General features: G+C 40.6%; 1 protein-coding gene across 1 annotated transcript; it reads right to left on the reverse strand.

The window, feature by feature from the left end:
* Positions 1–11,591: 11,591 nt before the first annotated feature.
* Grpr (gastrin releasing peptide receptor) lies at positions 11,592–47,729 on the reverse strand. The gene is made up of 3 exons (XM_027432782.2): positions 46,942–47,729; positions 16,524–16,875; positions 11,592–14,682 (listed from the first exon to the last, which is right to left on the reverse strand). The coding sequence occupies exons 1-3, from the start codon at positions 47,355–47,357 to the stop codon at positions 14,296–14,298; spliced, it is 1,155 nt and encodes a 384-aa protein (XP_027288583.1). The 5' UTR covers positions 47,358–47,729; the 3' UTR covers positions 11,592–14,295.
* Between the last annotated feature and the right edge of the window lie 24,360 nt (positions 47,730–72,089).

Below are 72,089 nucleotides of genomic sequence, written 5' to 3' on the forward strand. Positions count from 1 at the left end.
GTCTCTATCCATTCTTCAGTTGAGGGGCATCTAGGTTATTTCCAGGTTCTGGCTATTAGGAATAATGCTGCTATGAACATCGTTGAACAGATGTACTTGTTGTATGAATGTGCTTCTTTTGGGTATATAACTAAGAGTGGAATTGCTGGATCTTGTGGTAGACTCATTCCCATTTTCCTGAGGAAACCATACTGATTTCCAAAGTGGCTGTACGAGTTGACACTCCCACCAGCAGTGGAGGAGTCTTCCCCTTTCTCCACATTCTCTCCAGGATAAACTGTCATTGGTGTTTTTGATTTTAGTCATTCTGACAGGAATAGGATGGTATCTCAGAGTTATTTTGATTTGCATTTCCCTGATGGCTAAGGAGGTTGAGCACTTTCTTATGTGTCTTTCAGCCATTTTAGATTCTTCTATTGAGAATTCTCTATTTAGTTCTGTACCCCATTTTTTAATTGGATTATGGTGTTTTGGAAACTAGATTCTTGAATTCTTTGTAAATTTGGGAGATCATTCCTCTGTTGGATGTGGTACATTTACGAAATGGAGTACTACTCAGGAGAAAAAAATGGAATCTTGAAATTCGCAGGCAAATGGATTGAACTAGAAGAAACCATTCTGAGCAAGGCAACCCAGTCACAAAAAGACAAACATGATATGTACTCACTCATATATGGATTTTAGACATAGAGCAAAAGATTACCAGCCTACAATCCACACTGCCAGAGAAGCTAGGAAACAAGGAGGACTCTAAGAGAGACATACATGGTCCCCTGGAGAAAAGGAAAGGGACAAGATCTCCTGAGCAAACTGGGAGCAGGGGGAATGGGAGAGCTAGGGGAATGAGAAGGGGAGAGGTGGGGTAAAGAGGACATGAAGGAGCAGGAAGTTCAAGTCAGGGGAAGAATAGAGGAGAGAGAGCAAGATAAGAGATACCATAATAGAAGGAGCCTTTATAGGTTTAAAGAGAAATCAGGCACTAGGGAAATGTCCAGAGATCTACAAGGATGACACCAACGAACAATCTAAGCAACAGAAGAGAGGCTACCTTAAATGCCCTCCCCTGTTAATGAGATTGATGACTAACTTATATGCCATCCTAGAGCCTTCACCGAGCAGCTGATGGAAGTAGAAGCAGACAGCCACAGCTAAACACTGAACTGAACTGGAATCCAGTTGCAGAGGAGGAGTGATGAACAAAGTGGTCAAGACCAGGTTGGTGAAACCCACAGAAACAGCTAATCTGAACAAGGGGGAGCTCGTGGTCTCCAGACTGATAGCTGGGATACCAGCATGGGACTGATCCAGAGCCCATGAACATGGGCATTAGTGAGGAGGCCTCAGAAATCTGTGGGACCTCTTGTAGTAGAACAGTACCTATCCCTAGCATAGGGATGGACTTTGGGAACCCATTCCACATAGAAGGATACTCCTTCAACCTAGACACATGGGGGCGGGGGCTAGGCCCTATCCCAAAGGATATGACAGACTCTGAAGACCCCCCCATGGAATGCCTCACCCTCCCTCTGGAACAGAAAGGGTATGGGATAGGTAGAGTGTTAGTGGGGGCCAGGGGAGAGAGGGGAGGGAGAGGAAACTGGATTGACATGTAAAACAATCTTGTTTCGAATTTAAATTAAGAGATGGAAAAACAAACAAAAAAGAGTTGTGCTTCTGTGTTGTTTCCTTGAGAAATTATCCCATCTTTCTTGTATTAGAAACCATCACTTATCAATGTTGAACCTAATGAGTAAGTTTGGTGTGTTACAGCATAGTTCTGTACAGATTTGCCTTTCCCATAGCAAAAGGGACTGGTGAAACTCTGCCCACTTCATCTACATCATCTCCAAGCCCATTAGTATTCATTTTTCCCAACTGTGATGACTAAATGAAGCATAAATTCTGACACTTTTCTTTAACTTCCTCATTTGTAAAATTAGGGGCTATATATGGCATTCTCTGGGGTGTCTTACACTGCTAATAATCCATGCTTCTGAGAGAGTATTACACTGTCTATATTACAATCTATGGATTAGTAAAGTTTTCTTTTCTGACACGGTAGGTAGAATGCTTACAAAGAGTTCAGAATTTTGAATAGGAAATATCACTTGGGCTGTGAATGAAACTCTGAACGATTAAAGTGGAATGGCCTTATATTCAGTTTAACCTTTGTTTGCCTGGATATTCCAAAAGTTTTAGCTGAACTGTCTTCCCATATAACTGACGAAACCCAGAGACTTTAAGCATTACTTTAGGCACGGTTATGATATGGAAGTGTTGACACTTCCATAAAGCATTTACAACTTAATTGTGGACTGTACACACTACATATCAAGAAGGCAGAGTACACAGCAGGGAATGTGGGAGATGAAAGAACTTCCTTCCGTTCAAAGGCCCACCTTCTGAAAGCCTCTTGGCATGGTGACTAGTGTGTCCTTTAAGAAATTTGCTGACCTGGAACTTGCTTGGTAGACCAGGCTGGCTTTGAATTCACAGAGATCTGCCTGCCTCTAAAAAGCAGAAAGAAAGAAAGAAAGAAAGAAAGAAAGAAAGAAAGAAAGAAAGAAAGAAAGAAAGAAAGGAAGGAAGGAAGGAAGGAAGAAAAAAAGAAGAAAGAATTTTTTGCTGACTACATCTGATAGGCACCCTTAGTATTACCTCTTCTCACCAAGGCATAGAATTTGGGTGGGCCTTATTTACACCCACTGTGACCATATCATTCCTTCATTGTCAACTTCCTTGTATTAGCCCATTTTTTGTTACCAAGAATACAGATTTATAAAGAAAATATATTTTTTCAGCTCTGGAGGGTCAAGAGCAATGGGCTATGTCTGGTGATCTCTTTTGTCTGTTTTTGCTTGCTTATTTCATTTTGAGACATAGTAACACTTGTAGTCCTGGCTGGCCTGAAGCTCACCAAAGAGCCAAGGGAGGTCTCAAAGTTTCAGTGATCTTCATGTCTCTGACTTCCAAGTGCTGATATTAAAGGCATTCTTGTGCCACCAAAGCCAGGATGGATTTCTTTTTTGTGTGATTTTTTCTCTTTATTTTTTTCTTTTTTGTTTTATTTGAGTTACAAACATGATTCAATTGCATGACAATCCCAGTTCCCTTCTCCCTCCCCTCCTCCCCTACCACCTCCCCCAATTAAAACCCTACCTATCACATATCCTTTCTTCTAGTGTGATATTTATTTATTTATTTATTTATTTATTTATTTATTTATTTATTTATTTATTAGTTCTAGTTAGGGAACAAGCTTGTTTCACATGTAAGTCCCTTCTCCCTCTCCCTCCCCTCACCCCATCCCTCCTCCCCCCCCAACCTACCCCCCACCCCATCCACCCACCACTCCCCAGGCAGGGTAGGGCCCTCAACGGGGGCTCTGCAAAGTCCACCAAATCTTCCTGTGCTGGTCCTGGGCCCTTCCCCATGTGTCCAGGGCCAGAGTGTAACCCTTCACATGGGTTGGGCTCTCAAAGTCCCTTCTTGCACCAGGGAAAAATACTAATCCACCACCAGAGGCTCCCTGGAGTGCAGAGGCCTCCTTATTGACATCCATGTTCAGGGGTCTGGATCAGTCTTGTACTGGCCTCCCCAACAGCATCTGGGGTCGATGTGCTCTCCCTTGTTCAGGCCAACTGTTCCTGTGGGTTTCTCCAACCTGGTACAGACCCCTTCGCTCTTCATTCCTCCCTCTCTTCAACTAAATTCCCGATTTCAGCTCAGTGTATATCTGTGGATGTCTGTCTCTGCTTCCATCAGCCACTGGATGAGGGCTCTAGGATGGCATAAAGAGAAGTCATCAATCTCATTTTAGGGGAAGGGCTTTTAGGTTATCCTCTCCACCATTGCCTGGATTGTCAGATCGTGTCATCCTTGTAGGTCTCTGGAGATCTCCCTGGTTCCAGATCTCTTCTCGGACCTATAGTGGCTCCCTCTGATATGGTATCTCTCATCCTGCTCTCTCTCCTCTATTCTTCCCCCAACTCAATATTTCTGCTCCTCCATTTCCTTTCCTCTACTCCTCTTCTCTTGCTCTTATTGTAGCAGCTCCTTCCCCCCTACCCATATGCTCCCAGTTAGTTCAGGAGTTCATGCCACTTCCATTCCTGGGGACCATTTATCCCTTAGAGTCAGGATGGCTTTCTTGATGGCAGTGCAGGGTATCACATGACAAAAGACAGGTGCCATAAGTGTGTGTGTTGTGCGTGCGTGCGTGCGTGCGTGCGTGCGTGCGTGCGTGTGCGTGTGTGTGTGTGTGTGTGTGTGTGTGTTCTTTTGGCTTCAATTTTAAATTTTATTTTATTTTATATGTTCCTATAGATTTATTTTATACGTAAAATACCCTACTTCCAATCTGCCCTACCTTTTCTTGCCCCTCTCTCCTTCCTTTAGTATCCCTTGTATCCTTAGACAGCTTCACTTCTACTTTCATTTTAAATATGCACACATGATTTTTTTATACTACTTAAAACTAGAAATTACAAATGACAGTATGATATTTGGCTTTCTTATTTCTTTCACTCTTTCTATAAAGCCATCAAGAATTAATCATGTGGGCCTTATTTAATCGACCTCATCTGAAGGTCCTACCCCTAAATATCATAGTTGGATTAAATATGATCCTCTTGTTACCTGACAACAGAGACTGCAGCTCAATACATAAAGCCCTAGGAGATACTCAAACCATACCAGCCATAGCTATTGTTGAGTATTTTAAATAGTTCAAATGACACACACATTTCATGTAAGTAGTTTGATGACAATTGGAGAAAGGATTAGCACTGTAGAAATGAATGAAACAATTCATGAACTCAATGTCAAATAGCCTTTGAAAAATACCACCATATAATCTGTTTGTTTTTCTTCACAATCGGCCATTGACTAGATGGAAAGAAAGAAGAGTAGAACTCACACAGGCAATGTATTAACTATTTTGGTTCTGTTAGCTAGATTTCCTCACTTTGATTCATAAGGATCCCCCCCCCACACACACACATTTAAATTGCAAATTTTTACGTTTTTTTCATTTTGATTAGCATGCTGTTTTCATTAGTATATATTCATTGTAAAAGTTAATAGGAGGCACTCTCATACATATTTGCCTTTTCCTTGTAATAGATTTTTATTAACTCGTCAATAATTTGACATAATAAGTTTTGATCACTTTCATTCCCCTGTCTCAACTCCTCCAACCAAGACAAGTTTGTGTCCTCTTTTTAAAATAAAACCCATAAAATCCATTTTATGCTGCCAAAATATTCTTAGGTGTGTAGCCTTCCACTGGACCATAGAATACTTACTAGGGGCTACAGTCATAGAGAAAACTGACTGTCCCTCTTCCAGCAGCTAATGATTGCCAATATTTCCTTGGTTAGGGGTAGGACTTCATGCCCACTTCCATCTTCATGCTTTGGTCTTGTTTAAGCCATAAAAATTTAAGAGTCTGCCTGTGTTACCTAGGATAATTCCAGAAAACAGGTGTCCTTAAATGTTAGCATGTAAGTCTTAAGGAGATGAGTTTGGAATAATTGTCACAATTATAAGGGCATCTACTCTTTGTTCCTGCAATTCCACATTTGAGACTTTTTCCTACAGAAACACTTTCACATACATGAAATTATAAACATAGTGTGTTTATTATTTATCATGTCTTTGTTGACAATAACAAAATATTAGAAAACTCCAAATAGTTCTCAAATAAGACTGGGTAAATAAATGAGGCTATGCTGCATAAGTGCAGTAAAGAAGAGGAAGCATTTTAGGCACTGGTAGAGAAAGATCGTCAAGTTACGGTGGGTCGGGCGTTGGTGGCACACGCTTTTAATCCCAGCACTTGGGAGGCAGAGGCAGGCGGATCTCTGTGAGTTCAAGACCAGCCTGGTCTACAAGAGCTAGTTCCAGGACAGCCTCCAAAGCCACAGAGAAACCCTGTCTAGAAAAACCAACCCCCCAAAAAAAGATATGGTGGGTCATGAGTAAACAAGGTGCATAGCAACCAATTGGCTACATTTCTGTAAATTGAGGATGGAATGTGCAAAAACATTTTGTATTTTTCTATATATACGTGTTAGCACTGCAGTAACTATATAAAGAAACTAGTAACAGCACAATGATCACCATCTTCAGGGTTTGAGGATGGATGCTGAGCATTATTAGGACAAAGGGCAGTAATAGTTAAGTAACTTTGCACTGGGTACTATTTTCCATACCTTTAGTTCTGAACCATTAGACAAAGGTTAGGGAATATCAGAGTAAACTGGTGTCCTCTGACATGAAAGGACCACTGCATTCACAAACTCATAGCAGCAGTGGTTGCCTGTACAAGACCCATACAAGACCAAGACAGTCATCATTCTAGCTTGGAGGGAGAGGTTCCCAAGCTCGCACCTTTAACTAAAGAACTATGGTCTCTTGATGGTTTCTGGGGGAGGGGAGTCGATTTTCTTTAAGAAAGACCAACCATGCTCTACCAGATGGTTCAGAATTATATGGACAGCACAAATTCAGAGTCATGGGGTGATTTAAATTAAGAAGAGAAGGAGGAGGAGGAGGAGGAGGAGGAGGAGGAAGAAGACAACATGAAGTTGTGGGTGCATAGGGAGGTGGGGTGGGTCTGGGAAGAGGTAGGGGAGGAGTAAAGGATGAATAAGATAAAAAACACATTGTGTGAAATTCTCAAAGAATTAATAAAATTTGTTTATACAGATACAGACACATAAAATCTAAGGAAGTCAAGGAAAAAGGCTCTGTTGATCAAGACTCAGATTCATCCACCATAATGAAATTTGAAAGTAAATAGGAAAAACTTCCTGTTCTACTCTTTGTATGTTGCATTAGTAGTGATTTAGACAGAATGTTGGATGGAGGGGAAATCCTTTTATTTGTGTAAAGATAGTTTGCATTCCATTTACATGTGAATTTAGATGAAAATTCTTCCACATAACAAGTATTTTCATAACACATCAATCTCCCTGTGTATATTTTATGTTTTGTAAATCTATGATCACAAATCCTCTCCCTACTTTCCCATAATGCATAAAATAGTTTATTTATATATAAAAAATCTAACACTCAAAAATACATTAAAAATTTCCATAGGCTTATTTTTTTATTGATTCTTTGGGAATTTCACACCATGCACCTTGACCTGTAACCTGGCATAGTGTACTAAAATAAACCCTTTCGCCTCAAAATTAATAATATTTTTAAAATGAAAAAGTAAAATGTGTTTTAAAATGCTAAGTATATAAGTAAAGTTTCAATAAAACCTGTTATTGAGAATTATCTGGAGTGCTTGTATTTCAATGCAGAATGTTCCATCTTAAAATATTTGAAACTCTGCATTTTGCAGCAAATCAGCCTTATTGATTCTGATGTAGGTCTGAGGAACCAACAATCTAAAGGACAGGGCTGGTGAGATGGCCCAGCAATTAAAAGCTGCCTGCCACGAAGCCTGAAAACTGAGTTTGATGCCCAGGATCCACATGGCAGAAGAAGAAACTGCCTCCCACAAGTTGGTCTCCTGTGTGTGCGCCCTCATGTACATCTCCCCCTAAATTAATAGTAATAATGATAGTTATTATTAAAAATAAAAGGGACACAGAGCCACAAACTGCAGTCATGAAACAACCACTTTATTCACTATTGGATGCATGCGTCTGTCCAGTTTATAATTATGCTTTATTTTGTCCAGAAATAAGAGCAACTACTTCTCTTCTACCACTTTGAACACTGAGTTTTCTACAGTGGGTTTGAGTTACTATCACAGAGAGCACACGAGATGGGATAGTAGCTTTGGAAGAGTTTCTGGAAAAATCCAAATTCAATTACAGAGCACACTTTCTACTGAGTGAGTTTCACATGACTACACAGTTACACACATGACAAAGGTAAAAGGAGCTGAGTCAGTCGTGTTCATAGTGTGAATTTCTTCTACATAATTCACTAATCCAAAGAGCCTAGACAAAACCAAGCTATGACATTATTTACACTGAGTACCACACCTGGAACTTGTTCTGAGTTATTTAACACAGAGTTTATTTTTCAATGCAATAAATATTTATGGCTAATATTAACAAGTACAATTATAATTTACAAAATATGTGCCTAGTATTTAAAACAAAACATAAAACGACACTAAAGAAGCTTGTGCCATGTAGTTTCACACCTCACTGGAGTGTATCATCTCAAACCCTGTTGTCTCTATTGCAAGAAAGGTCATATACAGATCAGTAAAGCTCAGCGTACAGAACAAAATATTGTTTTAGGGAAAGCATTTTTTCTCTTACATTGTCATAGTCGATAGCTAAGGCCAACTCAAAGAAAACCTTGGATACACAAAAGGCCCAAATTGTACAATGTGTCTTAAATATTGAGGTTCCGAGATATATAAAAAAAAAATTCAAGCTTGTCTGGGAATTAATGAAGACTTGAATGTATGAGGTTTTATTATCCATTAAAATGATGCTCTTAAGAAACCATAAAGTTATGAATGTCTCTCCATGGAGTGAATTTTGAATTTGGGGAAATACAAATCTTATCTCCTAGAAATGTATGAACACAGGGAGGGCAGAGACAGTGAGATCCGGAATTCTAACAGGGCATCCAGACTATTGATTCCTTATTTGAGTTCCTGGACAAGTCTCTTAGTCCAGGAAGTATTTTTTTCTATGAGAGGCCATTCCAGGAAACCATCCATTGCCATATCTTATTTATTTAGTAAGGACAAGGGGTGGGGGTGAGTGGGTGGCTTTGCCTCTTTCTTGATACTCTTTCTCCAATGAATTCTGAGTAAAAAAAAGGCTTGATTGTTAGGACTGGGTCCTCTTCTCTGACTTTGTCCATTGCTGAGTTATTGTTTGATTGGGTTGTTTTGAGACAAAGTGTCACTACATAGCCCTAGCTGTCCTGGAACTTGCAGCAATTCTTGTGCCTCAGTCTCTTGAATGCTGGTATTACAAGCATGTGTCCCCAAGCAACATGTTCAGTAGGTTTTTCAGTTAGTCACAAAACCATGTGACTTAGTTGGTGCTTGCAACTAATATGTATCTCTGGGTTGAGATGAAAGTACAAGCTAAGGGACTTCCCTGATCAACCAGTTTGTACTGCATCCCGGCCTTGGCCTTCAATGAGTCCTTTACCTGATCCCCTATCATTACTAGATCAGGCCTTTAGACATCTAGAGTAGCAAGAGGACTTTGTATTAAGTCCTGTTAGCTTCATTTCTCACACAACCTGGATTTGGGAAGTAATACTGGGTGAAGGTGTAGAATCCAGAGAGATTCTGGTCTATATTTGTATTCTGCCACTTGACTCTTCCATGTAATTTTAGGATTGTTAAGTAATGCTTTTGAATCATGGTTTCATATGCCTAGGATAGCAGTTCACATTTGAATGTTTGCTGACACTAAATCCCTTGAGTCCTAGCACTTTCAAAGCCACAGGAATCTACTCAGGTTTGGGATAAATTATATTCATTTCATGGTCATTATTTTCCCCAAGCATTTTGTCCTATATCTCTGCCTTCCACTTCCTTATAACATGAGAAGATATTCCCACTTCTATGCAGACAACAATAACCCTACTAACCCTCTTGTACCAAGGTAGGGAGATTCTTTCTAGGGGTACCAAAATGTCTTGGAAACTGGGGAAGCAGTGATAGTCATTTTTCACAGATTGAGCCACAAAAATAAAGCATGGTTAATTCAGATCAGAGCAAAATAGAATCAGATTAAATTTCAGTGGATGAAACAGCCTTTTCTTTTTCATAGGTCAAATGTGGTTTGATTTTGACAGCTCATGTTTCAGTCCCATGGTTCCATGGACCTTTTAATTCAGTGCTACATGGTCACAAGTAAGTGAATTTAATACTTCTAAATTCCCATACTAAATTATGTAAATGGGCTTTTTGGTCATTGGGAAAGGCATTGGTTTGATGAGGTAATGCGTGTGAGAATTCTTTACAGACCATGAACATGAGGTAAATGCAATATTCTTTTAAATTAATCATGGACCGTAATAGTCTAACCCAAGGATCCTACATTGAATACATGTGAAACCTTGAAACTTTAAGAACGTATTTCAACTCCATTGAGTGTATTTCTAACATGAGGTTTCATGAAAGGCAAGTTTGTTCTTCATGTGCCATTTGTTGACTGCTCTAGATCTATGTTTTCCTGGAGCATATGCTTGGTCCTTCTTTATCTAACAAAGGATATCTTTGAAAGCCCAAATTATAATATTTTAAACTCTTTATGTGCGTATGGGAGGGGTTGTGTGGAGAGCATGAATGTAGTAGCATGGTGTATGTGTGGAAGTCAGAAGACAACTTACAGGATAGCTCTCACCTTCAACCATATGGATTCTGGGGATGGAATTCAGTGTGTCTGACTCAGAAGTAAGTGCTTTTAGCCATTGAGCTATCTCACTGGCCTTGAAGGCCAAAATTATAGTAAGAGTGGAGCAGTGTTAAAGTTGCTGTGTCTGTGTGCTATGGGAGGGTTATGGCTGGGAGGAATAGCAATCCAGACACAAATACAGAAGGAAGGGGTGTTTAGGGTGGTGTGGTTCCACTGAATAGCATGTGTGCACATGCACACAGAAAGACAGAGTGAGAGAAATTGGTCCCATAAAAGTAAAGCATTCTTGCTTCCTTTCAGCTGTTAGTTCATTCCATGAAAATGGGGCAAAATTTAGAGGAATTTTGTGAAATATGTTCTGTTCCTCCCCGAATCCCAGGGCTAATTCTAATCTATTCTCTCACAACCACTCCCTTCTAGTGTGGATGTGAAGAGATCCGATGGCAAGACAGTGTGTATTTCCCCCTTTTAGCATGATTTGGGGCACACTGTTAATTCAATCCTCATACAGTCAGGTCCTCGGGGCAATTGTTTCTATCTAGATTCTGGAGAAAGTGACTTAGCCACCTTTTAGCCCACAGATGAGGATGCCATTCAACACGTCATTCTCCAAACAAAGATAATCCCTTTTACTAGAAGCCATCTGACACATGATGAGGCTTGGAGACCAATAACCAACTGCTCCTCTTGGCAGAAGCATGAACTTTATAATCCAAGTTCTCCCACGTCTTATAGTCACGTTCATTTACTTTTGTTCAGTGTGCACTTTTCTAACAAGACGAGGCTGCTTCGTCTGTAGCAGCTTCTGAATAGTTTCCCCACGGGCTCTCCATCCTCTAAGCTGAAGGACCAAATTATTAGTGGGGCAAAGAGGCTTTGCTAATGAGGCAGAAAGCTAGATTCAGTGGGGAAGGGAGAGCAGCCAGAAGAACTGGGTTGAGCCATGCACATTTATGGGGAATCATAAAATCATCAGCAGGGAGGGGCCTTGTCTGCACTAACCAGGGAGGATCATCTTGCTGTAGAATATCACTCCCAATGGCAGCTGTACCTTCCCTGCCAGCAGCAGCCCTTGGTGGGGAGACTGCTTTGTTTATTGCTTAATCTATCACTGTTGAGCTGCCTGCCTTGGGGAGGCTCAATTTAAGATAGATTGAAAGGTAGTATCTGTCAATTGAATAAACACAGATGGTTTTCCACAGCAAAAATTGATTTTTTTTCCTTCACCAAAGACATAAGTGCTAAACGTGATTATCTTTGGAAGCCAGGCATGAAATGGCTCAGCTCCAGCCCCCGTGTGTTCTGCCCTGGTGAAGAAGGGACACTACATGGATTTCAGGTTTCTCCTATGCTTTTAGGTTTTTTATTTTAAAACAAAACTTAAATTTAGTTAGAGAAGAGATGGACCGGTGAAGTCTTTCCTAATAAGAACGTCTAGGTCAACCCATTGTTTAATTCACTCTGTGTTTTATCAGTTTAGGTCACCAGCTGCCAAAACTCCTTCCAACTCTTTCATTTACAAGTCACAAGAAAGTAACAAGATTTGCCTCAAGACGCATAGCAATACCCAGATCTTCTCACTGTTTGTCTAGTAGCTAGTAAAGAGACCCACTGTCTGTGCCCTGATATTAACTGGGGGAGACAGGAAGCTGAATCCTGTTCCGGAAATGTCTCTAGGAGCAGGTATATCAGAGATGCTAAAACTATTACCCTAAATTCCATATGCCAGAATTCTTGACATCCCAGAATGCTGTCTATGTTAACAACTATCCAGGCATGGAGCCATTTATGCTCAAGGGTTTTGAAGGGCTGAGGCAAAAGAGTAAAGTTGTGACACAGTATTTTAAGAGAACAGGTGTGTGAAAGCTAAAAAAGAGTGAAGAGCAAGACTTCCCTTTGAACAGTGAGAAGACTGGGCCACATGTTTTCTTATAAATCTTTCAGCTCTAATTCTAAAACAGTGCAAGCTCATGAACCTTTATTCATGTGAGTGAAGCCAAAGAGTCCCTGGGTAGCCGAACAACCTAGCTTCTTTCATCCTGCCCAGGTACATGGGAACATGGAAGAATGGGTGAAGGGTTCTGTAACTACGGAGGTGGACCATACCTGTGTTTTCAAGACAGAGCTGGAGATGATGAAGAGACTCAGAGAATCTTAGCAATAAAAGGGACTTAGCTCTGTCTTCTCATTTTAAACATGAAAAAGGAGCCTAGAGGTGGAAAAACTGATAGACAAAGTCATATAGCTAGAGGTAAGGTTGGGATAGCAAGACATCTTGGTTCTTTTACCTCCACTGTCTGTCTGTCTTGCTTTTCAAACAGTGCAATGTAATTAAGGACTACCAGAAAAGCTTGTGTTTACAGTACATAAAAGCCCAGAGAAAATGGGAATGAAGAGATTTTGTTCCAGATGGTACAACTGTAAGCACAAATCCTTACACTGTCTTGGTCCTAATGCCTAAAGCTCCACAGTTAGCCAGTACTTCTCCACATCAACCGACAGAAAGCTTTTTATATGTGCTATGTGCTTGCTGTTTATATCTCACCCAGGCAGAGAAAGCTTGAACTAAAATTGCCTTAGGAATTAAGGAATACACATTAGGAAACACTTGTACAATTTAGACTTAGAGTCAAGTGAGTTTGCATATTCACAGTATGTCAGAATTGGCCCATCTTTAAGTTCAGAAAAAGTCAAAGCAGAATTTCTCAAGTAAGATGGTCCAAACTTTAGAGTACTCTCTATGCATTTAGAGAAAAATGGAGCTGCTTGTCTAGTCTTTTTCTGCATGTGGACTATTTCATACACATTCTTTTAAAATAGAAACAAATATGTACCTTTTTGTTGGTTCAAAAATCTAAGCTTTCTATGACTTTTTATACATGTTCAGACATCAGATCATGTTACTAAAATTATATTATATTAATTTCCTTCCCAAACTTTAGGGGACCTATACATCCAGTATAAACATGATTTTATTTATCTACAGTTATGCTCTTTCTCAAATTGAAACTACTGCTTCACCATAGCAAGGACAATTAAACCTAAGTAAATACATTTGATTCAATATATGCATACCAAGAATACACACCACCATTTATACATTTATACATAGTTGTTGCTTTGATAAAATGATCATTTTTTTCTCACAAAAGGATTTCTCCTCCATGGAAGAATGACACTGCAATGGCCCAAATTGGATTAATGACAACCAGAATTTTGATGAAATGAGAAGTCAGAGCATAAGCTATTGTTCTATATTCATACATGGATCTATTGTTTGCTTGTAATTTGTCTTAACATTTTATAGTGGGTGTTTCTCCCATGTCCTCAGCAACATTTTTTTTAAAAAGTCAATATTTAGAGGTTTGTTTTATATTACACTGGCATCCAATGTTATAAATTAAGTCCATTCCTCACACATGGGACTCTTTTTTAGAGTTGGCTTCTAGTTTTAGGAATGTAAATTAAAGTTGTCCCTTAGTTTACATATTATAGATATTTCTGGAAAAAAAGAGTCAAGCCATGTTTTGAAAGCAATCAGCTTCTGTTTAAATAAAATCTTTCACAGAGTAGATATCCAATGCATGGCTTCTCAGCTCTCTTTGTTCATACAATTTCTATGACTTAATTGACCATACTTGCATAGCAGGGCTTGGCGCTTTGGGTAATAATTTCCAATTTGTTCCTTCCTCTTTAAAGGAAGATTTGATCTCCATCAGAAGAAGCCCTCCCAAACTGAAATGGAAAATGAAGCCAGCACTTTGAGATACAATAGTGATTGGTGCATTTGCACATCTCTCCTACCCATCTGTATCCCTCAGCCTCCTGAAGGGTCTTTGGAAAGTACAGAGATAACAACCAATTACAGGGCTCCTGGCCATCCATAAAACAAAATCTGGAGTCCCTTAGGAGGCAATGTCGAGGGATTAGTCTAGACATACCCCTCATGATAGATGTTTCCATTGATGAGGCTGAAGGTGGCTGAGGGGTTGGTACTTTTGAAGGAGGTCATGCAGGTGGTACTTCTCCCAGTGCTGTGGGACCGGCTCATTAGGCCAGGCTGGCAGCAGAGAAGCTGAGTGTTGAACTGCTTCCTGAAGCTCTTGCTCAGCAGATAGAGGGCAAAGGGGTTCACACAGGAGTTGGTGAAGGCCAGGAGGCGGGCACAGATGCTGGTGACAAAGTGGAGCATGGAGGTGTCCACCTCTGAGTAGTGGTAGGAGCGGTACAGGTAGATGACGTGATTGGGGAGCCAACAGAAGGCAAAGAGTCCCACAAACACCAGTACTGTCTTGGCAAGTCGCTTCCGGGATTCAATCTGAGCAGAGAGAGGTAGAGGGGGTGCAGTGTTAGAGGAATGAAGACAAGCAGACACAGACAAGGAAATGGATGAGGGAGCAGAGCCACAGAAAGTTCAATTGGAATTGAAGATAGTGTGTGTGTGTGTGTGTGTGTGTGTGTGTGTGTGTGAGAGAGAGAGAGAGAGAGAGAGAGAGAGAGAGAGAGAGACAGAGACAGAGACAGAGAGACAGAGACAGAGACAGAGACAGAGAGAGACAGAGAGAGACAGAGAGAGACAGAGAGAGAGGAAAAAGGAAGGAAACAGAATCTGAAACACTGATTGACAAGGCAGGAAGCAGAAACCCATGAGGTAAAATAGTTAGAACATGCTGCTGAGAACAGATCTTTAAACAAAGTTGATTACATGCTTGAATGGATCGCACAATGAAATTCTAGTAAGTGCCCTCTTTCCCCTCCAGAGAGCATTGGGGCAGTTTATCAGCCATTCTACTTCATGCCTTTCTTTGCTCTACAGTTAATTATTTCTTATCCCCTCTGATGCTCAGAACAGCAACCAGCTTTATTCTCCCTCATTGGCCAAGCTGAGATAAGTCTGTATTATTATTTTTTTAATCTCTAGCTATTTCTGGACTACACTGTGAGGAAGGTGATTACACAAAGCAGAGTGAACATCTCAGCACTTAGCTCCCCTTGTGACTTCAAGGGGGGACTTCTTTCTCATTAAACAATTTGGGATACAGTGGGTGTTTGCTTACTAAAAGGCCTTTCAAATAGTCAGCCAGTTGTTCTGGCAACCACCATTTCTCCTTGGTAGAAAAAGAACATTGAAAGAGGAGCCCTCCAAAGGAATCAGCTATTCACTTCCAAGGAGTTGGGGGTCTTTTGATGTACCATTAAATATATCAAAGATCTCCATTTGGGCTAGGAATCAAAAAAGAAGTGACTGAGGCCAGAGAGATGGCTTGCAAAGGACCTGGATTCAGTTTCCAGCATCCACATGGTGGCTCACAACCATATATAAGTCTCCTCCAATGGGATTTGGTGCCTTCTTCTGACTTCCATGGATACCAGCACACTCATAGTACACATACATTGTAGGCAAACACACATATACATAAAATTAAAATACATAAATATAAAAATTAAAAATACTGGCAAAGAAAGGAAAACCAGAGCCACTAGTTTCTACTTGTTGTCCCCACAGGATAAAATTTCAGGAGTTTATGGGAGATAGAGGGAGGAGTAACATATGGGGATATCCTGCATGCTGGGACCTGTAGCTATTACACATGCTCTCATAATTTTCCAATAACCTTCTGAAATAGAAACTATCACTGAAACAATGATAAGAAAATTGAGACCTCAAGAGGGAAAATCAAATATGGAGTTGAGCCAGTCATTCTATAAACCTTTCTTTTTTCACTGTGTAGATAGAGATGGGTTTCACGACGACATAGGTGTTCAAGCATGTCATGTCATTTGACTTTAGTACCCCCCTCTTAACCAGATTGTCTCTTTTTCTTCATCCACTCTCCTTTTCCTTCTCCCTCTGCTTTATCTATAGTTACTCTCTTCCTAATCAAAGAGCATGATTGGAATTAAAAGAAGTATCTATAGAAAGCATTGGAGTCCCTGAAATTATTTTCCTTTTCACAGCGAATCCAGGGCCTTGTGTATACTAGGCAAGTGCCCAATCATGGAAATAAGCCAAGGCCCTTAAAGAGGCATCACTCACTTCATAGAATCTCAAAATCAAGCGATGTGATTACTTATGCAACCTACTTGTCACTAAGATCCAAAATGAATACAAGAGGCCAAGTGCCTAAGGAGGACAATGAATCAACAGTAAGCACCCACCTGCTTCTTGACATGTATATTGCCTTCCACGGGAAGATTGTAGGCACTCTGAATCAGATTTCGGGCAATGAAGTAGTAGTAGACAGAGATGATTGACAGTGGGATAATGTAGAAAACCAGAAAGGAAGCCATAGAGTGGATTTTAGGGTGCAGCTCATTAGAGTGTGGGTAGGGGGCACAGCTAATGAAGGTTTGGTTGGTATCTTTCACATGGAACGGATGGAGGTCAGAAAACACAGCCTCTGGGATGGCCAACAGCATAGAGACAATCCAGATCAAGGCAGCTTTGAGACAGATCTTCATCAGGGCGTGTGATGCCTGGATATCCATTGGTCGGACGATAGCTTTGTACCTGGGACAGCAAAAAGGGAATGGCTCTGTATAAGTTGCTCAACATAATTATGGACAATAGCACAGCAAGGACCAAGATAGGGTAAGTTAGGCTTCTGAGGAGCAAAATGGAAAGGGGCACTCACCATTAAGTTCATGCAAATGTTTACTCTGAATTCTCATGACCCCGAAAGTGAGTGCCTTCTGAAATTTGTCACCTTGAGCATGTCCCTTTCCACATTCTAGCTGGTCTCTAATGGATGCCTTGAGAAATACAGAAGTTCTGTTCTCTCTCTCTCTCTCTCTCTCTCTCTCTCTCTCTCTCTCTCTCTATCTCTCCTTTTCTCTGTTTTTAGTTTAGAGGTTTAAACAGTTTTATGTACATTTTCCTACCTTCTTTGCTTCATTGTTTAAATTATTATATAGAACAATTACATCATTTTCTCTCTTCCCTTTCCTCCCTTTAAACCCTCCCATGTACCCTGCCTTTATCCCTGTGAAATTCTCTCTCTCTCTCTCTTACACACACACACACACACACACACACACACACACACACACACACACACCTAAATATATAATACAGTGTGCTCAGTCTATTTAGTCTTATTTGTATGTACATAATTTCTGGGCTGACCATTTGATATTGAGTAACCAATTAGGTGAGTTCTTCCCTGGGGAAACTATTTCTCCCACTCTCAGCATTCCTTAGGTGCCTGGAGTTGTTTGTGTAGGCATGGGCTCCCATCAGATTTCCCCTTTAAAAATTACACATATTTCTTTATTGTGTATAAAATTATATTTCAAAATATGTATACATTCTGCAAAGGCTTGAGTTAATTAGCGTAAGCATTATCTCACAGAGTTATCTTGTTTTTGTTTCTATGAAACCAATTAAAATTGACTCTGATTTTCAAGCATACAATACATTGTTAATAACTGTAGTCACTGTGCAGCACAATTCACTGAGTCTCTTGATTTTAAGAGTGCTTCTCAGAAAAGCCAATGTTCCCTTCAGTTTTCTTAATGAATTGTAGAAATGAATAACAAAGGAAATTGCTACCTAAAGAGAGACACAGAAGCAAGGAGCTTGTTTTTATTTTGTAAAATCTTCATTTTGAATATTCACATCCATTTCCAGGAATCTGAAGTCATTGAATATTTTCAATATTTCTCTTCTTTCTTTCAAAGAATGGGGAATGAATAGGCCATTGACAGTGGTGCACCCAGAAGGAGACCTGTAATTAACAAACTGATCTTTGCTTCACTTTCTTGCCTCTCCTTTCTGCCCTATCTCCTTACTGTTTTGGGAGGTACCTATACTGCTGTTGCCTTCAGTTAAGGACTCTGAGAAGCAGACACAAGCTTGAAGTCAAGGGTACAAAGGTCTATTTGGGTGGATACCTGAGCTGAACTAGCTAATGAACTATTTACTCAGGTACTGAAGAGTTTCTCTTTCTCTTAAACAGCTAACCAGAAAATATAGCTAGTTAATGATTGATACTAAAAAGAAAATATTTTTGCTCTCAAAGAAGTGACCAGGGCCACTGTGTTTTAACCCTGGTGAAGATAAAAAAAAGAGTATTTTCATCCATTTGCCTTCGAATTTCAAGATGTCACTGTTTTTTTTTTTTTTTCTGCTGAGTAGCACTCCATTCTGTATAGCATCCTGACTGAGGTAACCCGGTCACAGAAAGATGAACATGGTATATACTCACTCATCAGTGGACATTAGACATAGAACAAAGCATTACCAGCCTACAATCCACAACCCCAGAGAAGCTAGGAAACAAGGAGGATGCTAAGAGAGACATGAATGGACCCCTGCCCCTCCACACAGAAGGGGAAAGAGACAAGATCTCCTGAGTAAATTGGGAGCATGAGGGAGAGGGAGGTAGGAGAAAGATGAGAAGAAAAAGAGGAGGGGAGAGGGGAACATGAGGGACCAGGTAGGTCAAGTTGGGGGAAGAACAGAGAAAGACAGCAAGGAAAGAGATACCTACATTAGAACTTGGCTTCCCTCTTTCTCTTCATGCTCAATCCCACAGTCTGCATACAAGTCTGAATCCAGTCCTTCCAAATCCCAGTTTAAGTGTCATCATGAAGATTCTGCAGACTAATTGATGCCTCAAACACTTCCATTCTTTCTCCCAACTTGTCTGAATTTTTGGATAAGGTTATCAGCTCTTCTTACTATGCACTGTTTTTAGTTAATAATTAATTATTTGTAGTACTGAGGATTGAACAAAGACCTTGCTCATGCAAGCTAGGCAAGTGCTCTATAAGGCCCATTTTGAGACAGTCCTTATAAATTGCCTAGTCTTGCCTTGAACATACTGTATAGTGAAGTTAAGCCTCCAACTTGCAATTCTCTTGCATCTTGCATCTGCCTCCTGAGTAACTTGGATTATGGACTGTACCACCTGGCCTGACATTAATTTATTATTTTCTAGATTTTTATGGGTATGTATTTTCTAAGTGACTTTTTAATCAGTTTCCTCAGGTCTGAAGATGCTGTCTTCTTCTCTCCATTTCTTTCTATAGTATGCAAAATGCCCCAAGTCTCTTGTTCTACATATGTTTAAATAGGATCTCAGCAAACACTTGCTATTGGTTGTCAGTCTATAACTTTCAAGAGAGTCTCTCATTCCCAAGTTCTAACAGATGAGAGAGAGGGGCTTTACTATTACACACTTAGTAATAATCATTCTTCTGTAGATGGGCAAGTTCACTCTGCTGATAATACCAGACTCAAGATAATTTTTTCTCACTTCTAAAAACATCTGTGCTTCATTTTCCTTGTGTCAACATTGGAAAGGGTGAAGGACGGTCTTCACAAAATTAATGTTCCAAAGACTCGAACTAATTGGCTCCTGTGTCCAAGATTAGAAGCCTTTGTCCACAGAAAGGCTTGACTTTTACCCAGATGACAGTCTTTTCATTATTTTACTCAAATAGTTCAGCCCTTGTTTGTCTATAATTATCTACTGTAGTCAGCAGGAATTGTTGAACATCAACCCTTTAAAACTCCCAGTACAATTCAAATGTTCACTGTACAAAGAAGATTGGTCTAGAAGAAAACAAAATGAGCAAAATAGTCTCTTACGTAACTGTTATGTTGCCTGAATTTAAATTAGAACCCTACAGGTAAACATTGACAAAACTATAAAACCCCAGATTTATTTTCCTTCAAGAATAGCATCTACAGTCCCCCTTGAAGAAATCTGAGGTTGTTATTAGCTGATTGTAAGATGCCTATAACTCAGAGCACAGAGAAGCGGAATCTTTAAAAAAGTTTTTTTCTCATATAATATATTTTGATCATGCATTTTCCTCACTCCAACTCCTCCCAGATCCTCTTTGCCCCCCATCCCTCTGAGTTATTTCTCAGAAAACAGCTTAGTGGTCCTTGTAGCAGATCCAACTATCCTATTTTAAACATGTGGCATATTACTGTCATCCTTTCTAATTTTTCTCCAGGTTAATAGCCCCAGTGCTCTTTTTCATCCCATCTTAATATACTCTAGTATCTTCTGGTTTGTAACACAGACTGTGATCAAAGCAGAATCCCCAGGGAAATGGCTGGATGGAGGGAAGGGTTGAGAAAAAAGACATAAAGGAAGGAAATTGGAGAATAATAGAGAGGGAAGCAGGAAGTAGAAGATGTTAGGTAAATGAAGATGACAGAAGGAATGAGGAGAAGAATGGACTAAACATTAGCGTGACTCCTTAAAACAGTTCAGTTGTTGTTATGTAATGCCCTCACCAATGTATTCACTTGGACTTTTTCAAAGTTCCTTATTGTTCCAAGGAAGCTAGTGTAAGAGCAGTGGTTAGTTGAAGGGGAATTGAACACTTAGAGGAAAGCACTCAAGTCCCTTTTTTTGAGAATTTTTTTAAAGACTAGACAGAGCTGACACTCAGTATTAACTCTCACAACAAAACACAACTCTGCCATGTGACATGCATTCCCCTGGTCAAGCATGTGGGGTGGGAAAGGCATTAATAGCACAAGACGGAAGATCCTCAAAACTTGCAGAGCTGATACAATTGTAGACCTTGTTTCCCTCTCCAAGGCTTGGTGGAAGTGATATGAATAAAGAGAAGTTGGGCATAGAGTTGAATTCAATCTTTCTTCCCTACTGCAAATGTATCAAATATTTTTACTCACATTAAAGAAAAGGTGATAAACTAAATGACACAAGGAGTTATGCAGCTTCAAATAGGGTAAAAGCACTCCTCATTGTGTTAGTTAGGAATACCACTCAGTAGCACCTTCAAGATATGTGTTTTATTTATAAATAATACATGTACTGCAAGAAAATATTCTAAAATTATTATCTACTAAAAGAAAATGGAAGCTCTTGCAGAAACGTATACATCTGAAGTAGGAAATGTATAAGATGAACCTCAAATACATTATGGTGCCAGACAGAAAGGAAATGCTTGAAGTATGAGATTTGTGGTAATGAACATAGAAAACATATTGAAGAGTCTTCTTAGGACAATTTTATCAATAAAATTAGAGCAGTGGTAATAGAACACTCAGTGAATTTAAGGCTATTCATAAATCTATGTCATTTTTATTATTTTTTATTTATGAGCATGTGTGTGCCTTTGCTTGGGTTTATGTGCACCATATACATGCAGATACATCGGGAGGCCAGAAGAGGGATTCAGATCCCCTGAAGTTGCAGTTTTAGGCAGTTATGAGCTTACCAACATGAGACCCAACTTGGGTTCTCTGCAAACGCATAACCTGCTTTGAACTGCTGCCATCTTTCCTGCCCTTCTTTTAAAATTAAAAAGCAAAAGAAAAATGCCAGCTAATAAATAAAGGAGAAATATGTTTAGATGTCCATTTGTAACCTATGTAATCATTGATTCAGTGAAAACAATAAAACAATTGAGGCTAGGGGTTTGGAAGTAATAAGATATTCACACAATGTGCTCACTGCAGAACATTATCTGGTTACAAATGGGAAAATATACCTTTATGATAGAAGGATCTAGAAGTTACCCCTTAACATAGCAAATGCATGAGAAATTTTTCCTTTAAACAGTGTAAGCACATGATCCAGTACTTAAGATATTCTTAGAGGTTCAGGAAAATGCTTTAACTTTATTTAAAATTTAGAAAATATGTTCATTTTTATTTTGTCATTATACTAATGTATTCATGAAACTAAAACTTCAACTTGCATTCCTCCTGTTTCAGCCTCTGAAGGAGCTGGACTTAGAGTCCTGGGTCATCAGATTGACGACCTATGCAGTCAGTATTTGTGGCCAAAACATTTAATCAGAATCTAAACATGAAGGAAAAAGACAAATCCATATTCTGGCACATTCTAGAAGATGATTGGCTTTGACTTACCAACAATAGCAATGTCCATTGCATCTGTAACTATAGTAAGAACCTACTGCTAAAAATGCCACATACTTTGGTTGCATGCCATAGAGAAATCAAGTTGTAACTGATTTGGAAATTTCCTCCATTCTGGGAAGTTTTCTAGTGCCAGAAGTTGATACAAAGGACACTTTGGGGCTGGGGGTAGGGCAAAGCCTTCAGTAGAATTACCCAGGAGTGAACCCTGCATGCTACAATACTAACCTGGCAGGCAAGATGTGCCCGCCTGTGCAATAGTGGAATGACTGTTAGAGGGGTAACCAACGCTTTTATGATTGGATCTGAGGCATGATCCACAGGAAGGATTCGTGCCTAGTACTATAACCCTGGTCAAAAGTTCACAGTTGGAAAGGTCATGGATCCTAGAGAACTACTACTGTTGTTTTGCTAACAACAAAGGGCAAATACCTTCTAAATATTTATGTTTGAGGCTGTAGAGATGGCTCTACAATTAAGAGCACTGACTTGCTGCTCTTGCAGAGGACCAGGTCTGTTTCCCAGCACCCACAGGGCAGTTCACAACTGTCTGTGACTCCAGTTCCAGGAGATCCAGCTAACCCTGTCTTCTGTCCTCCATGGGCACCTGGCACACATCATACACTACACATGCAAACAAAACACTCATAGACATAAAATGAAAACAAACAAATCTTTAAACATATATTTATGTTTATATCCATAGATTAATGCTACTCTCACCCTTGGTCAGAGAAGCTTATTTTTTAGTGAGTAGTAGGTCATGCAGAGACTCATAACTGGTCAAAGAGCTAATTATAAGTAATTATTGGATGCTCTGTTCTAAATGGATCATCTATATCAACCCCTTTGTCCAAGTCTCAAGCGACATTTAAGAACAGATGGTGGAAAGAATATAAGAATAAGATGATTTTGGGGATGGGAGGGGTGCTGTGAAATGCTCTCTTCTGGATGAGATTGGTATTGCTCTCATGAACTCATAGCAGTTGTGGTCACCTGCACAAGATCAAACCAGTTAATATTCCAGCATGGTTGGGGGAGGAGATCATGAACCCTCCCTAGCTGCAGAGCTATTGACTGTTGGTGGCTCCTGGGAGAGGGAGTCATTTTATTGGGTATGTGGTCACTGGTAGGTTTCTTATTCTTCATTGGAGAGTTTTAGGCTCATGTATACATGGGAAGCCCTAATTCTACTTAGTTGGGTTAATTTTTTGAAAAGAAGTCAGGACATGAATTGGGAGGTAGATGTTTTGGGGAGTACCCAAAGGACATTGGGGTGGGGGAAACTAAGGGTGGATACAATCAAGATGCACTGTATACATGTATGGAATTGCCAAATAACAAATACAAAATATTCTTAAAATACCAATGTCATTGCTATTAAAGAAATTGAAGTCAAGGAAAATGGAGAGTCCTACTTTGAAGCTGATGAAAGAGGTATAATGTGTATAATGCATACGTGTTTATTTGATCGGTAATTATAAAAATGAAACTATAAAAGATTTTTAGGGGAAATTGGTTATGGGTTAAATATTAGATATTGTTAAAAATTATTGTTCATTTCTCCTAACAGGATAATGATATTAAGTATACAGAGGAGTGTGCTGACTGGTCTTATGTCAACTTAACACACAAACTAGAGTTATCTGAAAGAAGGGAGCCTCAGTTGAGAAAATGCCTCCATAAGGCACAGCTATGAGGTGTTTTCTTAATTAGTGATCAATGGGGGAGGGCCATGCCCATCATGGGTGGTGCCATCCCTGGGCTGATATTCCTGGGTTCTAGAAGAATGCAGGCTGAGGAAGCCATGGGGAACAAACCAGTAAGAAGCATCCCTCCATAACTCTGTATCAGCTCCTGCCTCCAGGATCCTGCCCTTCTTGAGCTCCTGTTCTGGCTTCCTTCAATGATGGACTACAATGTAGAAATGTAAGTGAAGCAATCCCTTTCTTTAAGTAATTGTAGAAATGTTTTGGCCCAGCAGCAGGATCCTTAACTAAGACAAAGAGGGTCCTTGTTCTGAGAGAAAACACTCAAATGCATAGGGGTTTAATTTTCAAAGCTCGACACAGAACACAACCTGCAAACTTAAACACAAACACACTTAGTACATTGGAGAGGCAAAACTGAGGAAATGGCTTTTATAGGATGTAAGTGGACATTCTAAATATGTATTTTTTTAAGATAGGCTAGCAGTAGAAAAAAAGGTGAAATAATGTGTGGTGGTTTGAATGAGGATGGCCCCCATAGGCTCTCATATTTGCATGCTTGTTCTCCAATTGGAACTGTTTGGGAAGGATTAAGAAGTGTGGCCTTTTTGAGGAGCTGTGTCACTGGGGGAAAACTTCGATGTTTCAAAAGCCCACACCATTCCCAATTATTTACCCCTCTCTATCTCTCCCTCCTTCCCTCCCTCTCTGTCCTCCTGTCTCTCTGCTGTGGTTATTGTCCTAACATGTAAGCTCGTAGCTACTGCTCCAGCACCATTGCCTGTCTCCCTGTTGTCATGCTCTCTGCCATGATGTTCAAGTACTCACCCTCTGAAACTGTAAACCCAATAACTCTTCTATAAGTTGCCTTGGCCGTAGTGTTTCTTCTCAGTAATAGAAAAGTAACTAAGACATAATGTCATATTTTTTCTTTATGTCATTAAAGATAAAAAAGCCTTTACCATATGAACAACATTATTAAATTAAAATTGAAATGTGACTGAATGTAACTTACTGGCTCAGGACCTACACCAGTTGCAAGGGATGTAGTTCCCAGCTATAGTCACATTGTTCTCTTGGGTTCATGATTTTAATATTGTCTACAACCTGTGAGGTTTTGTTGTGTTCTCTTTTGTTACATTGGGACTATTTTTAAGCCACTTGTTCATTTAGGGAAGCTAGTTTAATTAAAACTAGATTATATACAAATGCACATCAGTCCACAGTGGCTGGCTATGAGCTGAGAGATTAGGGAAGAGTGAGGTTGCCATTGTGAGTGGGGGCACTGCTTCTGCTGCCTGATAGGCATCTGGTAATGGAGCCTATGTTACAGAGGTTAGAGATTGAGCCTCGGTTTGGAACCTAGTGTTTAATTCACCTTGCATTTAAATAGAAGCCTATATAAATAGAAGGTTTGATACTTTCCTCTCTTACCCATTAGATAGGTCCCAAACTCTCTCCAGGTGAGTGATGTCCACTTTGGGGTCCATTGTCCCATATGAAAGTTTCCAGACGATGTAGCTAAGGTTTTAGTGGAATTCCTAGGAGTCTTTAACAGAGATCTTCCTTCTTTTGGTAGAAGCAAGCTTTAAACCTAGGCCAAGGGAGTGGGTCACGTTCCATGCTGTGAAATGTAATTGGACTTTAGCTTTTCCTTAAAGATATCAAGAAGCAAATAGTGTATGTAGGGAGAGTCCTTCTACACCCAATACAATCCTAAAGTTGTTTATCTAGCAACTGCAGTTTCTTTATCATATCCTCTCCCAATAGGCACCCTGAATCTCCGGGAGAGCATAGATAGCTTTGGAGATGAGAGGTGTCACTTACTTGTTCCATAGTACAATGGAAGTCCAGAAAGAAGGCTATTTCCCAGTGAAGGATTTTAAATTCCTCCACCAGGGCAAAGACTTTAGGTAGCAATATCTTCACCTATTTTCTATCTTCTTCAAAGTTCCACTTTGCAGACACCATGTGGAACTTTCTTTTGTTTGTCTGTGTTACACGTATATCTGTATTTGTGTACATATCTTTGTGTATGTAGTGTGTATATTTATCGGCGGTGGAGGCCAGGGATAGATGTACATGTCTTCCTCTATTACTCCCCACCATATTTTTTGAGACAGGATCTCTCACTAATCCAGGAGCTCACTGAATGAGAAACCAAAGCCCCGGGGCTCCTCCTCTTTTGCTTCCCTAAATGCTGGGATTACAGACACTGGAAACCGAGCTTGGGTTCTTTCATGTGGGTGCTGAGGATCTAACTCAGACTGAGCTGTCTCCTTAGCTCCCATGGCTTTCACTTTTGTGCAGATTGCTGAAGACTAAACGTCTGTGTATGGGTTTCAATCAGCTTGACTCAGTCAAGAATCACCACCACCACAGTAGCTGAAGCTCAGGCATGTGTGCTCTGACTGTGTTATGTTTTGATTAAATGATCATGGTTTGTCCTCACAGTTGATCTTTAACAGTTGAGTAAACTGAGGTTCAGTAGTTTATCTAAGACCACCAATATTAAACATTAGCAACAAAGTTTGAGCCTGTTCATCATCGCGGTAGCATCCTAATCTGATGGTCTTGTGGTTGATCGAAAAACATGGAATTCCTGATTTCTCTCTCTCTCACACCACACACACACACACACACACACACACACACACACACACAGAGAGAGAGAGAGAGAGAGAGAGAGAGAGAGAGAGAGAGAGAGAGAGGGAGAGAAAGAGAGATCCATATTGCCTGAGGCTTAGAGTGAAGTCTGAACTTGGAAAATTCCAAGGCCCTAGGGCCCAAAAGGGTCATCAGAGTGAGACCTTGGAGCTGAGGTTTAAAAAGAAAAAAAGTGCTGACATCAATGAAGAACCAGAAGCCCACAGGCTAGAATGCAGCTGGGACAATGCCAGAAATGTTTCAGACAGAAAGATGGTGATTCTGGGAGATGAGATTGGGCAAGTAGCTCAGTTGTGGAGCACTTGCCCAGCATGTTTGAGGCTTTGGGGTCAATCCTCCATACTACAAAAGAAGAGTAACACAACCCCCTGATTCTAGGATATGAGGGCTGTAAAATCTGTAAAGTGGGAAGAGAGAGGTAATCAGTTGTTGGACATCTTATAGTGCTTTCTCATAAGGAATTGAGCATCAATTGAACCTTGAGCCAAAAATTAGTTTTATCAAGATGATCTAATTCCAGAGTTCAATGCTAATCTTATAAGGAAGCCTTTCAGAAGGGACATAAGCAGGCTGAAATATTGCCCTTGCCCTTGGGTATGTTTAAAATGACAAAGGAAAGCGGTAACCCAGTTAAACTTCGGTAGGTATGCAAGGATCTTGGCACAAGCTGTTCATAGACCATTTTTCAAAAACTTTATGGAGGGGAGAACATATATTTAGATCTCGTTACACATTTTCAACAGTTTATGAGCCTCAAAGTTGGAAGAACATTTCCAGATCCCATTTGCACACTGAAGTCAGACATAGTGAAAGCACTCTACCTTGCAGTCTAGAAAATACACAGAAAATTGAGAGATGAGGCAAGGCCCAAAGACAAAGATCACTCATGTTCTGGGATAGAATGGATCAGTGATTGGGGTCATACATAGATTGTCTTCAACCTGGTCATTTATCTTGAACAGACTCAGAGGTGAAGATTTAAATTAAGTAAGAGGAAGTTACCAGAAAGCCCAGGAGAGTGTGGAAAGTGAGTCAGAGAAGGGGAAAAGTGAGAGCATGTTGCAGAACTATGCCAGTCAATTGCAAAGAGACAGCACTTACCCACCTGTCCCTAGCCCTCTTAGAGCCCTCTTTGTCTGAGACTTGTCATAGGCTATTAATTCTGGGATGGCCTCAGCCTTCTTCAAACCTTCCTTGGGCACAGTGATTGCCCTTGCTCTGAGAAAAGAAGCTCAAATCTTCCAGGGCACACCAGGGGGATACAGCCACCACCTACATCAGAAATTTTGTTCCTGGTCCATTTAGTTTATACAACATATATGTAAACTTTGGAATATAGGAGACAGTGTTTAGTTTTAAATATATTTCACATTATTAGAGCTAAAAATAAAATTTCTAAGTTATCTCTTTTTTTGGTTTTTGGAGAAAGGGTTTCTCTGTGTAGCTTTGGAGCCTATTCTGCCACTTGCTCTTTAGACCAGGCTGGACTCAAACTCACAGAGATCCGCCTGCCTCTGCCTCCCGAGTGCTGGGATTAAATTTGTGTGCCACCAATGCCCAGCTCTAAATTATGTTAATAAAGTGTGTTACAATTTTTCCAAAACTAGATGCATTGAAATTCAAAAATACCATCCATGGCATATGACTCGTTGTATCGAATTATGAAAGTTCAACAGCAGTATACTTAAATAAACTTTGATGAGAAGTAGTAAAAGGGTGATTCAGCTCTGTAACTTATTGGCTTCTCCAGCTTACATTGACATTGGTGGTGTTGGAGAGGTCTTATTGTGTAAGGAAAAGCCTGAGGCGAGAAGAGAGGCAGAGTGAAGCCTGGGGACCTGAGACTCTACTTTCATCATTAGCCATTTATGGTGATTTTTCTTTTGACTGTTTTGTTATTTAACGAAAACTCACATTGCACATATTGTGTGCCTGGCACAGTTCTCAATGGGTTTCAAGAATTAACTTAAAAAAGAAATAGATTGACACTAAATGATAAAAGGTCTCTAATTTGAATTTTACTACGTAAGAGATGGATAGAGAAATGTTTTCTGTCATTAAATTCTAAATCTAACTTTAATGCAGTTATGCCTGTACATGTTAGCATCCTCAGTCAAATGCCTATGGAACTCATACTAGAAAAAAAGAGCATACTATTCTATGGAATACTTTTCAATAGTTAGTTACCCTTACCTTAAAAAATTCCTATTACAATAGAAGGATATCAGTACTATTCATCATTTCTCTCTCCCTCCATTCTCTCTCTCTCCTCTCTCTCTCTCTCTCTTTCTTCTTCTCCCGCATCCTCTTGCCTTCTCACCCCTCATTCTCTCTTATAACTCTTACAAATGAAAACTGGTAGAGTTGCTAAATTTCCCAAGACTACATAAACAAATGGCAAGGCTAGAATCTGAACAGAGGACATCTGTCTCCTGACTCCTGGCTTAGATCATAAGATGTTAGAGGCTCGATTCTCCTCATCTGTGAGGCCTTGCGTTCCATCCCAAACCCTCCCTCCCTCCCTCCCTCCCTCCTCCCTCCCTCCCTCCCTCCCTCCCTCCCCTCCTCCCTCTCTCCTCTCTCCCTCCCTCCCTCCCTACTCCCCTCAGAATTCTACAAACCAAATGAGAATCACTGAGCAGTCTTATACGTGATGTTTTGATATAGTTTTTCCCAATTACTTTTTTTGGTCTTCTTTACAAGATTAAAATTAGAAATTTTATGTCTTTTAATATCAGTCTCTCATGTAAACATTTCGTGATATCACACAGATGCCCTCCAGACATCAGGCCATACCCTGCCAATGCTAGCAAGCCTCTGTGGCCACTATGTCTTTTCAAGGAAGTCTGGTGATCTCTAGGGCACAGAGTCTCTACTTTCTCATGAGCCTCTGCCAATTAGCTCAAATGAAGCAAAGCACCCTCAACTACCCAGAAAGCAGCACGTCTGGTAACACACAAGCATATTTTAAGTATCTATTTTTGCAGGGTCCTATATTAGGAACTAGATAATGTAGATGAATCCGTAAGCTTGGACACTTAGTAACTTTTTTGCGTACTCCATTCTGAAAATTAAGTACCAGTTTCAGGTTGGGAAGATGACTCAGTGATTAAGAGCAGTGCTGCTCTTTCAGAAAACCTGAGTGTGTAGTGATATTTTGCTTGTACAAATAAAGTTTGTCTGAAGATCAGAGGATGGAGCTGGCCACCAGCTCATCATAGAGGTCTGGAGATCTGTATCACCTTGTCTTAGGTGTCCTGCTTGTTCAATTTGGATAGTATACTGACAGCAGTTAAGGCAGGGGCACTTTCTTGCCCAGTGGCTTACCTTTGCCACAAAGAAAGTAATCTTCATGTGGAGTTTCTTTGAAACCCATCGTCTTCTCACTTCCTGTCTGTCTGTACAGACCTCCAGACCTCTATGGTTAGCTAGTGGCAAGCTCCACCCTCTGATCTTCAGACAAGCTTTATTTGTACAAGCAATATATGACCACACCTGAGTTCAGTTCCCAGCATCCATGATGCTCACACCATATATAACTACAGATAAGGAAACAGGAAATATATTTAGCTCAACAGTCGTCTCAAAGTCTTACACAACCTTGCTCTAAACACCTTACACAGTCCAATGCTTCCAGATTTTCTGGCCATTTCAAGTCTTCAAAATTCACTAGGGATAACTGGGGATAACTCTCCCCTTTGTTTTTCAAAACTTATTAAACCTGTTCAGTGAGCTTGATGAAAAGACCTTGGAGGAAGCAGCACCATGCACAATGGTGAAACACAAGGGGGAGGCAAGAAGTACAATGTGTGTTGAAATACACAATTTTGTTTACACAAAATGCTCAATTTTGTTTCCAAAAGCCTTTCCTTTTCTGGTTTAAACAGTTCACTTCAGACAACTGAGGGCATGCAGGGAGAAATAGCTGGCGGAAAGACCTTGGCTTTGCTCTTGATTTTACTGCTTTCTGATCATGTGTTGTAGAGCCCCACCTTACCATTTAAAAACATAGAATCTAGTGGTTCTTGAGGATCTGAAAAGCTAAGGTGTATGCTATGGCAGGAGCCTCAAGACCACTACAATCCCAGAGAGATGTAGGACTCTGTGTGTGTTCCTGTGTGTGACAAGCAGCCAGAAGACAATGTTCGGAGTTCCTCCTCAACTGCTGCCCACTTTGCTTTTTTGAGACAGTGTCTCTCACTGATCTGGAGCTCATTATGGAGGCTAGGCCATCTGGCTAGTGAGCTTAGGGTCACTCTTGTCTCTGACTTCCTAGAGCTGGCATTACAATTGTGCACCATCAGGGTCACTCTCACCTCTGACTTCTTAAAGCTGGCATTACAATTGTGCACCACCATGGGAAACTTTTTCACATGTTCTGGAGATCAGACTCATACTTACAAGGCAAGCACTTGACCAATTGAGCTATCTCCCCCAACGCAAGATTTAAGGGTTTTGTTTTGTTTTGTTTTGTTTTTCAAGACGGGGTTTCTCTGTGTAGCTTTGGAGCCTATCCTGACACTCGCTCTGGAGACCAGGCTGGCCTCAAACTCACAGAGATCTGCCTGCCTCTGCCTCCCGAGTGCTGGGATTAAAGGCGTGTGCCATCAACGCCCAGCAAGATTTAAGGTTTTTATATATAATATTCCCTAGGACCTCTGTCCTGGCTGGATAACTGGAATGGGATCATGGATTCTATTAGGCCCACTCCATTTAAACAGGAAACTCTCACTGTTAAGTGACTGTCCCACAAAGTGTGCACACAAGTCTGCATCATGGACAGTAAAACATATGGTACTCATTGATCCAATTTGGTCTTCTGCCTCTTTTGGTATTACCGTGAGATAACAATGCTTTTTACATTTTAAGTGGTTTGGAAAAATTCAAAGAAGTATGGGATGTATGGGGTGTGTGAAAATTGCATGGAATTCAAAGTTCAGCATCCATAAATAAAGTTTTACTGGCACATGGCCATGCCCATTTGTTTACAAATTATCTATAACTGTTTTCAGCTACAAAAGTAGAATTTAGTGGTTGCAATGGAGACCCTGTGATCTTCAAATCCTCAAATGTTTATCATCTGGCCCTTTACATAAGTGTTTGCCAAGCACTGGCCTATGTGCACTGAATACAGGAACATGGCTAATGTTCCTGTGTTCTCTGCTTGTGCCCCTCCAAGCTGTTTATTCCATCTTTAAATAGAAGTAAGCCTGCCTTCCATCACACAACACTGCTTATTAGCCTTATTAATTCATGATAATAAAGACAATAGGCCACTGAGCCCTGCCACTGGGCTTCTAGTACCAAGCTCTCACTGCTCAGCACACTTAGTCGATTTATCAGCACACTGAAGTACTAAATTGGCATTTCAGGCTCTGCTTGGCACTATGAATGTAAAAGTTCCTGGCCAATGAGGATTTAAAGTCTAAGTGGAGAAGCAAGATATGCCCAGAAAAGCCCTTAATGAACAGGACAGTAATTTTCTACATAGATTTTTGTGAAGAGCTCTTGGAGCTGATGGCAATAGATCAATATGTGAAATACTGTTACCACAATAGAGACAAATGCAGGCATCCTTCTAATTACGAATCTCTCATCTATGGAACTATAGCCCTGAAAGCAAGAAGTCATCAAGTGTCATTTCTTTCACTGGAAGAAGATATCAAAGCCAAGGGAAGTCCCATTGCCAGTTAGTTGAGAACCTTCCTCATCTAAGGCTCTAGATGCCCAGCCAGTGATGATTTCCCATGACTGACCATTTTAACTTTTGTTTTATTTTTGCATCATAATATAATTGCATGTCCCCTTTGCCTTTCCTCCTTTCAAATTCTCCCATATGCCTCCTCCACTCTTTGAAATTTATGACCTTTTTGCATATATATGGGGTAGACCTGTCCAACTTTCAGGGTTCTTCAGTTGCCTGTAGTTCTTTATGTAGGGCTGAGACCTCACAAACTTTCCCCTTTGCACTTTGACATGTCCATTGGTGTCATCCTTGTTCAGCTTATGCTTGGGCAGCCATTTTGGTCCAATTTTATAAGTATAACTTCTGATATTACTGGGAGACACAATGTCATAGCAAACTCCCTGATCCTCTGGCTTGTAAAATATTTCTGCCCCCTCTTCCACAATGTTCCTTGGGCCTTAGGTGTGGTAGTGTTCTGTAGACGTATCCATTGGGGCTGAGATCCACAACGCTGCATTTTGGTCAGTTGTGGCTTTCTGTTGTGGTCTCTATCTGTTGCAAAGAGAAGTTTCCTTGATGAGGGGTAAAGGCTAAATTAATCTGTGGGTATAAGGACAAATGTTTATAGATTGCTTTTAGGGATTATATTAGTGTAGTAAATTGGTGGTTCTCCTCCAATAGCCATGACTTCACTAGCACTGAGTAGTTAGCTAGGTTTCCAGTACCAGGCATTGTTTCTCTCTTATTGAGTGAGCATAATTAGAGAGCTGTTGATTATGACCAAGGTATGTATACCACTTAAAGCACAAGTAAAGAGTAAATACTGACTATATTTATGTGCATCCTGTGGTACATGCTTTCTTCACACTATCATTTTAATTGTCAATTCCACTTTTGTTGATGATCTAGAAAAAAATTGTGCTCCACTTCTTCTGTAATGTGTTTGATCATCTAATGTAAGAACAGGCAGTATCTAATTAGATAATTACCCAATAATGAGATTCTTTTAAAATGTAGTATGGATCATCATATTTTAGAACGCATTCCCAGGACTGGATGAGGGATGACTCAGTGGTTAAGAGCTCTTGCTGCTCTTGGTGAGGACCTGGGTTCATTTTCCAGCACCCATTGGTGACTCACAATCATCTGTAACTACAGTTCCATGGGACCCAACACCCTCTTCTGGCCGCTGAAACAACCACTCATGCAAATAGTGAACAGACATACATACAGATAAAACATCCATACACATAAAATAAAATCAAAAATAAAAGAATTTAAAACACATTCCAGATAGGTTTTCATGGAGGAAACTACTGTTGTTTTATTTGTAACATAATTTTCTATTTTTCTGAAAATTGTGTTTAAAATACTTTTCATAACAGACATTTGACCCAGATGTGACACAGACTAACTCAACAAAACAGAACAAACAAAAACAAAATTAGTAAAGGGCAAAAGGAAACGTTGAAAAGCTTCCAAGTGACCTATAGCTCTATTTATATGTAGACAGTATACAGAAACAAATGAGTCACAAAGACATGTTATTATCACAGTAAGTCCTTCTCCTAGAAAATAGATTTCCTTATGTGCCAAATTTTGCATTCCTCCTATTTCTTTAATATAATCTTCAGTAGTTTTCACTGGCCAATTCGTCTGAATAGAATACAAAAGAAAGAGACAGAGATGATAGGGATCAAAAAGGAGGAGGGCAAGGAAGAGAGGAAAATAATAAAGAAATAAAACTAAAAATAGATTTCCATAGAACTCAGCTATGCCACTCCCGGGTGTTTACCCAAAGGACTCCAAGCTAATATATCACAGAGCTATTTGCACATCTGTGTTTATTGCAGCACTATTCACTATTCATAATAGGTAAGTGAGGGAACTAACACAAGTGGCCAACAACAGAGGAATCGATAAAGAAAATGTGATATATATATATATATAATATATATATATATATATATATATATACATATTTCAGCCATAAAAAGAACGAAGTCATATCATTTGCAGGAAAATAGGTCTTAGTTTCTTTTCCTGTTACTGTAATGAAATACACAAAAACAACTTAATGAAGGCGAGCTTATTTTGGCTCACAGTTCTAGGTTATAGTCCTTCATGGTGAGGAAGAAGCTTAAAGCAACTGGTCACATTAAGTTCACAGGCAGAAGAAGGGACCAATAAACACATGTGTGCAGCTCCTCAGCTCCCTTTCTCACACAACCCAGAATCCCCTGGCACTTCCCACAGTGGGCAGACCGTCCCACCGCAATTCATGTAATAAAATAATCCCTTGCCGACCTTCTCAGAGACCCTTCTCAGAGGTCATTCAAGATTGTGCTGACAACGAAAACTAATGGTCACACATATTAAGCCAGGGTTACAAAGGCATCAGATGCTTTCTCGTATATGTGGCTCCTACACTTTGTATTAGAGACATAAAATCATGCATGTACATAGAATGTGAAAGTAGAAGAAAAATCATCTGGGGAACCCAAAAGGAATAATGAGAAGAAATGACAGGGGAGAAAAAGGGAAGGGTAGAGTAGTATGGGGCATTTGCTCAGCATACAATTTATATTTGTATGAATATGTTTTAATGTAACCCACCATTGTATACAATATAATGATACACAATGTTTTAAAAATCAAACTCAAACTGGTCAAAATGTAGAGAATAAAGTGTCCATATGCTGGCCAGCCTCAGTCAGTACATCAACCCCATACACACCTCAGGATCAGGGCACATTTTGGAAGAAGAGGGAGAAAGATTGGAAGAGCCACTGTGAGATAGTGTCTTCTTGACATAGAGTTTCTGATATCTGAGAATGAATCAGTTTTCTCTAGGGATCTCTAACTTGATAGGTTATCCAGTCCCAAGTGGTCAGCCATAAACACATGCACATATGGGCAACACTAATTTGACTCAGGTGTGTGTGTGTGTGTGTGTGTGTGTGTGCGCGCGCGCGCGCGCAGGCGCGCGTGCACATGTATATGACAGTAACAATTACAGAAAAAGAAGTCATGAATTTGAGAGGGAGGGGGGACATGGGAGAAACTAGAAGAGAGGGGGGGTTGGAAATGATGTAAACACAGCATGCACATATGAAATTCTCAAAAAGTATTAAATAATGAAATTTAAGGAAACATATCTTAAAAACGCTCTGGCTCATTTATTCACACAAAATTTCAACTGTTACAAAGGTATTGTGTAACTAAATGTCAGCTCCAGCTCCTGCTCACTGGGCTGACAGTCCCGGCCTACTTTCAGGATCCCCGAGGCTTTGATGTACCCGCACCCTCAGCAGTAGGTACTGCTGCAGACCTCTGCTGAGATTCTCACTGACTCACTTTGAAGTGAGCCAGAACTCAGTTCTCTGATGCTAAATTGCTGAGAGTGTTTGAGTCTCTGAATGCTGACCTCACAGGCCCAACTACGTAGCTGGAAACTCCGCATTGGCAGAGCTGGGCTGAGGGCCCCTTTAAGGGCAGCTTAGAAGGTCTTTCAGAGAGGTGGGGTAGGCTTTTCCACTCCCAATCACCGCAAACTTGCTGGCTGCTGGCCAGCGGGGCAGAACTTCAAAAACAAAATGTTGGGGGGAAAAAAATCTCTTTGAAACCTGTCAGAGGAAAACCAAGGTGATAATAATGCGAGAAGCTTGAATCCTGGAGAGAAATGAAGTGCCGACAGGAGACTGGCATTCAGCATCATTTTCCCTTGAGGCTTTTACAAATCTCAAGCAGCTTTTGGGTGAAGATGGGTAATAAGTGCAGTCCAGGAGCCACTGAAGAAGGAGGTTCCAGGTTAACAGCCTGGAGGTTGAGCTGAGATGCCCAATGGGGTAAACTTCAGCAGAAGAGGAAAAGTGGAAATGGACCAGGTTACAGCTTGGATAGGAAGTATCTCCAAACACTAACTCTCACAGAGGCCAAAGCTCAGCTTCCAATTTGCTCAGTTTCCAGTTAAATTTGATTCAATACTACCTTCCAGCTGACAGCAAGAGCAAAGGCTACATTTTCTAGATAATAGCATCCAGAGCCTCAACTTACCTACAGGTTTTCATACACAAACAAAAATTACTTGGTTTGCCAGGGGACAAAATAAGTGGCCCCAAAACAATGAGGGTAAAAATCACAATGGAAATAGATTTATAGGCATTTCAGGGCTTAGAGTTTGCCACAGAGTTATTTTTTTTAAAGATTTACTTATTTACTTACATAAGTACATGTGTGTATACCTGCATGAGTTTATGTGCATCATGTGTACAGAAGTACCAGGAAGTCAGAAGATGAGGTCAGATCCCCTGGAACTGAGGTTACAGACAGTTGTGAGCCACCATGTTGATTCTGTGATCCCAACCCGGGTCCTCTGGAAAAGTAGCCAGTGCTCTCCAGCCCCCACAAAAAAAATTAAAAAATACATTGTGAATCTATTTGTGAGCCAAATAGAAATTCGAGTCATCATAGAGAAATGGGAGAAGCACATGTATAAGCTAGGATAAAACTGTGACATTAAGATATGTTAAAAACAGTTTTCATCTCTGGCACCCCAAAATAAATGTAAAACAAAGAAATGAAAGTTTCTTCAATAACGGAGCTGTTATGAAATTGCTAGCCTTAATAACTGTAAAAGGGACAGACTTTAAATTTTAATGTTAATTTGGTTTGTAGTTATTCTATACCTTTGTAGAAAGATAAGAAAGAGAGAAGGGAATGGAATTTATGCTTGAAGTTGTAATGATTACAAACTTTAAAACCTTCAGGCCACAGATTAAAGAAACACTATGAATCACAATCATGGAAACAAACAAACTACATCTGTATGCATCACAGTAATATCATTCAAAGTTAAAAAAAAACAAACAATGTTAAACCAGAAAAAAAAACCCCACAATATTGTTAAAGGAACTATAATTAAACTGTGACTTCACAGAAGAATTCAGATGATGATGATGGTAACTGAAATGTGCCAAGAGAATTCTGAAATTCCCAGAATTCTGAAAATATTCTCCAAAAGTAAATAAAAAGTAAGGTAACATCAAACATAAACTGAGAGGATGTATCACTATTGAACTTACTACTAAGTGGAATGCTATGGGGACTTCTTTTTTTAATATAGAAGACTTTACTGCAGTAACATTGGGAGAACATTAATTTGGCATAAACTCTGTGATATTTTCTAAGATGTAACCTCAAAAAAGGTTTTCATAAGTTCTATAGGGACTTCTTTAGACAGGAAGAAAATGATCTCTGGTGAAAGCCACCAAGGTGCACAAAGGAATGGAAAATGCAGAAAAGACAAATTTAAAGATAAAGCAAACCCTCAATTTAAGTCATAAATAAGTATATGAGTAAACACAAAGTATGTACATACGGCACAAATGGTATGGTGTGGCTTATAAACATACAGAGAATTAACATATAGAACAGATAGGGGCTGGCAAGATGGCTCAGTATATAAAGAAGCATGTAGCCAAGCGTGGTACACAGAGTTCAATCCCTGAAATTCACATAAAAGAGGAAGATGAGAATCACATACGCACCATGGCCACCACCCAGATACACACAAATGAATAAAATGTAAAATATAGCATTAAAAAGCAAAAGGCAAAAACAATTTTTAAGTGAAGTTGAAGTGCCCTCACATTTTATGAGGAAATTCTTTCTAATTTATAGAAGATGGTAATAAGTCAACAGCAGATATTGTAAATTTTGGAATATGTCTAAATGAATATTGAAAAGGGTTTCTATAACTAACAAATTCATGGTGAATTAAAATGGAATAATTAAAATATTAAATTAACTTAAATTTTCTCTTATTTAGGGTTACTATGGCTGTAATGAAATACATGACCAAAAGCAACTTGGGGGTGAAATGGTTTATTTCACTCACAGTTCCATATAACAGTTCATCAGTAAAAGCAGTGAGGGCAGGAACACAAACAGGGCAGTAACATGGAGGCAGGAGCTGATACAGAGGCCATGGAGGGTACTGCTCACTGGCTTGCTCCCCCTGGCTTGTCAGCTTGCTTTCTTATAGAACTCAGGACCACCAGCCCAGGGATGGCACCACCCACAATGGTCTGGGCCCTTCCCCACTGATCTAATTGAGAAACTGCCCTCAGGCTTGCCTGTAGTCTGATTTTATGGAGGCATTTTTTTCATTGAGGTTCCCTCCTCTCTGATGACCCTAGCTTTTGTCAAGTTGACATAAAACTAGCCAGCACAGAAGAAGATACAAAAGGAGAGATAAATTATTTAATAAAATTAAATTAATTATAAATTAAAAAATCAAGTAATAAGGTAAGATATTTGATTTATATATATAAGAACTGAATTTATCAGTGTGTTTTTGGAAAGCAGAAACTGTGACCAAATTACAAATATCAAGTGTGTTGCATCAATTTGCTTGTGTTATGCATAATCACACACAAAAAAATACCAAGACTGTTAAAGATAGCAAAAAACTCATAGTAGGTACCATTCATCAAATGAGTACTTAAGACAACTCAAGACACAAGAAAATGGAACTACTGTGATGGGGGAAGTGCTTCTGTGTATGTGTTTGTCTTACTGGATGATAAATAAAGTACTGTTTGGCCAATGAGGCAGCAAGTTAGGCGGGACTAGGAGTCAAAGAGGATTCTGGGGAATGTAGTAGAGAAGTGGTGATGCAGGCAGGAAATGACATAGCAAAGAGACTGAGTTTTAAGGAAGGAGAAGTAGGAAGTGGGCCCTTTTCCCCTCCGCTCCTCCTCCAGCGGCCCGATGTGATCCAACGGCAAGGGACACCAATGGAAGGTGTCCGGTAAGATAAGTCTTATAAAATATATAGATTTATGATAATTAAGACTGAGCTAGCAAATGAGAATCCTAGTCATTGGCCAAGCAGCATTTGTACCTAATACAATTCTCTCTGTGCATTAATTGGAGCCCTAACTCGGGCGGCAGCTGGTGTGGAGCACACACGTGGCGGTGGGGCTCAGTGGCTTTTGGTGGAAAGATTTATCATAGCACTACTGTCAATTTTAGTAACCTATATAGGAAACAAAACTTGGTAGTGGTTGCAGTGGTTTGAATGTGCTCCCTCCACCTAAAAAACCTAGTGTTTGAAATTTGGTTGTTGTTCAAGCAGTACAGTGTTAAGCAGTGGGACCTTTAGAGAGTGGTCAAATTATGAGGTCTCTACCCTTAGGAATGGATTAATGCCATTATTTCAGGAAAGCATTAGTTACACCAACAGTGAATGGCAACATTTTACTTTTCTCATTTATTGAAAATATAATGTGTCAAAAGGAACCAGGCTGTATGCTACCATTCATGAGACATCCTGGAAGAGATAAAGGCTTCCAGGAGCTGAGGTGGTGGGAGAAGGTACTCTACAAAGGGATACAACAGAACTTTGGGAGGTGATAGAATAAGTTTTCTTTTTCAGATGTGAGACAAAGACTAATAGTTTGTCTTTCTCACTTGCCCTGTCCTGTCCCACTACACTCTCTGGTTCCTTTTCTCCTCAATAAATTGTTATAAAATTTCAGGTTGCTATGTGTCTCACACATTTTCTTTCCTTCATGCCATGTCACAGTGCAGCAGTGGGACCCTCACCACCTACTAGCGCTTCTTGGATGTCACAGCCTCCAGAACCATGAGCTAAATACATGTCTATTGCTTATAATTTACTCAGTCTGCAGCAAGAGAGAAATAAGATTAAGACAAGTTAAACAACAAGTTTTAGAAAACTTTGTAATTCTAAACATTTATATATGACGGCCTTGATAACAAGGTGTGAAATTGAATGGAAACTTCTCTAACCTCTAATAAGAAACTGATTTTAATCATCCATGATAGAACACAGCTGTATCCTTCTCATTTCTTTTTAAAATTTTTCTCCTTATTTTAATGCCAAATTTTCCTTTCTTTCAAGGAACTAGTAATTGCAAGCTATGGTACCCTGTTTTATTTTTTGAGAATTTCACACATGAGTACTGTTTTTACACCACTTCTATCCCTCCCTCTCCCACTCCAGCTCCTCCTCCATTTCCCCCAGTTCTTCTCTCAGATCCATGACCGCTTCTCCTGGAGTTATAATTTACATATATAATATACGTATCTATATATAAATGCAGCCTTCAGAGTCCACTAGTGTTGCTCTTATGTACATGTGTATAGTGCTGCCAATGTTGGAATGATCAAGCTACCAGGGAGCTCATCCTTGCGAAAGACTGATTCTAATTTCTTATAGAAATGACTGGTATCAGGACTAGGAGTGTGGCTCAGATGTAGAGTGCATATTTAGCATTCATGTGTAAGGTCTTCAGTTCAGTCTCCTGCACTTAAAGAGAAAACAAAGAAAAGGAAATAAATATGTCCAGATGATGGTTATTTTAAGAGGAGACTGATGGGGATGGAATCAAAGTATTTAAGAAAGCAAGCAGGATCAACTGAAGAAGCAAGTTAGTAGTAGGTATTATCAAACTTTCCTGAATTTTGTGAGGACTATGGAATTTATTAACTCATTTAATTTGTAATCCATTTGATTACCAACTCATTGTAGAAGTTCTAAGTGACTTTAAATATCTGTTTACTTGTCCTTTCTTCAAAAATTTGCTTTGTGATTTTAAAGCACTCCTTGGTTTCCACAAAACCTAGCTCCTATCATCTGTGGCTGGAACAATTGTTCTAGAGTTACTCTGCAAATCATCAGAAGAATGAACACCATTTGCAGATCACAATCAAGTATTCTAGGCTTCTCCGGTACTAGCCATCTGAATCCATTCATTCCTTTATTCCTTCCTTCATGAATCTTTCATTTCATCTATTCAGCAAAGATATCTTGAGCACTCAGTACAGGCTAGAACCTGGTCTAGTATCAGAGAATACTTTAAGGAATGAGATAGATTCCTACTTTCTATGTGTATGTATTCCATTGTGTACCCACCCTGTTGTGTGCATGTGTATGGAGGTGGGCAGTTGACATCATTGCTCTTTATCTTATACTTTGAGACAGGGACTCTCATTGAACCCAGAAGTTAACAATTCAGATTGAATGGCTGGCCAGCAAGCTCCCAGTGTCTCTCTATCTCTGGCTCCCCAGTGCTGGGATTACAGGCATTCTGGGGATCTAACTCATGTCTTCATGTTAGCATGACAAGCACTTGGCCAACTGAGACATCTCCGAAGGCTTCTAGACTTCCATTTTTGTGCTTATATAAACACAGTATGACCAAAAAACAAAAAGAAAGAAATTCTCAAGAAAATAATCATAGATTGTATTATTCAGGAGAATAGAAGACATATATCCATGCTAAAACTGCAAATGATTATTTATGACAGATTCACTCACTATCATTCCAAACTGAAAACACTCCTAATGATCAAAAACTGGAGGACTGATAAACAAAACATGGCACATCAATGCTATGGATACTACACAACAAAATACTACATGTGCAATATAGTGTGTTAAATGGAACCAGGCTGTATGCTACCATTCATAGGACATTCTGGAAAAGATCAAGATTTCCAGGAACTGAGGTGGAGGGGGTACACTCCAACGTGACCAGAAAGAATTTGAGAGGTGATAGAAAAGATATTCATTTGGACTATGTTGTTGGTGGTGTTGTGGTGGCAGTGGAAAGTGTCAAGGTTCATAGACAGGTCCCCTTCTGAACTTACTATATACAACTTACATTACAATAAACCTGAAAAAGAAATAAACTGGTTGATAGGATGGCATTGGCCAGTCTGTTAGACTGAGTGGCCAAGGAAGGTCTCTTAGAGGAGACTACTGTGTAAAAGATACCTCTTGGATATCCCTGTTTGTTTTTACTCAGAGGTGAAAAAGAGGAAACCTTCCGTTTTCTGTTTTATTCTGAAAGCATGTGTTTTAATTAAGAGGGAATTTATGCAACCCCACACACCAGGAAGATTTATAAGTGCAAGAATGCAAATTCGGTCTATTTTTAAAGGATGTTATTGACAGGCACAGTTCAAAAAACCTCGCCAGGGAGCCCTTTCGTGAAACACTGCGTGTTTCATGATGAAGTTTGTGCTTTTTTTTGCCTTCATGCATATTAAGTTGCCAGAAATGATACTTAATTAATCACATAAAAGCCTGACACTTGAAAAGATAATATGTGAGAGACAAGATGAAGGTTCTTGCTGCTCTCCTCTCTCTCCTCCTCCACCTCTTTGCAGTTGAGAGAGTGCCTGGCTGAGAAAGCCCACTTCCCTAGCACCTGGCCTCTGCCCTTTCCCAAACCTCCTGGCTGCAGGGCTGGCTCGCTGTGGCTGTGGGAAGACACAGGTTATGCTTTCTTCTAGAATGGCAGCATATGCCTCTGAAAACCAAACTATATAGAACTTAGAACTGGCAGCCCACCCAACCTCCTTTAACCGAGGGACTTTTTGGAAGGATGCTTTGTAATAAACTAAATTGTCTTCTTTTGTGAGAAAGTGATCGATCTCTTCAGAATCCCAGAAGCTAGGCATGATAGCTGGAGAACCATTGAAGTGACCAGGGAGAGGGCCCCTTCTGCCTTGGCTCACTCAGCAGCGCCTTTTAGAACAGTCCGATTTTGAGCCTGTAGCTCCCAATGTCAGGAGAAGGGAAATGGAATCAAACTATTTTGATTGTTGCTAAAGTGTCTAGTTTTGCTAAAGAATTTGTGTCTCCTTTGTGAGGAGAGTAAGGCTTTAGTTTCACTTTCCTCAAAGTTTGTCCCGAAGGCTAAATCCCATCACATGTTTTGGTTTCTGTCAAACAAGGGTTGGAACTTGAAAAATTCCTGCTTCTTCTGCTAGCTGCTTGAAGGGATTATGCACTCACTACTCAAATATCAACCAAACTGTAGTTCTTCAACTCTTATAAGCAGAATGAACCCTGGGTGTTATAGAGAATATGGGTTTTATAGAGCTTCCCAATGCTGAGAAAGACAGGAAGATCCCTCAGGCTTGTTGGTCAAGCATCCTAGCTTACCTGGTAAATTCTAAGCCAGTGAGAGACTCTGTCTCAAAAAATAAAAGATGGACTGTTCCTGAGGGATAACACCTGAGGTTGGCCATTGGCCTTCACACACATGCTTGCACATCTCTCTCCTCCCCCTCTCAAAACAAAACAATTTAGCTCAACTCTGCCGTTTTACAGGTAATTAAACCAAGGCCAGAGAGTTAGTTAAGTAATTGGCCTAACTCCCCCATATGGATAGTAGTAGCAGATAAATGTCTAAAATTCAGGCCTGCTGATGCCCACCAAGCCTATGCCATGGGGACAAGGAATGGAACCATATACTTGTGGAAGGAGGAAGTGCTTTGAAGAGTTGATTCAGCAAGAATGGGGGATGGGACCATGAAATACCATGTATGAGGACATCAGACATCAGTGTATGTGTGGAGGCAGAGAGTCCAAATGGAGAGAGAAGACAGGGGCCAAAATTGAAGGGGCTTGAATGTGAACCTGAAATTGTTCAGCTGTGGTAATCCTAGGATTGCATTCACCGAGACTATCTTGAAACCTCCCTTTGGGGATGGTGACAGTGGTATAAAGTTTTCTAGAAAAATGTTCTTTTCTTAGTAACAAAGACTCAAGCTCACCTGGGGATAGAGAAGGCAGCAGAAGGGTGTTTGTGATGAGCACTGACATTGCTGCCAACCTATGGTGGGTAGGCACGGATGACTACTGTTTTGAGTCCCACTCCCATGTCTGAAACATTGTTTCAGTGGCTTCAAGTGGAACCTGGGCTTCTGTAGGGTTCCAAAGTCCAGGTTGGTTATGATGCTCATCCACACTCGACAGCTTGGTTGGCCCTTTGACCAAGCTATCAAATCTGGAGACTAACTTGGAAACTGCCAATATTCACTAAATATATGCACTCATAACTTAGTATCTCAGATTTGTACATACACCGAAAGAAATAAATTCTTATGCCAACAAAGAGATATGAAGTCCCATCTCTAAGCAAGAAGCTGTCTGCAATTGGTAGCTGTTGAAACAGGGAAAAGTCGGTTTTCTTCAATGGAGTGGTACTTGGTATATCAACCACACTCCAGTGCAGGGCCCATGCTCAGTCAGGAGCAGTTGGCCAACACAAAATGGACCCCATGCTTATTTTGTGTGTGTGTGTGTGTGTGTGTGTGTGTGTGTGTGTGTGTGTGTGTGTGTGTGTGTTTGCTTGTTGGTTTGTTCTTTTGTTTTCAAAGAGAAGAACATGAAGTTGGGTGGGTAGGGAGGTGTTAGGATCTTGGAGGGGTTGAGGAAGGGCAACTAATATGATCAAAATACATTGTATGGCATTCTCAAAAAAATTAGAATACCCAGAAAAGTTTCTCAGCCCATGTTCATCAATGTTGATCAGGATAACTGAGGTCTTTTCTCTCAATGGGGCCCTGCACATAATCAGAAAACATGACTAAATACACCAATGTGGATGAATAACATGGAACTATACCAAACATAAGAAGGTAGACAAGCTGTGTTCATTGTATGATTCCATGTGAATGCAATAAGTAATATTGGGTGAATGAAATCAAAGTAACAATTGCTTCTCTGTAGAAACATTAACTAGAAATGGGTAAGGTACTGCAACTCCTTAATATCTCAACCTGGCAGTGGCTACACAGTTACATAGACACATGGAAAATACTGAGCTGTTAACTTACTCTCTTTACTGTATTCATAGATGACACAATGAAAAGCATAGAATTCACATGTACATTGCCAAGTCCATAAGGCTGCTGTAAGAATCTCGTAGTTTTCAAACAGAAGATAAAAAGAAAAGTACAGCTTTTTGTTATCTTCAAACATAATTCCTGTTCTTGTTGAAGTGAGTGCCATGCACCACCTGTAATTCCAGTGACCCATCAGCCTTTGCAAGGCACAGCCAAATACAAAAAGTTAGTGAGGACACACTGCAGCTGTGGTGGCATTCAACTCAGCTTTGCACAGAGCTTTCCCTGACTGCTGATGGCGAGTTCAGTCTGCTCTGAAACTCTGGGAAGAGGGTCCCTGCAGCTGCAGTTTTCCATTCCATGCCCTCCCTTTCCACTCTGTTCGCCTCCCCGAGGAGACAGTAAACACCATCTGGACCACTGCATTCACCAGCCCGGAAACCCAAATCTCTTCTTCCCATCAAGAAAATTATGCTCAGCCTGACGTGCCCTCCACCAGTTGGGACCAGCCATGGAGCTTTTGCCAGCTCCAAAATTTGCTGGCCCTGAATGAACACAGAAAAGTGTCTGTGGTCATTAGTACCTGGAGGGTGAAAAGGCGTGGTGCAAGCAAGATGAGGGTGAGTGGAGAAACACTGTGTGGTCCACACAATACCCCCTTTCTGGATCATTACTTTTCAGTTTCTGAGAATATCATCTGTACTGGGCAGTGTACTTTAAGTAGCTTAGGATAAACACATGACCACAAATACTGATAACACTATCTTTATTTGTACATTACTTACCAAGTCCAGATCACCTGAGGACGGTTTGTTCCTTTACAAAAAGAGAGTTCAGCAACACATGTGTTAAGATGTAGGCCATTTTCTTCAGATTCTAAACTTTTAAGAACTGTGCCTATGCTTTTTCAAGTATACTCTCGGGTCCCATGTATCTTTAACATATACCATATAGTTGAATTAAGATAACAGCTTATAATCTCTGGTCCATTGGAACTGTTTTCCTTAATTTAACCATTTAGCATATGCTGTATCTGATAGTCTAATCATTTCTGTGTTCAGTCTTCAGAACATAAGATATGGTCAGCAATGTGTGTGAATATCCTGCAAATATTTCTTTACTTCCTCATCCAAACATGGGTTTTTATTTTTAACATGGTGGATATTTGATAAATATGTTAGAACAAGTTTTAAGATTGTATTAATATAAAATCATACACACACATACATACATACATACATACATACATACATATATATATATATATATCAAAGTTCACAAAGATGTATATTTTCCAGAATAAAGAGGGTACCCACCTCCACCAAGCCCCAAAGACATTGAACATAGAAGGACATTAATAAAACTATTCAAATTAGAAATCAACCTTGAACACTTGCTTAGCCAGGTCAAAGGAAACAATCATGTTTAAATTCATTGAAAGAAAACTTAGAAAACCCAACACACAATTGTTCTATTTGGTCACATCCAAAAATCAGCTGTAAGAAAAGTTAAGACTGTCCAAGGAAAACCAAGTTCCAAGAAACAGAGCTTATTTTTCTTTCTCAAAGATTTTGTGGAGGGGCAGTGAGAATGTCTCTCTTTTCTGAAAGGTTCTGAATTGCTTCTAAGAAACATTAGCTTGAGGTTGAAACTGTGGGGTGTGATTGTCCTTTTTACTGCTCAATTAATTTTCAGGGAGGTAGAAGACAGGATAGACAGTGAGTTTTCTTCGGAAAAAAATGCCCCTCTGTCTCAGACTTAGAGATTTAATTCTCAGTCTTCTCTTCCTGTCTCCACCATTCACTTATTTTTCTTTTCTTAAACTCCAGAAGTATTTCCAGAACAAAACCATTCCTGGAAGGGAGTTTGAATTTGAGTAAAACTTCCCTTTCATGAAAACAGCTCCCCTGTGTCATTCACTGAGTGGTCCACCACCCTAAGAAAGGATATTAACTTCCAGTCAGTACTTACCTGTCTGCAGACAGTGCCGTTAGTGTGAAGACAGACACCCCCACTGAGGTAAGCTGTATAAAGGGGATAAGTTTGCAGCCCATCCTGCCAAATAGCCATCTGTCAGCCAGGTACTTGCTGGCATCCACAGGGGCACAAGTTACCAGCAGCAGCAGGTCTCCCAAAGCCAGGCTAGAGATGAACAGGTTTGGCACGTTTCGCATGGACTTGACTGTACAGAAGATCTTGATCAGGGTGATATTGCCAATGAGGCCTATCACGATGATAACCCCATAAACAGCAGGAATGACATAAATGATTCCTGGGTGGAACCAGTTGTCCATCTTGGGGGGGTTCAGACTTTGATTGAAGGTGTTGTTGCAATGCAGGAAAGGGTCCACTTCCAGGTCCAGGTGGGAACAATTATTCAGAGCCATCTCAAGACTTCTGAAAAGTGCCTTTAAGATACTGTTTCTTAACTTCTGGTTTTGCAGTTAGGTGATGAAGACAGGATCTGTGCTGGGCTCTTGATTTCCTTTAATAAAAACACTGAACGCACACACACACTGGTATTCCAAACTCTAGCTCAGAACGTTGATGTTGGTTCTGCCCAAGCCTCCACACCACCAGTGAGCAATACATCTATCTGCAAATGCCCTAAGTTAACAAGCAACAGAAACTCAGCCCGAAGAAAAGCTTAGGATTAAGCCCAAGCTGTCCCAGCTCTTCCTACCTCCATTCTAGTCTGAGTCCCTCTGGCTGCAGTTTACTAAGAACTTTTGGATTGCTATTTTCACACAGCATTTCCCGTCTTCCCTGTTATGTAGAACCTGAAGGTTTAAAGTGGGTAGAAAAAAACAGCACCAAGAAAGCCTCCAATCCTATAGGCAGGATGCTTTGCACGTCACTGGCTTCCCCAGCAAACGGCAGCTCTCCTGAGCTGAGGCTCTGAAGAGGAGCCAGGACCATGTATAGACAGCGAATGCCAGCCCCCTGCTGGACACTTCAATCACTGCCCAGCTGCCCGCTTTCTCCAAATGAGAATCAGCTAGCAGATCGCAACTCCCGTGGCTTAACAGATACCTTTGCCTTTTCATTTAAGCCAGCAGCACCTATAGTCGGTATTTAATAAACGCTACTCTCTGCACAGACTGGGGCTATCTCTAATACGATCTCCATGTGTTCCATTGTGACTCATGACCCTCCCCACATCTAGTCTTTACTAATGCATTAGAATGGCACGTCTGGGTCTGTGTGTGAGCTGTCCTACTTAGTCCCTTTGGAATAGGGACTGTTACTGAGAATTGCATGCACAGGGCTCACACCTTAAATCTTCAGCCGCAGACTTCAGGAAAACCAGAAGCACGATGCACATGTGCTCTTTCCTGAAAATTTCCCAAGCCCGTGTTCCTTAACCATGGACCCAGCTGCGTACTTAACACTCATAGATCAATAATCTTTTCTGGACACCCCCCAAACATGCCTTTTTTTCTTCTGATTGAAAAACCATATGAACTAGCTTTTTGGTGTAGCTTTTGCAATTCTTGGCAAGCTTTCAATTTCCTCTGAACTATACAACAGTTGTGGATTCTCCCAAGAAAAGGGGAAGAGAGACTGTGAAAGAAATAAGTTATGGTCAAAGCAATGCTGAGAAAGACTCTATTAAAATCCTATGAGAATCATGCTTGACCTTTAGCTGGCATTAATAAATACATTATAAGGCTATATTATAAGGCTATACCTTCAAGATGTCTGTGGAGCTGGCCCTTCCTAAAAGCTAGTTAATAACAGACAGTGCTAGCAAAGGCTTATTTTTCCGGACCCATAAGGAATAAAGAAATGAGTGCTTGTTACCATGTCAGGGCCCACCAAGAAAGCTTCCAAGTGTGTTGTCATGGACACTTGCAGCATTTGCTACCCTGGTGGCTGCTGTAGCCTGTTTGTAATATGAACGTCTCCTTGCAGACAGCAGGCAGAAGACTGACTGATGCTGCATGCTTGTAGGTGGAAGGGTTTCTTAGTGGAGTCCAGAACGGCCAGTACTGAGTCAATAACCATGAGCTTAGCGGTGTCAATCAGTTGCTAGCAGTACAACTTACTGATGCAGGACATGAGCTTCAGTCCTGAATGACCCTCTCATTTATTACCTTGGCACATTGCTTGGGCAAGTTACTTATGCATCTTCAGGTTCAAGTTCTTTTATCTGTGGAGCGGGGATAATTTATGAAGGTCAATAAAAAACAATCCCTGGTAAGACTGTATGGTATTTATTCCATCTGATTAATTTCAGCTACTTATCACTATTACCATAATTGCCATTTAGGGATTGAAGGAAAAAGATGGGCTTTGGAACAGCTCAGAAGACTGATGGATCTCAAATCAATACTCATACCAGTGAATCACCAACTCTTCTATTTACTTGAGGGAAATTTACAGCTGCCATGTAAGAGGCTAGACAGTGGTGCTGAGCAAGAGGACCACTCCTTAGACGCCACTGCCTTTCTAGAATGGAACAACCACCTTTTCTTCAGAAAATGGGATACTTGATGCTGAAGGTTTGCTAAGTGCATGCTAGAGCTTTTTGAACAGTAAAAAAAAGGCAGCATGTGATTAGTGGCACAAAGGAAGGGGGAGGCATTGAGCAAGACAACCACTCTACGCCCTTTTATAAAGGTCACTCAAATTAGAAGAGACAGGGCAAGGAAAGTGCAGGAGGCACAGCTGGAGGCAAATTGGTGAGACAGAGTTGAATCCTATGTTGTTGATACAAAGTTCTGCCTACAGAGATCGGGTACACAAAGAGGACTTGTGGGCATTATTTCTCATTATTTCTTCAGAAACCTCCATGTGCTGAGTCAGTCTCACTTCTTAAATCCACTTAGGCTGGTAGTGTTTCTTCCCATGTAAGCGAATGTGGGCAGGTGTTGATTTCTCAAAGCTCTGTTAACATTGGGCCTTCCACAACAGTATAGACCGTTCTAACAGTATTTTAAGAGTAAAAGTGCATTGAGACTTGATGTCTACTATCTTCTAGATTCAAGGATGTTGGAAAAGGCTAATCAGGGAATTCTGAAGTCATTTCAACTAATTATCTATAAGGACTCCGTCCATCTCTAGTGTTGTGTTGTCTTCTAGGCAAGTACTGAGCATATGCAGACCTTTGTTTAGCTTGTTGTTTAGTGTTGAGCATAAGGAGCTTGTGACTTATGAAAATGACATGCAACAAATATAAACAGAAGAGTCCCTGTCCTTGAAGAACCCACAATAGGATTGGACTGTGACAATGTATTTTCTTGTGTGTTGAGGTAAGGATGTCACTTGGTCGTCCATTGCAGTCAACAGAATCACATTTTCCGCTCTTCCAGAAAAGTCACTCTTACGTGGAACTTTAATAAGAAGGGGGTGATGGGAGGAGGCGAGGGGGATGGAAGGAGGTGTGGAAAGGAGAACTGTGGTTGCAATGTAAAATGAAATAAAAAATACAAATTGGAAAAAAGAAAAAATAAGAGAGGGGCAAAGATTTGGTAAAATTTAGGAGGGTAGCTGAATTCCATGAAATTAAAGAGACAAGAGAAAGTTTCTTCCCATGGCTATGTGCTGGTATTGCTCTTTCCATCAGCCAAAAAAATTCTTGAATATATATATATATATATATATATATATAATATATATATATATATATATATATATATATATGCAACTAAGGTGAATTTGTTACAGTGTGAGTATGTCCAGAACAGAAAGGGGGGAAGTGCAAAATAAAATAAAGGATACTGGATCTGCTGGGGAAGACTTTTCATTTAAGATTTTAGGTTGGGCATTAGCTTATAAGATACAAGTCTTTTAAAAAAAAGTGGGCCAGAAAAGATGGCTCAGTAGTTCAGAGTATATACCACTCTTGCCGAGGACCTGATTTCAGTTCCCAGCATCCACATCTCACAAATCCAGCTCTAAGGGGACCCCATGCATTTAGCCTCTGTAAGTACCTACACCAGCATGGGTGTACCCACACACACACACACATACACACAGATATACACATACACATAATTAACAAAAAATTTAATCAGCAAGATTGTCAGGGGTGCATTGCTAAAACACAACTTCTGAGGCCCTATCCTATATGCACTATTTTAAATCTTCAATGCCAGAACTCAGAAATTACTATTTTTCATTTAGGTCTGCAGGGGATTCCAGATCTTTGCTGTACTAGGGGCTAATGAGGTAAACAGCATAGTCTCTAGAGATCATGTCAACATGACAGTATTTTTTTGTATCCCTTCTGCTGAGGGAGTAAGAAAGGGAACATGTTTCTATGGGTTCTTGCTACCCAAGAGTAAATCCTTAAGCCAGCAGTGTGGGCCTAACCTCAGGGCTAGAGGGCATGGCTCAAATGGTTGAGGCATTTGCTTAGGCCCACCTAGCAACCTGACTTCAATCCCTGAATCCCACAAGGTGGCAGGAGAGAACTGACTCCAGAGAGTTGTCCTCTGACCTCCATGCTGTGTGGCACATTAATGTTGGTGCATGCTCACACATATACAAAATAAAATAAATAAATACAATTTCAGAAATGCAGAATCCTAGGCACTACCCCGGACCTCCCGATAAGCTGCATTTAAAAGAAATACTCTTCACTATAACAAGATGTATACTAATGTCTCTGGAACATGGATTTACACATCAGGAATATCTGGGAACAATGGGTTTGCTCAAGTTCAGCATGGAACCAGCAACTGGACCACTTCAAAATTCAGCTAAGAACTACTGCAACCCTGCAGTTCAGTGTGGTAATGCATGCTTGTAGTCCTAACACATGGGAGTCTGAAGCAGGAGGTTTAAGAGTTCCAGATTACAAAACAAATAGATGAAAAAATAAAATATTGCACCAGGACTTCTTTATATTCCTGATAATGGCTGAGAATTTCCCCCAGATTTCTGATAATGGCTGAGAGTTGTCCCGGTATCTTAGAGTACATCACCTTATCCAGGAGTAACACTCCAATCACAGCGATCCACCTGCCTCTGTCTTCTGAGTTTTGAGATCCAGGATATGTGCCAGTTCACCCAGCCATAGGAATGTGATTTTCCCCTTTATTTTAGGAATGTCACTCTGAGATTAAAAAGCAAGGACAAGATGGAAGTCATGCTAGAGGGAAATTCTAAACCTGTTCTCGTGCCTACTGAATTCACTACAAGAGTGAAGGAAGGTAAATGAGTCAATGGAAATGAGAGATGAGGGCAGAGATATAAGTACGGAAGAGAACTGAGAACAAGAATGTTGAATGCCACATGGTCCAAACATACAGTGACAGAGTCAAGAGTTGAGTGACATTCAGCCTTGATGAGAAGGTGATATGCTGAAGGTCGGTGGGCACTGGGCAAGGTTTTAATGTGAGATTTGTAACAGCTGCATGGAGAAGCTGTGCAGAGGACTGCAGCAACTCTTGCTTGAAAAGAATCAGAGATGTCAAATTTTAGTGCTGCAGCAGGAACAGACAGGGCAGATGACTCTATCCAGACCCTACAAAGCTGGGATGGGTTCAAGTTCCCTTTTCTGTTTTCAACACTCTGTGACTTTTCACAGGCTGGGAAACTTCCGTCAAAGATGAAGGGTGTGTTCCCAAAGTGTCAAGTGTCAGTCTGAGCCTTATGAAGCTGCAGAAATAAATGCACATGGCCAGAGAAAGCCTGGAGAGGAAGCCCACATTCTTAACTCACCTCAAAGCTAAAGGAACAGCCAATGTTGTGGTTTTTAAGTCTACCTGTTCTGTGTGCTAGCCGGCCCTAAATGTGGGCAGTACCAGTCTACAGTTTGGGGTCCTGAATTGAATATAAAGAATGTGTGGTAATTACAGGAATTTATGGCTCCCTGTTTCCTGGCTGTTGATTCAGTGTGCTCAGCAGCCTCAACCTCCTTCCATAGTAACATCCCCTCCATGATAGACTGTACCCAGGAACCAACAGCTTAAATAAATGCTTCCTTCCTTAAGCTGCTTTTGTTAGTATTTGATCACAGCAATGAGACAAGTGGCCAATGCAGAATGTGTCTCCTTAGGAAACCAGGATCAATTTTCTTTCTCTTGTATGTGGACTGTACTTAGTATCTTGATTCTAACAAGTGAAATGATGAGGCAGAAATGGTGTGTGACTCCCAAGACTAGATGGTAAAAAGCATCACAGGTTCTTCTTTGGGGTCACTTGCTCTGGAGGAAGCCAGCTGCCATGTCATGAGGACACTTGCTATGGTTTGCATGTGTAATGTCCCCCCACAGGTCCATGCATTTTAGCATTTGACCAGAGACGGTGGTGCTGTTTTGGGAAGTCACGGGACCTTTGTGACATGGGGCCTATCTGGATGATCTCGCCTGACAGAGGAGGGCCTTGAAGGATGTCTACCTCTAGTTCTGAGCCTGCAAGATATAACAAGCAGACACAAGGTCCCACAGCCCTAGAGCAAGTCATCATGCCTTCCCCCGTCAGAAAGTTTGTCACAGGTGCTAAGAAAATAACCAATACAACATTAAAATGGCCTTATTGATAGGCCTAATTGATGAAGATAGCCTAATTGATGATAGCTGTGCAGCATTTTAGGAGTGGTGCCTCTAGAGACAACCAAGCCTTCAGATTCCTGAAGCCTTGGCCAATACCTGACTGTAGCTTCATGACAGCCCCTGACTCAGGACACCCAGCCAGACCACTCCCAAGTCCGTGACGACCAGAGACTGTGAGTTTAAAATGTTTGTTGCCATTAAAACACTGTTTGATGGTAATTTGTTATACAACAATGGATTCCACTTGGTCATTAGAATCAATGAACAGGAGGAAGAAAGACAAACCACTTTAAAAGAAACAAAAAAAACTACAAGAGGCAAGATGAGACTTGAATTTTTAGACAGGATGTTCAATGAAGGGAAAGTCTGGTCAAGCCTGGAGAAGTTATGCAGACTGCAATGCACTTGTCATCCAAGAACACCAAAGTTTCTTATCTGGATAAGATGTATGTATTTTGGAAATAGTATAAATGAGATGAACTTAGCTGCTCAGCCACCATATATCTGGAAATTAGACAATTTATATGCCATCTCTATCTGCTCAGTGATCTCGGGCAAGTCAAATCAATTCAATGAACATTATTTGTTACTGAAGTGTTCTGTGCTGTGGTTTTCCATCTGTGAAATACAGGGACATTTCCCCTTGCTTATGCCTCAGAACAACAAGATGCACCAGTCTTGACCAGTAACATTTACAACATGCAAGAGAGGCACCATCCTAAGATCAGCCACTTCTTCTAAGTCTTTTCCCCCTCCCCCTGAAGAGTGTTGAATTTCTGCCTATCTATAATAGATGTCTGACACAACAACATGTTGCCTGGATGAATCCCTTTTTAAATATTTTACTTTGAAATAAGTTTAGGTTTATAGAAAAGTTGCAAAGACAGGGCAAAGATCCCAGATATATCCATCACCCAACTCCCCGTGTTATTAACATCTTACAAAACTAACAGATTCACATTGGTGTAATACTATTGTACAAACAATATACTTTATTCAGACTTCTAATTGTTCTACTGTCATCTTCTATTCTAGGGTCAAATTCAAGATGCTTCATAGTAGGTAGTTAATAATAATGATTCTTTGGGCTAGTGCTGTATCTGTGACAGTTTCTCAGACTTTCCTTGTTTTCATACTCTCTCTGTCTCTGCCTCTCTCTCTCTCTCTCTCTCTCTCTCTCTCTCTCTCTCTCTCTCTCTCTCTCTCTCTTTCATTGGGATTGAAGCCAGCTTTTCTTTTTCTGTACTTAAAAAAAAGTTTTTGATAGACTGGCCTTGACTCCACTGTAGCTTACACAGGCCTCAAATGTGTGACCCTTCTTGCATTTCAGACCTGTGCTACCATACCTAGTTTAATCTTAACACTATTTTAGAGACTAATGGCCAGGTATTTTGTAGCATATCCTTCAATTTTGGTTTTCCTAACACTTTATTATTAGACATGGTAGATGAATTCTGGAAGGAAAAACCACAGAAGCAGGGACTTCCTCATCAAATCTTATCCGGGAGAGTGTGTTGATTACTTCTATAACCAATTAGCAACATTGGTGACATAAAAGAAGAATGTGTTCTCCCAGTTCTGTGTCCTAGAATTCTGAAATGAACCTTTAAGACTAAATTCAAATTGTTGTTCAAGCAGGTTCCTTCTGAAGGCTCTCTAGTGCTGTGTTTCTCAATCTGTGGATTGCAACCCCTTTCACAGGGGTCACCTATCAGATATCCTACATACCAAATATTCATATTACAATTCATTTATTTTTATTTTTATGTGCATTTGGTGTTTTGCTTGCATTTGTGCCTGTGTGAGGATGTCAGATCCCCCTGGAACTGGAGTTACAGAAAGTTGTGAACTGCCATGTGGGTGCTGGGAATTGAACACAGATCCTCTGGAAAAGCACTTGGTGCTCTTAACCTCTGAGCCATTTCTCCAATACCAACATTAGGATTCATAAGAGTAGCAAAATTACAATTATGAAGTAGCAACAGGTGTAATTTTATGGTGGGGGTGATCACAACATGAAGCATTGTATTAAAGGGTCACAACATTAGAAAGGTTGAAAACCACTGCTTCAGGGAGAATTGGACCCAGTATTCCTTGACTTATGGCCATGTTACTCCATTCTCTGTTTCTATCATCATATTTCCTTTTTCTTAGATAAGCAAGTCTTCCTCTTCCTCCAACTTATAAGTACCCTTGTAATACATTGACCCCACTCAGATTATCCAGCATAATCTCTACATCTTAAAATTATTAACAAAAAATTCTTTGTTTACAAAGCTTTCTTTTGTCTTGTAAGGAGGTATATTCATATTGGATATAGGTCCAGGGCTTGGATACTTCTGGAAGCCATTATTCAGTACACAACAGGGTATTTGCTATTCCATGTCATTCCTCAATAGCGATGGTAAACTTGATCGCTTGGTTAAGGTGGTGCCTGCTAGGGTTCTCCATTGTGAAGTGATATTTAGGGTAATAAGGTCCTCGGGAATTACTAGAAGTGTGCTTTTACTTATGTATAGATAAAGAATGATGTTGACATTATGTAGCCATTCAATGTCATATAGAAGAAATGTTATGCTCTGCCAGACCCAGTTCTAGGTCCTGGAAATACAAAAATTATTAAACAATGGGGCCTGATTCCAAGGAGCTAATTGACTTCTGAGGAAAACATTTTAAATTTCTTTAAGAGAAATGATCTCATCAGTCAGTATAAACAAGCATTCCTTTTAAACAATCTGGAATTTGCTTCAGTAATATTCTTTGATTGTTTGATGGGTTTCCGGCTATATAAAGATGAAAATGAGGGGCCAGAGAGATGGTTCAGTGGTTAAGTGTGTGTAGTACTCTTGTAGAGGACTGGAATTCAGTTCCCAGCACCTACATTGGATGGCTCATAACCATCCATAACTCCAAGTCTAGGTTATCCATGCCCTCTTCTGGCTTTTTGGGGAACTGCATTGATATATGGGAATAAAACTAGGTGTGGTGTCACAGGCTTTTAATCTCAGCCCTTATAAGGCAGGAGGATCAGGTACTTGAGGCTATCCTGAGATACCTAATAAGAAACTGTCAGAAAATGATAAATAAGTGAATAAAGAATAAAGGAAAGTATTGTTCTTATAGTTTCTAAAGTATTATTGAACTTACTGTATTTCTCACTTTTAAATGCTCTTTTGAATTCTCTTCTCAAATATACAGTATTATTTCTCAGCAAAACAGTTTAAAATTCCATTGGTTTTCTACTAACAAAAATCTAGTTTTAGCCAGGCGTTGATGGCACACGCCTTTAATCCCAGCACTCAGGAGGCAGAGGCAGGCAGATCTCTGTGAGTTCGAGGCCAGCTTGGCCTCCAGAGCGAGTGTCAGGATAGGCTACAAAGCTACACAGAGAAACCTTGTCTCGAAAAACCAAAAAAGAAAAACAAAAAACAAAAAAGAAAGTCTAGTTTTTGTTTTGTTTGTAGCAAATGATCCAGGCTGAGCTTCCAGATTCTAGGTGTTCATGGAACTGAAGAGACTCTAGGTGTTCATGGAACTGAAGAGAGTCCTAACTTCTCATTTTACCCCTGACCCAGTCTGTATAATAACACACCATGTTCTTCTTGAAGGAAGATGCTAGAAAAGACTTACCCATAGATTTTTTCCCCCTCCAAATGCCAGTATGGCACTTCAAACTCAAAAGTGGTTCCATGGGAACTCTCACTCAATATAAAACTGCTGTTATTTTTACTGCTTGAAGGAGTCTCACCTTAAATTAACTCCAAGTCTTGTCTGAAATACATTTCCCATACCAGCTTCTTCAAGTCAAATACTCTTGACGTGGAGCAGCTAAGAAACACACAGGGAATAGACCAGTCACACACTGCGGGATTCATGGTTCCCTATTCTCCGCCATATGCAGCAGAGGCATTCTATTTAAATGGCTTTGTAGCTACCTGCTTTTGATTATGTCATTTTTAAATAATATTTTTATTAATCCTTTGAGAATTTCCTACAGTGTATTTTGATCATATTCACCCCAACTCCCCCTAGATCCACGCTCTCTACCCTTATCTCCCTATCTACTCAACTTTGAGTTTTCTTCTTACAAATTTTTAATGCTTTGAGTCCACTTTATGTTGCTTGGCTACTCTCAGGAATGGGGGCCTTCCCTGGAATGTGGTTGACCTACTAGGTGTCACACTATTAAGACAACTGTTTCCTTCTCTCAGCAGCTACCAAATGCCAATAGCTCCCTAGGTCATGGTAGAATTTCATGCCCACCTCTCCTCCATCTTGGGATTTTATCTGGCTTGAGCTTGCAGAGGTCTTTTCAGGGTGTCACAATCCCTGTGATTTCATATGTGCAACTTCCCTGTTGTGGCCAGAAAGCAATGTTTCCCTGAAGCCGTCTGCCACCTCTGGCTTTCTTTCTGACCTCCCTGGGCCTTGGGGGTCAGGTGATATAGAAATCCCATTTAATTCTGAGCGAGCCATCAGTTGAGGGTCAATTTTTAAAACTCTCTATGCTACCACGTTTTTGCATACAAAGAGAATCTAAAGAACATAATGATTTGATTTTCTTTCCATCTTTTTCATTGCAAGATTCAAAGGAGATAACAAATTTAAAAAAGGAATTTTAAAGCCTATGCATTTCTAAACAATTTCAAGTGACTACATAGTCAGTTCTTATCATTTATGAGACCTGATGGTGATCTAGATTGTCTTTAGAAGTCATTATTTTTGTTGTTTAATTAATTAATTAATAATTTTAAATTGTTTTTGTTTAAAGCAGACTTCAGTATACTTTTTATTAAGGGGAAAATGATAACTATTGTGGACTTCGTCAAGCTTTAAGGCTGACTCAGGGAAAGCCCCAAGAGACAGTGGAAGATGAATGAGTGTGGCTGCATTCCAAGAAACTTATTTAAAAAATGGCATGCTGGCTCACAGAAACTTGCTGGAATAGTTATGGCTGAAATGGTGTAATAATCAGGACTTGCTTCAACACCATGTGGGAAATGGAGAAATGTGCAGGGGCAAAACCAAGATGGGGTGACGGTTACTTAAGACTGGTTGTGTGTGGGGTGCATGCTCTTCACGTGGGTCCGTGTGTTCTTGAAACTCTCCATTACAGACAAGCCTTTCCGGAGTCCAAAATATAATTCATCATGAACGTAGCTCACAGTGTCATCCATGGAACTCCTCTCTTAACTGGGAGACCTCTGCTGAGTAGGAAGAGTGGCGCTTCCTACTTCCAAGCTGCCACTCCACCCTTCAGGTGTGCATTGCCCATGCTCCACATCAGTCAAGGTCCAAGAATGAAGCAGCATGGGCAGCAGGTGATTTCATAGTGAAACCGGGAAATGCCTCATAGATACATTGGAAATTTTCTGTTTGTACCTCTTTCCTACCCGATCTTTTCTCATTTCACTCTATGGACATTGTATTTTATTTCCAAGACATGTTCTTGCCATATATCACTTGTCTGGCCTAGTCCTGCCTTTGTAGCCTAGGCTGGCCTTGAACTCATGATGATCCTCCTTCATCCTCCAAGAATGCTGAGGCTTTAGGCCTTACATTACCACACCTGGTTCTACATTAGTGTATTTCAAATGTGTTTGTGTTTCATACAGGCCAAGCTAGCCAGATAGTTAATGACTGGTGCAAGAGCTGTAGAAAGAGGTAAGGACAGAAGACACAGTCATAGAAAGATTGATTCTCTTGTGGAGTCCTTACAAACAGCCCATGGTGCAGGGCTATCTGTACCCCGCTTCCAGGAGAGGAGATGGGGAGCAGAAGCAATATGGCTGCACTTCCACTCTGGGAGCTCAGGTACAGTTTTCAGGGTAAGGAGTAGAAACACAGAGATAGCCAGGGTTCAGAGTTCTCCTGGAAAGTCACCTGAACAAAAAGACATAAAGAGAAAAAAGATATGCTGGAACACAAATTAGCAGAAACTATGGATAAAGAATTACAGAACCAAAAGCATGGCCTAGAAAAAGAAGGGAGATAAAAGCAAGATGGAGAATCCAGCAGCTGTAGCTACAATTTCTACTTAAGGCAAAAAATATGGATTTTTGCTTTGTTTCTCTTTTTGTGGGGTTTTTACCTCTGGGGAAATAAATATGTTGCTCATTTCCTAGCTCGTGTCTATAGCCACATTTCTTTAATATCAAAGTAATTTAAGATAAAGAGTCGAAAGGCACAGAGCCTCACAGATTCCCAGCGGTGACAGGGCTGCAGTTGTGCTTCCCTTTGCAATAAACAAGGTGAGACATCCTCCCGGAAACACACAGAAAATTATGCCACGTTTCGAGGGAAATGCTGCTAGTTTTCTGAATGACTCATAGCAACATCGACCAAGCCACTACTTCCCATCTCATGGCAAAGAGGCTTCTCCTAGGACTACGGAGAGACTTGGTACCCCACTGTCCATTTTCCTGTACTGCGCCCCACTCTCTGTCCTGACGCAACTCCTGCTTCCTCTCACCAATAGTTAAAAGCTGTCTTTCCAAAAGGAGCAGCCAATCTTCCGTGGAGGGCTTAAACCTCACTGTAGCTATTCAGCCACACCCATTCTGGCCTGAGGATGAAGCTTAATGATGGCGTGCTTGCTTAGGCATCCAAGTCCTCTAAACCAAACTATGTGCTTTTTTTCTTTCCTAAGCTCTTCTTTCCCCATGATTAATGATCCACAGGAGTCGTCTTTGACCAATCAGCAAAGGATGTTTTCTTTCTTAATCAAGTCCTGAAGATGTGGAAGCCTTGGGTTTGAGAAGAGGTCAGAGAGACCCCGCCTCCCCACTACCCAGGCTGTAAGGTCAACTTCAGAGCAGGTCTCTTTTCATCTGTAACAAAGAAAACCCGGTTGCTAAGCACACAAGCCTAACGGAAAGGAAAGTGAGTAACTGTGCAGGTTACAGCAGATGATGTTTGTGTGCTCTCCCAGCATTTTGTTTAAGACTCAGTGACTTCAAATGACTTGGGAAGCAAAACACAATTAATTTTTTTTTAAAAAAACATTCAATTGGAAAAATTTGTTGAGCTGAACATAATCAGGTCAGAAAAAGAACAAGAAGAGGCTTTTGTTACTAGGCAATCCAGAAACAACACAAACTGTACTGTGGAAGAAAAATGCCTTTTACCCCTTCCCAGAAACCAGGGCACTCAGCTTTCTCCTAGATATAATGGCTGCTTAGCTGAAAGCAGGCACGTTCACCTCTTTTTAATGTGTGTGTGTGTGTGTGTGTGTGTGTGTGTGTGTGCAGAGACACACACACACAGAGGGGAGGAGTGGGGGGAGCTAGAAGATGTTATTGAGCTCCCTAGAGCAGAAGTTAAAGGTGGTTGTTAGCTATGTGATATGGGTGCTGAACACCATCCAAACTTGGGTCCTCTGCAAGCGCATCAAGAACTCTTAACTTCCAAGTCATTACTTTACCTTCTACTTACCTGTCTGCCTGCTTTCCTTCCCTCCTTCCCTCCTTCCCTCCTTCCCTCCTTCCCTCCTTCCCTCCTTCCCTCCTTCCCTCCTTCCTTCCTTCCTTCCTTCCTTCCTTCCTTCCTTCCTTCCTTCTCTCTCTCCCTCCCTTTCTCCCTCCCTCTCTCCCTCCCTCTCTCTCTTCCCTCCCTCTCTTCCTTTCCACAGGATCTCAAGAAGCTAACTTTAAACTCTTCCTGTAGTTAAAGGTGACTTCAGATTCTCCGGCCTAGCTCCTACATTAACCCCTTAAATTCCCACTCCAAGCTCTGGGTCTATTTTAGAATATTTTTTAAGTTGGAGTATGAATACCAAGGAAGGTAGGAGCTAGAACTAACACTGTAGCTGAGGATCGGTAGCTGTTAAGTGCTTTCAAGATCTGCTTCTTCTTTCTAGTGGTGGGGGGTTGAGTTCCTAGGAAGCCATCAGTCAAAGACTCAACATGGCAAGCATACCAAAACCTGGTGGGACTCTCCTAATGGGCAATATTAGTGACAGAGCTCCCATTGGCTTGGGGGAATCTTTGTCAGAGCTGCTTTATAGTCCCAGGCTCTCTGCAGTCCACTCTGCTTCATTTTCTCTTAGTTCTTACAGGTATTACCAGTGCAAGGTCTCTCTTAAGTCTTTTTATGGTTTATTTACCAGGGAAGATCAATTTGGCACAAGTGTGTGTGGGGTGTGTGTGTGTGTGTGTGTGTGTGTGTGTGTGTGAGAGAGAGAGAGAGAGAGAGAGAGAGAGAGAGAGAGAGAGAGAGAGAGAGAGAGAGAGAGTGCAGGTGCCCACAGGCTAAACACATCTGAACCTCTGGAGCTGGAATTACAGGCAGCTGTGACCTTCCTGACGTGGGTGCTGGGAAATGAATCTGGGTGCTCTGAAAGAACAGCAAGTGCTCTTAACTGTTGAGTCATCCCTCCAGCCTCAAACCCTTACAATAATTAAAACACAGGGCATTTAACTACCTGGAATTGTATATTTTGCTTGTTTGTTGATGAGATGCTTGAGGGATTTTTGTAGGCTCTTTCAGAAGTTCCCAAAATTTTTCTCAGTGTTGCTTGCAATATCCTAAGGATCTTTTGCTTTCTCTTTTAGCCAGCCAATTTTATATTGTTTTTATTCCACATTCAAATGTCACAAGTCTCCCAAGTCTTCCTGGAGTCCTCTGAGTCAAAATTGTCTTATAGCATCACTAGCACCGTTACCATCATCATATCACCATCACCACCACCATCACTTCATCACTATTGACATCTACTGACTCTGACTCAATTCCTTATAAGCACACAATAGCATAGGTATTATGGCAGCATTTGTTTCACAGGTGAGAAGTCAGAAGCACAGCGAGGTTTAAAGTGACATATCAAGACAGGAAACCAAGATCCCGACTTCTAAAGACTGTGTGATAAAGTTATAACTGAAAACACCAGCCCTGTTCTTTGCCTTCCCTAGACAACTCATCTTAAGAGGTGAATGACTTACAATGAATGATCAATAGTCAGCGGGTTTGCCTGAAGGAAGAAAGAGTGAGAGGGAGGAGACTCATTAGTTCTGCTGTGAATGAGGCTAATCCTGTGGATAAAGTTGATCCTGGAGAGTTTTGGGGTCCTTCTTGTTTTCCACTCCCTTCGTTTATCTCCATCTCTTTTTTCTGTCCTCTACTTCCTTGAAATGCAAAGTACAAAAACTGAATCCATGGGTTTCATTCAGAAACAATGTAATTACTGTTATGATATGCCGTCTTGAACCACAGTTGACACTCCCATAAAATCAGATAGACTGATAAGGACAAACCATAATCTTAATTTATTCTAAGTTTTAGTGGCACAGGAGGCTTTAGAAATGACCCAGAGAAAATTATTCTTGCGCTTAACTTACGCCCCCTCCAAAAAAAGGACAGTTATGTAGACAAGTGATTATACTTAATAGTACTTGGTTGAAAAGAAGCTCAGCAAAACCAGTCTGTTCATACTCTTCTTGGTCTTTCCTTGGGGTAATCCTTCATAGGCTCTGGGCAGCATCTCTCTGAAATAAAGGTATTATGATCTAGTTCCAGGCAAGTTGCTCGGAGAATTTCCTGATGGCAAGATCCTAAAAGTGAAATGTGGGAAAAGGACCAGAGCCATGTTTTTAGGATTTTTTGGCTGCCTTGGGGGTACACGATCTGCCTGGGGGAGAAAAATTCCTATTTCTACAGCCTGTCTTGGGAAACAGGAGAAAGCAGGCCAGGCTGTGAGAATTCAATGATGCACAGCAATACTCAATAAATAGTGGTTTGTTTTCCTAAGAACATTGCCAAATTTTGCATGTAATATTTAAATCATCTCCATTACCATCTCTTGAACCATATTTCTACAAAATTAGCTATTTCCCATATTTTATGGATGGATTTTGTTTTCTGCTTCGATTGCACTGTGTTTATGTAACTAACAATGCAAAGTTATTATATGATGAAATTATTTATCATAATACACTTTTTAAGTAGGCGAATCAAATCATTTGATAAGGAGATTGATGTGTAAAATGTACTGGGAGAAACAAGTCTCATTGGTAAGTAGGAGAAACTTTTAATTCATAATGTGATGTGAAGAGATGTTAGAGTACTAATAAGGCATGAAAGGATAGAATGATTATTAATTGGAATGTGACCTTTGGGTAATTGATGCCTATGCCTATGAAGCATTGAAGTATTAGTGGGAATGACTTGTTAAACAGTGATTACATTTATGCCCACATCCACTCACTTATCTGTGCACCCCTTCATCTACCATCCATTTATTATTTACTCACCTTCCATCTGGGCATCTATCTTTTTCACTTATCTGTCAAATTGCTATCCAGCCATTCCTCTGCCCATATCCTTCCAGTCATCTGTCCCTCTCACTGTCTCCTTTCCAGAAATAACATGTCCTTATCATGTGGGTATTTCCCTTTGAATAAGAAAGAAAAGAAAATGGTCTGGACAGAAGGTTCTGCAGTTAAGAGCACTGGCTGCTTCCTCCAGAAGACCCAGGTTCAATTTCCAGCAACCCACATAGCAGCTGTGCTGCCTAGTTTTATGTCAACTTGACACAACCTATAGTCATCTGAGAGGATGGAGTCTCAATTGAGAAAAATGCCTCCAAAAGATCAGGCTGTAGGCAGACAAGTTTGTAGAGCATTTTGTTAGTCAGTTGTAAATGGTGCCATCCCTGAGCTGGTGGACCTAAGTTGTATAAGAAACCAGGATGAGCAAGCTATGAAGAACAAGCCAGTAAGCACCACTCTTCCATGGCCTCTGCATCAGCTCCTGCCTCCAGGTTCCTGCCCTGCTTGACTTCCTTCGATGATGAACAGTGATATGAAATTGTAAGGTAAAATAAAGCCTTTCCTTCCCAAGATGCTTTGGTAATGGTGTTTCATCATAACACAAACCCTAAGACAGAAATTGGTACTAGGTTTGTGGTGCACTGCTGTGACAGACCTGACCATGTTTTTTGTTTGTTTGTTTGTTTTGTTTTGAGGTATTTTTTTTAGAGGATTGTGGAAGTACTTTGGAACATTGGGCAAAAAATGCCATTGAGTGTTCAAAGCATGGTGAGCTGTTCTATGGGAGCTTAAAAGAAAAGAATTGAGAGAAATGCTGATGATGAAGTCCTGGCTTGTGAAGTTCTAGAGGGAATTGTGAGAGTTACTTAAACGCTATTGGTGCTACTGCATATTTGACATTTTGAAGAGTGATATGGAGGTATAAGCCAAGTACACTCTTTGCCCTTCAAGTTGCCTTGGTCATGGTGTTTCATCACAGCAACAGCACTCCTAACCAGTACAGCAGCCCACGATCATCTACAACTCCAGTTCCAGAGAATTCGATGCTCTTGTCTGGCCTCTAAGGGCACCAGACATGTACATGGTATACAGACATACATTCAGTTAAAATACCCATATACAGAAAACAATTTTTAAGAAAAGATGGTATGAGATAAATGTACTTGAGTTTTAAAAGTCTTCATTGTTTCTAAGCATGAGAATTCATATCTGACAGAGAAGACATGCAAAATCCATGGCTATAACTGGGATAACATTACCCTGCCATTGAAAGATCCTTGGAGAATTGGTAAACTGCCATGAATCGAAAGAGCATCATATGTAGACCATAAAGCTGGTAGAGAGAGAGAAAGTTGTATTTTAGATAGTGACTATTTCAGTTTAACAAGATGATGGCAGATTAGGTGTGAAATATATATTTAAAAAGATCATGGGGGATTATAGCCATATATAACTACTGGCTGGAAATGTTGGTGTCTTCTTGGAAGGCACAAAAAGATACCAAGATTTTAAGTAGTAGGCATCTACAAAGCAGCATGAAATGAATACTTTTAATTAAGTTCTGTTTTTAATTGGCTACTTAATAGCTAAAATATACAAGAGACTCTGGAATCCTTTTAGATCATAGCCCCCTGTATGTTTATAATTTTTTCATGGCATCCTGAGACCAAAAGAAAACCTTAACAATTCATTAAGTTCAAACAATTTGTTAAATATTTATTTGTATCCAAACAACTTAGTAGCAATTTGAAGCAATAGCGCAAACACGTTTTAAATTTTGGCAAGAAAAATCATTGTTGAATAACTATGGCTAATTCTCCAGTGAAATATGTGTCTTTTGGGTATTCAGAATTTCTCCAACCTTTTTTTTTTTAAGTTGACCCCCTGTCTTAGGGTTACTATTGCTATGATGAAACACCATGACCAAAGAAACCTGGAGAGAAAAGGGTTTATTCAAGCTTACACTTTCACATCACTGTTCATCATTGAAGGAATTCAGAACAAGAACTCAAGCAGGGCAGGAACCTGGAGGCAGGAACTGATTCAGAGGCCATGGAGGGTGCTGCTTATTGGCTTGCTTCCCCTGGCTTGCTCAGCCTGCTTTCTTATCGAACCTAGGACCACCAGTCCAGGGATGGCACCACCCACCATGGGATGGACTCTCCCCGTTGATCACTAATTCATAAAATGCCTTACAGCTGGATCTCATGGAAGCATTCCTCCTTTCAGATGACTAAAGCTAGTGTCAAGTAGACATAAAACTAGCCAGGATACCACCACACCTTCACTTTCTGTTCCACATTGAGTTTTCACTTGGTATTTGTGTTTTGTCATAGCAAATGCTGAAATCCCAACATCACAAAGACATCATGTTAACAAAAGCAATGTCAGCAGACCTTATTTGGAAACTGCAAGTTGCATCAAGGCATGCGTTTGAACAACATCCAAAAGATAGTATGTAAAATGGACTGCTGTGTCTTTCTGAATCTACTGTAGGTACCCAGGACTCTTCAGGGTATATCATGAGAATTTAGTGTTAAGCTGTTACCATTCACCAAATATCATCTTAGGCACTTTATATATGTTGTGTGGGTGTGATTCTTAATATTATACTTAATTTTCAGATGATGAAATTGAGGTTATAGAGCTGGAAACTGATGGAATTGTACATAAATCCTATGTATAGCATGTTTATTGTCTCATGTCAAAGAACATTGTGTTCTCATGCTTTTGTCAATCAGTAGATTTTAAACAATTCCAGGAGTAGAAATCAACACCCGATGTGTTTTGTATTTCATGTCAAAAGTAGCCTCCTTGTTGCTGTCAGAGGGCAAGATGGCTTTCTTGACTTAAGTACATTTCATTTTCCTCAGAAGATCTTGAGACATGAATCTGACAACATTCATTTGCTGAGGCTGGTGGTGGTGTTGCTCGGTGGTAGAGCATTTGCTTACTATGTCCAAACCCCAAGGTTCAAGCCATAGCATCACCAAAACAGTTGTACTAATTTACACATTAGCTAATTCAGGAAGTTCTAAAAGCTGAATGGAGTGGTGTACCAGGGAAAGAAAACAGCCAATAAAGGTGAGATTAATAAGCCACTTTCCATTCTAGGCAGGTTGAACTCAATTACAGAGAGAAATGCAGGGAATCAGAATAGAAGACATGCCCGGTAATTGTTCTTCTGAACAGGCAACAGAGTGGTGATATTCTTAATCAACACCATTCCCACACTGAAGGACTGCTCCCAGAGAGTTATTCATTTTTGGCACCTTCAGCCTGCCATGTGTGTGTATGGAGAGGGCTTCATTGCCATAGAAAATTCCCAGGAAGGCAGCTATACTCCATGAGATTTTTTGGCAGCTAGAAATTAAATCTGTCTCCTAAAACTGTAAGACAAAGTAGCTAGGGGTGCAGTCCAAATAGTAACTGCTTTGCTAACAGAGTATCACAACACTTATAAAAAATGATCAGAATAGCACTGAGCAGTGATGCATGCCTTTAATCCCAGCACTCAGGAAGGAGAGTCAGGCAGATCTCTGAGTTTGAGGCCAGCCTGGTCTACAGGGTGAGTTCCAGGACAGCCAGGGCTACACAGAGAAACCCTGTCTCAAAAAACAAAACAAACAAACAAAAAATGATTGGGGCAATGTTTTTCTGTAAGGATGGGTCAGAATACCTAGAAAGCATGGATAATTTGGGGAAATGTATTTAATAGAGTGTAATCTCACAGGGTCAAAACACCTTTCTTCAGTTGGTAAGTATAGACACGACAGTAGCTTGCAAGAGAGTGCAGCATGAAAGCACATCCCTGGGCTAGTGGAAGCTCAGAAGGAGATACTGATGTCTGCTGAGGCTGGGGCTTGGTGATATATAGTGCTTGCTCAGGATGTGTGAGGTCCCCATTCAATTTGGGAAGGGGTAAGCCACCGCCCTCTTTGCACAGTGGTACCAAAGGAGGAAACTATATGCTGAAGTGGCTTTCTCACCTCATTTTTCTGGCTAAAATTTAAAAAAAAAGGTACAGATCCTCAAACTGAGAAAGGAAAGTTGAGACATGGCTCCCCATTTCATCTATTAATACATGTTCAGAGCCATATTAGAAGTGTATTTGAGCAAGAGAAAATGGCCTTTGGGGACACGTGGGAGCACTGAGACGACGCTGCAGTTTCTAAATGCATTCTCAACAAAATTAAATGGATTTGCCATATTCTAATTCAACTTAGTTATGCCTCATGAAATCGAGAAGTTTCCTATAAATTACATTGTAGAAATCATTAAACAAATTCTCGAGCAATACTTCCCAAGGAGGAAAATATGAGAACTGGCAAACAAGTCACGAAAATGTGCTATCCACCATTAATTTCTCTTTTCTTATGATAATGACTGACTGCCTTGCTGAATTGCAACTGGGGGGGATGTTGTTCCTGTTGATCTAAGAGTTCATCCTTCAAACAAACTAAATAGTCTAGGCCTAAACTCTGAAAATTTCTCACATGAATTTATGTCTATAAACTATAAACATTTCCATAGGCACCCTTGGCAGGAGCACGAAGAAATTTGCCCTAGCTCACAGAGAAGGGTCATGAGTGTTCTGTCTGTGGTCACCAGTCTCTGGCTATCTGTGTGAGCTCTCTGGAGAGATGGGCTACACAAGAAAATCTGAGATGTCATTTTACTGGAAAAGTCCAAAGATACAGGTCAGAAGCAGCATTGCACCCCCTTTCCTTCTGAAAACTGTGAATTAGGCTGTAGGAGACATGATGTCCTCTTGGGGGCTTGAGTATTCAGAGATCTGAGACATTAGCACCCCCCAGGTGGGATAGAAAGCACCACGCAGTAAGAGGAAGATGATGCTGAGGCTTCTTGTGAGGCATCAGAAAGAGACAAAGAGACAGAAGGAGAGGGACAGACAGACAGAAGACAATGGCAAGGTTTCTCATGATACAGCAGAAAGAGAATTTGCAAAGCTGGTGAAATGTGCCTCTCTTGTTCTGTCTGTCTCTCTCCTTCTCTCTGTCTCTGTCTCTATCTCTCTCCCTCTTTCCCTCTATCATGTAGTGTGTGTGTGTGTGTGTGTGTGTGTGTGTGTGTGTGTGTGTGTGTGTGTGTGTGTGTGTGCTGGTACATGTACGTGTCTGTAGAGGCCAGAGCACAAACTCAGATTTTATTTCTCAGGCAATGTCGACCTTTTTCCTTTCTTTTCTTTTCCCTCGCTCCCTCGCTCCCTCGCTCCCTCGCTCCCTCGCTCCCTCCCTCCCTCCCTCCCTCCCTCCCTCCCTCCCTCCTCCCTCCCCCTCCCCCTCCCTCCCTCCTTCCCTCCCTCCCTCCCTCCCTCCGTCCTTTCCTTTATTTTTGAAACATGTTCTAATTACAGTTTATTCCTTGCTGGCCTAGAACTCAATGTGTAGACCAGGGTGGCCTTGTACTCACAAAGATCCACCTGTCAAGTGCTGGTTTAAAAGGCCTGTGCAACCCACACTTTGGCTTATTTTTATTTTGAAGTGTGTGTGTGTGTGTGTGTGTGTGTGTGTGTGTGTGTGTGTGTGTGTGTGTGTGTGTGTATGTGTGGTTAGAGAGCGGGGATAGAGAGACAGAGACACACAGAGATACAGGGGAGAGAATGAGATTGTGGTACATGTGTATGTAGTTGCCTCTAGAGGCCAGCAGAGGGCAGATGTGGGTGCTGGGAACTAAACTCTGGTCTTTTTCAAGAGCGCTATGGACACTTAACCAACCAGAGATTGAGTCTCTCTGTCTCTGTCTCTGTCTCTGTCTCTGTCTCACTCTCCCTCCTTCCCTCCCTCCCCTCCCCTCCCTCCCTCCCTCCCTCCCTCCTCCTCCCCTCCCTCCCTCCCTCCCTCCCTCCCCCCCTCCCTCCCTCCCTCTCTCTCTCTCTCTCTCTCTCTCTCTCTCTCTCTCTCTCTCTCTCTCTTTCTCTCTCTCCAGCCACAACCGGCTTTTAAAAAAATGTCACTTTTAGGAATGAAACCCAAGTCCTCATGCTTACAAAGCAAAGCTTGCTTACTTTACCAACCAAGCGCTCCCTGGAGAGGGGAGTTAGGCACCCTTAATTCTATGTCTTTCAAAAATTTTATTGTTTTTAATTTTATTATTATTATTATTTGGTTTTTCGAGACAGGGTTTCTCTGTGGCTTTGGAGGCTGTCCTGGAACTAGCTCTTGTAGACCAGGCTGGTCTCGAACTCACAGAGATCCACCTGCCTCTGCCTCCCGAGTGCTGGGATTAAAGGTGTGCGCCACCAACACCCGGCTGTTTTTAATTTTTTATTAATTTATTTTTCACTTTCCAAACCCAGTTCCCCCTCCCTCCTCTCCTCCTGCTTCCCCCACCTCTCATTTGCTCCTGGGAGAGGGAAGGCCTCCTCTAGGAGTCTACTAAAGTAGTCTGTATCACCTTGTTGAGGTGGGACCCCCCCCACCTCAGTCCTAGGCTGAACAAGGTATCTCTCCATAAAGAATGGGCTCCAAAAATCTGTTTGTGCATTGGAGTTAGATCTTGGACCCACTGTCAGTGGCCTCATACCCCTCAACTGAAGAGCAGATAAAGAAAATGTAGTACATTTACACAATGGAGTACTGCTCAGCAGTAAGAAACAATGACATCTTGAAATTTGCAGGCAAGCGGATGGAATTAGAAAAAAAAATCCCGAATGAGGTAACCCAGACCCAGATAGGCAAATATAGTATGTACTCCCTCATAAGTTAATTCTCTGTCTTAATTGGAACATTATGTAGTTCTTTGATCTTAAGCAAATTATGTATGGATAATTAGATGATTGACCTTTAAGTGACTGCTCCTAATTTTTAACCTGCCTTACAATCTATACCCTTAGATGGACGTCATGTGACTTACTTTGGCCAGTGTCAATGTGGGTAGAAGTATTGTCTTCTATTTCAGGTGTAGGCTTTAAATGACCATGTATAGTTCCATTTGTTCTCTTGAGCCTCCATTATCATGATAAAATCTACTTCAAACCAGGCGGTGGTGGCACATGCCTTTAATCCCAGCACTTGGGAGGCTGAGAGTTAGAGGCCAGCCTGCTCTATAGAGCAAGTTCTAGGACAGCCAAAGCTACACAGAGAAATCCTGTCTCAAAAATAAGAGAGAGAGAGAGAGAGAGAGAGAGAGAGAGAGAGAGAGAGAGAGAGAGAGAAAGTTTACTTCAGTTGTCATACTAGTTCAAGAAAGATGAGAGTTAGATTGAACTAACCCAAAAACATAAACCAAAACTGCTGTGACCACAAAAAAAACCCTAGATGGTCTAGCGATATATTAGGTAGATACATGCTTTTCAGAGACTGCTAAGACTCCATGATTGTTTCTTATGCAGCATTACCGACTGACACACAACTTACTGTATTTATTTATTTGTTTATTTATTTATTTATTTATTTATTTGTGTTTTTTTGAGACAGGGTTTCTCAGTTTAACAGTTCCTGGATGTCCTGGAACTCGCTTTGCAGACCAGGCTGGCCTCGAACTCACAAAGATCTGCTTGCCTCTGTATCTTGAGTGCTAGGACTAAAGGTGTGTGCCACCACTGACTCTCTTACTGTCTTTAAACGCCGTTGGTTTCCTCATCTGAGAACTGACTCCTAACCAAGTTGAGAACTCTGCTATTTTTATCACACTTTTTCCAAAAAAAAAAAAAAACCAAAGCCTCTTAATTTATATGTAGCTGACTTTTTAAAAAAGTAAACGTTACATCTCTAAAACACATTGATTTTTGAAAGTGTTGCTCTTCTGAGTGCATGTCAGTTATGTATTTAATGTCACCCACTGGGCAGTATGAAGTCTACCAATCAAGGCTGAAGACTCACATGAAATGTGCAGTGCTTGGGCCTCAGATAGACAGTCCACATTGAATTTCTGTCCTTCAAAGTAATCTTTCCTGAACAAGGTCCTACTTATTTATTGCTTGAAAACAAGTAGACCTTGGAGGGAGAAGGGTAGAAAAAACGGACAATCAGCATCTCCTGAGATGCAGAAAGAGTTTAGAATTTGGGATTACACAATGCAAGCCTAAAGTATCCAATCAATATTTACCTTTGAGGGTCAGGAATTAAGGATCTAGAGCCAGGGCGATTGTTTAGGATTTTTAGGAGGGCCACTAGGTGCAGTCTCATATCCTTGTCAGAGAGAGGCAGAGGGAGATTTGATGGAAGAGGAGACACGTGTGAACACAGAAGTAGAGATAGAAGTGATCAGGACATCTCCATCCATGCAAGTGACTGCCACAAGAGACAAAGGTGAGCCCACTGCCTTGTGCCTCTGGAGGGAGCCCAGCTCTGCTGGCACTTTGGTTTTGGTTCAATGACATTGTCAG

The sequence above is a fragment of the Cricetulus griseus genome, chromosome X (genome assembly GCF_003668045.3).
Source record: "Cricetulus griseus strain 17A/GY chromosome X, alternate assembly CriGri-PICRH-1.0, whole genome shotgun sequence".
Classification (NCBI taxonomy): domain Eukaryota; kingdom Metazoa; phylum Chordata; class Mammalia; order Rodentia; family Cricetidae; genus Cricetulus; species Cricetulus griseus.

What these genes read in the sequence shown, in the direction of transcription:
- Grpr (XM_027432782.2), bottom strand. Translation starts at nt 47,357, where the DNA reads ATGGCTCTGAATAATTGTTCCCACCTGGACCTGGAAGTGGACCCTTTC. An exon ending in ACGGCACTGTCTGCAGACAG is followed by an intron (nt 16,876 to 46,941) that starts GTAAGTACTGAC and finishes TTGCTGTCCCAG; the next exon opens with GTACAAAGCTATCGTCCGAC. An exon ending in ATATACATGTCAAGAAGCAG is followed by an intron (nt 14,683 to 16,523) that starts GTGGGTGCTTAC and finishes CTCTCTGCTCAG; the next exon opens with ATTGAATCCCGGAAGCGACT.